This window comes from Spinacia oleracea, chromosome 4 (assembly GCF_020520425.1).
Source record: "Spinacia oleracea cultivar Varoflay chromosome 4, BTI_SOV_V1, whole genome shotgun sequence".
NCBI classification, from domain to species: Eukaryota; Viridiplantae; Streptophyta; class Magnoliopsida; order Caryophyllales; family Amaranthaceae; genus Spinacia; species Spinacia oleracea.
Genome location: NC_079490.1, coordinates 174,703,516 through 174,775,604, shown reverse-complemented (window position 1 = coordinate 174,775,604; position 72,089 = coordinate 174,703,516). Strand labels below are relative to the sequence as shown.

Below are 72,089 nucleotides of genomic sequence, written 5' to 3'. Positions count from 1 at the left end.
TCGATCTAGTACTATATGTTGCATATTGTTAAATCGACTCAGATTAGTATAATAGTTAACGCATGTCCCTTCAATTATTTATGCTGAGCTAGTAAGGATATCCTGCCTCTGGAGTTATCGAAGAGCGAGTACTCCTCTCGGTAGTTACAGTCCCCCGAACCCTCAATCTCTACCCTCCGGGTGTACGTTGAGCGATCCCCACCACCAGGGATCAAAAGGGAACCTACGGCCGTCGTGGTCAAACATAATTGCACTCCCTTTATGTCACGATGATCGGGTTTTGTCAGTTTTTCTCATTGTCGTTAAAAACTGAATGGCGACTCCTATATTACTAGTCAATTGGGTGTAAACTCACAGGAAATCCAACTACACTTGGTTTGACCAAAAGAAGCGTCACACCCACGAGGGACGAGGTCACGCATTAGTCTCGTGCTTTTTCGACCCCCTCACACAAAACAAGCGCTGTTAAATAGTATTTCTGTAGTAGTGAAGATAAAGAGAAGGTGGATTCTGCAGATGTAGTAACCTTTGTGAAGTATATATCTGCCAATTTCTTCATGAGTTTAGGGGGAGAGACCTCACTAGGGTTACTCAGAATGTCATACTCCACCGTTCTACTAAATAGACTCAACGCATCCTCAAATACTCGACCAGGACCAACAATACCAGCATTAGGGCTGGCAAAAGCTGACCCGACCTGATAACCTGACCCGAACCCGACCCGAAAATAGCGGGTTTGGGTTGAGATTTTCAACCCGATTAATTAAATGGGTCGATACGAACCCGACCTGAAGTTAAATGGGTTAGGTTTGGGTTGAGAATCTCAACCCGAAATCAACCTGTGTAACCCGAATATTTATATGGGTCAAAATCAGGTCGAGTCAACCCGACCTGATAACCTGAAAAAAGTTTTTTAAAAAATAAATTAAAAAAGATAACGAATTTTTTTTAAAATAAAAGTAACACGGGGAGGCGGGAGTTCATTGGTTCACGGTTAATACTTACTTGGGCCAAGTTTATATTTTTACCCTAAATTCTGATCCATATAAAAAGGTAAAAAAATCAAAACCCTAAATTTCTACCCTCTCACACTCTCTAAAAATTCTTAGGGTTTGAATTTTTACCCTAAAGCGCCGCTTGCTTCACTCCTCTAATCCTCTGAGGTCTGACGGCCGTCTGATCCTCTCAATCTCTCATCCTCTCTCAATTCTTCGGTTCATTCCTCTTCATTCACTCGATAATGTTACTCTTTATTGATTTCCTTTCTTGTTTTTCTCTAATTTATGCTTTTTTTTTTTTATTTTTTTCGTTTTTTATATGCTGATTTTTCGAATTTTCATGTTTTAAATGATGATATTTTCGATTTTTTATTTTGATATGCCGATCTTTCGTTTTTTTTTGTTTCCGTCGATTATTTTTTGTTTTCTTCGATTTTTTCTATTTTAATATGTAGATATTTTTCGATTGTGTGTTTTTTCATTTTATTATGCTAATGTTAATAAACTTTTCGAATTCATTTTCAATTTATTCGATTTTTTTAGGGTTTTTTTCGATTTTATTTTGTTTATTTCGGTTATATTTTTCGGTTTAATTTGTTTATTTCAGTTTAATTTTTTGATTTTTTTTTTGTTTATTTCGATTTTAATTTGTTTGTTTTGATTTTATTGTGTTTTATTCGAATTTATTTTCGATTTTGGCTAACTTTATGTTTTTTATTAGTGTTGCAGTGAAATGGTTGAAGGGGCTGACCAAATAGACCTTTCTTCAGAGGGTGAGGAGCAGGAGGTTCGTTCTCATAAGGATAACATAGGGGAGGAGAGGGCTTCTCCTGTGCCACGTGTTCTTCTCAAGATCCACACTAATATGTTCTTGTTTTAAAAAAACTCTAGTTACTGTAATTTGTGCCTTTGAGGCAACTCTATTTGGTCTGTAAAACTTAATACTTCGTTCCAATTAATTAGTGTGTGCAAACTTAACTCCTAGACTTGTTAATTAGTGTGTTTTTTCATTAGTGTGTGCAAACTAGAATTAATTAGTGTGTGCAAACTATTTTTCGATTGTGTGTTTTTTCATTTTATTATGCTAATGTTAATAAACTTTTCGAATTCATTTTCAATTTATTCGATTTTTTTAGGGTTTTTTTCGATTTTATTTTGTTTATTTCGGTTATATTTTTCGGTTTAATTTGTTTATTTCAGTTTAATTTTTTGATTTTTTTTTTTGTTTATTTCGATTTTAATTTGTTTGTTTTGATTTTATTGTGTTTTATTCGAATTTATTTTCGATTTTGGCTAACTTTATGTTTTTTATTAGTGTTGCAGTGAAATGGTTGAAGGGGCTGACCAAATAGACCTTTCTTCAGAGGGTGAGGAGCAGGAGGTTCGTTCTCATAAGGATAACATAGGGGAGGAGAGGGCTTCTCCTGTGCCACGTGTTCTTCTCAAGATCCACACTAATATGTTCTTGTTTTAAAAAAACTCTAGTTACTGTAATTTGTGCCTTTGAGGCAACTCTATTTGGTCTGTAAAACTTAATACTTCGTTCCAATTAATTAGTGTGTGCAAACTTAACTCCTAGACTTGTTATATTTTAACTATCTAAGAGTTAAACTTTTGAGCTACTGCCATTAGAGGCCTAATTTTAAAATATTATTTTCAAAACTGTTTGTACAGGTTGTGATCAGAATCCAAAATTTATTGTTTGGGGTTGGCTTGAAAAGAGATCAGGTTCAGGTTAACCCAACCTGAAAACAGCAGGTTCAGGTCAACCCAACCTGAAAACAGCAGGTTCAACTTAGTTTTTTTTTTGTTATTTTTAAATTTTTAAATTTTCAGGTAAAAACAGATCAGGTTCAGGTTGACCTGATAATTAACAGATCAGATTCAGGTTTAGGTTTTCAACCCGAATATATAAACAGATCAGGTTCGGGTCTGGGGGTAGTCGACCCGAAAATAGTCAACCCGAACACGAACCCGACCCAACCTGATCTGATTGCCACCCCTAACCAGCATGCCATAGAAGCTTTGTCTGCAAACCAAAAGACTGCAATCTACAAGCAAGAAAAGCATAATGACGAACATCACCTGCGGAATAAACACCAAGTCCGCCAAAAGAAAAAGGTAAGGTGGCAAGACGCCACTGCCAATCGCCAAAGCCAGACCTCGAAACAGTTACAATACGCTCCAAGAAGATCGAAGAGCCTCATCAAAAGTGCGCTGAGCCGCCTCAAAAATACCAGGAGGACAAGTACGCAAAGTAAAGTAGAGTTTAGAAACTCCGGTACATTCCCTAAGTAACAATAGCTCACACTGAGGATCATCAAACTGAGCAACCTTATCCATAAGCCCAATGGTCTTGGTCACCCTCTGCATCACAAGCTCACCACTAAAAACTGGATTGGAACTAGCGGGACCACCTAGCAACTTAACACCATGCAAAGGACGAGCAATATCAGGAGGAAAGACTCCCACAAGCCTGCTTCGAGGGTTCTTAGTAGGCCAGCAAACCTCGGTCTTCTCCACGTTAAGATGTAACCCTAGACAAGGCCCGTCCTCTATAATCAACTGCAGAACCTTCCCAACCACCAAAGTGTCACCAATAACAGTGCCGTCATCCAAATACCATGCCTGGAGACATACATCAAAAGCGTCCCTGATTTTACAAACCAGGGGTTGTAAAACCAAATCATAAAGCAGAAGGCCAAGGGGATCACCTTGCTGCACCCCCTGAGACGACCATAGCGTGTTCTCTCCATAATACAATATGGCTGGAGTAGAGTAGTAGAATTCAACCCATCGCGAAATGCCCGGACAACGAAGTCGAACTTCACGTAACATGGCCGCTCGATCAACTAAATTGAAGGCATTTTGAAAATCCACCAACAACATCGAAAGACCCACATCAGAACCCCGATCCTCAATCAACCGGTTCACAGCATGAAGAATTGCCTCACCACTCGCAGAAACCCCGACACCAAATTGAAGACCATCAAAATCACTTCCCAAAGACGGACCAACCATAACAGCACCAACCTTCGAAACCAGACGTCGCCAAACAATACCCACAACAATAGGACAAATACCACCACCGGGCTTGACAAGAAGTGTGAGGGGAGCACTAGCAATATACTCACCCAAACCCATAGGACACTTCCCAGCTAAAAACAAATGAACCACCCCAAAAATGGAGTCAACTAACTCATCAGAAACAGCCATAGCAGCACCACTCAAGCAGTCCATAAGGTGTTGAGCACGCAAACCGTCTCTCCCACAAGATGTGCCACGTGGAAAACTCCTAATTCGGTCCAAAACAACAGCAGAATTTCACTTGGCGCTAAACAAAGAAGCACAATCTTCCGAAAATAATCCCGCACAACTGTGTTAAATGCCGCAATTTGCCAAAAATAAATCTCGGCCATTTCTCTGTTTTTATTCCCCATTTCCCTCTCATTGTACCCACTTCAACCTTTTTTGTTCTTGAAGTTTGGTTTTGTGATTTGGTGTGAAAGTCACTAACTCCCTCATTCCCAGAATACTCGAAACGGTTTGACCGATATAAAGTTTAATGTATTGTAATTGACTTATTATTTAAGATGGTAGTTGGTAGTAGCCTAGTGGGGTATTTTTTTAATATAGGTTGTGGGATGTGTGTCAAAATTTTAAAGGGGTAGGGGACTAGGGGGTGGGGTAGGAATTTTTTAATATTTTTTTTAAGGGAGTAGGGATGCATGCAGGTCCTTGGGCAAGTGAGAAATTGATATAATATTAATAAAATCTTCTATTTTTAGAAACATTGCAAATAATCCAGGACGATTTTATAAGTAAAGCGTTTTGAGTATTTCGGGACAGAGGAAGTATTTGACATTAGATGAAAATGAACATAAGTGACAAATTGGATAAAACGGGTTCCGCATAACATGATTTGTCTGGATCTTTAAAGTTATCTCGTGGTAGGCACCAACCAGCATCTGTTGGCTGTTGCTAGATAAAAGGACCACATTTCAAGGTGGGCTGGCCCATTTTCTTGATCCATCATGTTGTAAAGCAGATTTTACATGCTATACGAGTATACGGTCTACCTTATTTTGTCAACGTTTTTTTTGTTCATTAGAGATGCGGAAAATGCCAAAAGCTATTAAAAAGGATGATTTCAGATACTTCTTCTGGGTTTTCTTTCCTTACAAACTTTTGTATAAGGCGGTCTCACAGGAAAGACCGCATTGATGGCACTTGAAATGCCACGTAATCGTGCTTACGTCAGACATATAAATACTCAATTTCTTTTCATTTTCCTCTAATTCATTTCCCCCTCTCTCTCCTAAACCATGCTCCCTCTCTCTCCTAAACGCTCTGCCTCTCTCTCTCCTCTCCATCAACTAAAGGATCTCCGACGACGACGTTTCCGCCGGAGAAGCTTCAAGAACAAGAATCCGGCGACCTTTCTAGAGAATCGAGGTTGACGACGACGTTTCTGGAGAAATCGAGAACAAGCTTGATGACAGAGGCCGGTTTCTGGAGAGTCGAGGTTGGCAGGAGGTGGCGGCGGTGGAGCTGAGGTTGCGCGCTGCAGACGGTCGGTGATGGAGCTGTGTTGCCGCCTCCAACCACCTCACTCTTTCTTTTAATTCAGGTTTTTGATTTTTTAGGTTTTGATTTTGTTGATTTTAGTTTTTGTATTTGATTAATTTTGTTGATCGAAGGTGTGAGGGAGCATCCACCGCAAGATCTGTTCCTTCAGTTATGATTTTAGTCGCTTTGATGTCTAGCGATTGGTGGCGTTGCGCGAGGCGAGGCGAGGCGAGGGGGAGGCGGAGGTACAGAGATGAATGCGGTTGTGGCTGCGGCGGTACGAAGGTGAAGGTGGATGCGGCGGTACGAATGTGAAGGTAACTCTTCCTTCTCTCCTCCATTTTTCGATTTGCTTAGGTTTTTTATTTTTCAATTTTTTGATTAATTTGTTTGATTTTTAAATTTAGGTTTATGAGAATTTGATTGATTTGTTATGTGGTCTAGGAAATCTCGACGGAGAGCTGTGGTGGACGTTAAGGCGGAGATAGATTGAGCGGTGAAGGAAGGAGAGTTGTCGGGAGCAGAGGTGGCTGATAGGTGCGGCTGGTGGTCGGTGTTGTTGTTGTTGTTCGCGGAGGAGCAAAGGTGTTGCAATCCCTGTTCGATTGTGTTTCTGCCGCTGATCTTCTAGTGTGGCTGGTGGCCGCCTCTGATTTTGGCGATGCGCCTGCGGCGATGCGAAGGAACAAAGCTGTTGGTTATGGCTGTTGGTTATGCGGCACAAGCGGTTGATGGCTTCGCTAGTGGTTTTCGTTTTAGTTTTAGTTAAGAATTGTAATGTTTTAGTTACACTTTTTTTGTATTTAGTTAAAAATAATTATGTTTTAGTTTTTGTTATACTTCTGAAATAATGGCCTTCTTATTGGAATTGCTGGACTGATTTTCTATGTTTTAGTTATGAATTTTTAAGTTTTAGTCACGATTTTTTTGGTTTTAGTTAAGGGTTTTTGAGTTTTAGTTACGTATTTTTTAGTTTTCATTCAGGGCTTTAGTTATGATTTTTCCGAGTTTTAGTTATGATTTTTTCAGTTTAAGTTACGATTTTTTTGGTTTTAGTTAAGATTCTTTGAGTTTTAGTTATGTATTTTTGAGTTTCAGATAACGAATTTCAGAGTTTTAGTAAGATTCAAAATTAAGCATTGAAAATAATTAGTTAAGCAATTGAATTAATTAGTTAAAAATGAAACTAATAAGTTAAGCTTCAGAACCAATTAGTTAAGCAATTTAATAAATTTGTTAAGTAATATGTAACATATTAGTTAAACCGTGCAACTAATTAGTGAAGCATTGAAACCAATTAGTGAACACTGGAAGCAATTAGTTATGCACTGGATTTAATTAAGTTAACCACTGGAAATAATTAGTTAAGTTTGAGATTCAATTAGTTAAGCAACGAAACTAATTAGTTATGCAACGAAATCAATTAGTTAAGCAATGAACCAATTAGTTAAGCACTGAAACCAATTAGTTAAGCATTGCAACTAATTAGTTTAGATTTTGGAAGTTTTAGTTAAAAATTGTAATGTTTAGTTAAGAATTGTCGTGTTTTAGTTAAGCCTGAAATTCAATTAGTTAAGCAATGAAATTTATTAGTTAAGCAATGAATAAATTAGTTAAGCAATTAAATCAATTAGTTAAGCACTGGAATATTAGTTAAGCAATTAAATTAATTAGTTAAGCTTGAAATTCAATTAGTTAAGCCTGAAATTCAATTAGTCGCAGTGGAATAAACTAGTGAAGCTTGAAATTCAATTAGTTAAGCAATGTAGACAATTAGTTAAACAATAAAATCAATTAGTTAAGTATTGAAATCAATTAGTTAAGCTACGGAATCAATTAGTTACGCAATGGAACCAATTAGTTTCGCAATGAAACCAATTAGTTAAGCTTGGAATTCAATTAGTTAAGCCTGAAATTCAATTAGTTAAGCCTGAAATTCAATTAGTTAACCAATTGAATCAAGTAGTTAAGCACTGAAATCAAGTAGTTAAGCTATTGAACCTATTAGTTAAGCAATATAACCAATTTGTTAAGCAATGAAACCAAATAGTTAAACAATGAGACTAATTAGTTAAGATATATGAGTTTTAGTTAATAATAATTTTGTTTAAAATTCATAACTATTTTTCTTTATACCTTAACCATTTTGTTACGTTATATGAGTTAGTACCAAAGAAAAAAAAACCTCAACTAATTCATATAAAATCTCAACTATTTGCCTTATAATTGTAACTTGTGCTGTTGAATAATTTAGTAAATAAACAAAAGCTAAGCAAACTACCGAAACAACCAAATTCATCAGAAAAAATTGCCCAAAAACGCATACTACTCAAAAATTCAACATAAGTACTGAATTTGGGTTTATTTCAACACAAATGGATCCGATATTTTTGCCAAAAAACAAAAAAAACGATTCTAAAATTAGACATAAGTATTGATTTCAGGTTATTTCAACACAAAATGATCAGAAAATTTGCCAAAAATAAATGCAAACTCCAAAATTTGACATGAGCAATGAATTCGGGTTATATAGGCTTGCATCCTTTGACAGGAGAGCTTCCATGTTAAACTATAACAAAATCAATACAATTTTTAGCTAAACTATAACTAAATTAATAAAAAAGATAACTAAATAAAACAAAACTATAACTAATTAATACAATTTTTAACTAAATAAAACAAAACTATAAGTCTATAACTAAATCAATAAAAATTTTAACTAAATAAAACAAAATTATAACTAAACCAATACAATTTTTAACTAAATAAAACAAAACTACGGGATCAACGCAATAGAAATAAGACAATGAGACATGTGGTGTTGAAACCCCCTGATTACACACTAGAACTTCAATGGCCTTGCAGCTTCGAATCGCCTCCTTCACTTCTTCGAGAATAAAGGTTGCTAGGGTTCAGGAGGGGCGGCGACGAGGAGGTGACAGCCACATTCTTCGATCTACAAAAGGAAGAGAGACGGGCATCACCGACAGCGAGAGAGAGCAGAGTTTCAAAAACCTAAATCAACGATCATAGCTTTGCATACCGCCGAGGTTAAGGAGGGAGATTGCCGAGTTTCAAAAACCTAAAACGCAAATTCAACAAAATCGAAGGAAAAAACCCGAAAAATCTAAAACCTCAAACGGAATCCATGGTCGCGCATCCATGGTCGGCGGAGACAGTCGGAATCCAAGGTCTCGCATCTTGCAATGGCGGCGAGAAGAGAAGAGAGAATGAAGGTGGCTATGGTTTTGGAGGGGACGACGAGAGTGTTGGAGGAGAGAGAGAGCGGGGAAAGAGGGGTTAGGGTTTGGGGTTGCAGAGAGGTTAGGATTTTGTGTGGGAGAGAGAAGGATGAGAGGAGAGCGTTTCCAGAAAATGAGAGGAGAGAGAAATTTCTTCTACTTATGTCGCGCGTGAGGCCACGCGCGCGTGGTTTCACACCAAGTCTTTTCTACACGCGCCTGTAAGGCGGTCTTACCGAAAAGTTGCTGTTCTTTCCTTATCAAAAAAAGAAAGAAAAGAAAAGAAAAGAAAGGTGGACGAGATTAAGTGTAAGCGTGAACATTGTGTATACAACATTGAAAGATAAAGATTAAAATACAGATAAAATAGTTTATAATATAAGTAAGCTATTTTTAGTATTGTCAATTGATTTTAGTAAGAAATCTTATTTGGACAATGCGTGTAGGCTTCGTTTTCTTGTCCAAATTTCCATTGGTGTCCGTTTTCTCACCTTGTAGGATAAATATCTTAAGGTAGGGATATATGTATATAGGGGAGTGCTTTGAAGCGTGCCTCATGTAAAGATTTAAGAGATAACAAAATCAATAGGTGTTCGATTATTTAGCCTGATTAGTTCTTTGTTGAAAATTATTAGTCGCATCCGAGTGCACCGTACATATAAGAATATTTTTAAAGTCCATTGGTGATCTCCTTCATATTTTCACCTCACATGTAAGGGGAAAATGTGAGAGGGTGCATGGTATAATCTAGTGCACCTTATATGTTCTAGTTTATTGTCCCTTATATTTTTAATTTACTATTAATACTATCATTTAAATTTGATAATAAATATAACTTGTGTATCGGACCGGTTAAAAGCTACTTTATATACATATGGAGGACTTCATATGTTATTATTTTTATTGAACTAGCTTTGGCCCATGCGATGCACGGATTTTATTTTTTATAAATTAATTAACTGGATGTTGATATGTAGAAATTGAGGAGACGGTTTAATGAACTATGGATTATTGATGAGTCGGGAGGTTAAAAATGTTAAAGGTTTTTTACTTATAAATTCAGAGAAGATTGTGAAATATTTTATTATCTTAAAAAATAAAAGTAAAAAGGAACTTTAAGAGGCTGACACGTGGCATGCAATTTTTCTGTTTTAAAATGTTAGTAAAGATGTCGAGCTTTAATTTGTATATGGTAGTGCGCACGCTAATGAGAGAGACTCCTAAAATCGAGCTCTTTTTATGTGGGTAACAGCTAGTACTGGCATAGGCGATGAAAGAATAATAGAAAAATTGATTAATTAGATTCTTATATAACTTGGTTTGAGTCTAATTTAAAATTTTCTCCGTCCCTTTTTGTTATTTACGTATTCTATTTCGGGTTGTCCCATTTTATCTTTTACATTTCCTTTTATATTGTCACATAAATGCTTTAATATTCTATCAAAATTTGTGTCAAATGATTAATTTAACCAATTAAATTCATTGGGGCATTTATTCTCTTACACTTTTTCACTGGGGCATAATTTTTTCCCCTTTGATCAACGTTAGATTTTTTTATAAAAGTGAAAACATTATAAATAAACGTAATGCATTATTTAAATAAAAAAATAGAGGAATCTCAATGCACATTAATCTATACTAATATATTAAAAGGCGTTTTGAAGAACGTATACGTGTCACGTAGACCTCTCCTTATTACGCCACATCACCACTAATTAAGTAATTAGCATCATAACACGTCATTACAACCAAAAAACATCTAACAAGGATCGAACACCAAACCTCTTTGTTAAAAGTTACACTTCTTACCATCTTAACCAACTACAACTTATGTAATATCTTTCCATATAAGCCTATATATTATTTTTACAATAAACAAATACATTGAATAAAAGTGAATGCAAAAAAAGGAATGATTACTTAATTCATAAATTTACAATTATTACTTTGAAGAAAAGGATCCGACTTTGTTTAGATTTTTGGATGTGGGGTTTAATCGGGAAGGTTGTTGATCGGCCACTAATCTTATGTTACCACCGTAATTTGATGATGACATCATCTCTACGTACACTTTTTAAAAAAAAAACCCCGAATAAAAGTCAAAACCGAGGCAACGCCCGGGTTACATACTAGTTAATCGTGAAATCGCGTGCATGATACCAAACGTAAAGAACAAAAATGGGTGGAGGGAGTACCTTGCTTCTATAAACTTTTTTATGTAAGGATTAGTAACTCGTAAAAAGTAATAAGTAACTAGTGATGTGAGACTATCAAGAAATGATGTAGACAATTCTTATAATTATATTGACTTAATATACTTTTTCTTATGGGTTCTACGTACGACGAGGAGTTCCCACCGCCTTCGGCGAGTGGACTAATTTTCCGCGAGAGTTTGATTGGGTACCTCGATGGGCAGCATCCCTCCCAGATGAGGGTTTTTTTCATACCCAAGGCTCAATCTCGAGACCTTAGTTAAGGAGTGAGAAACCCTTAATCACTCATGCTAACCCTAGTTGGTAACAAAAAAAATGAGTTGTGATATAATGGTTAGAATATATATGAGACGTACTTATGGACACTTTGTTCCTTAATTAATACACTAACATAAATTTTCCCTCAAAAAAAGAGAAAAGAATGTATACGGCATACAAATATAAGGGGGTATAGGTTCGAAACATATCACTAACATTTTTCCAACAATATAATAAAAGGGGACATGATCCTTAAAGTTATATGAGATGACATGTTAAAAAATGATGAGGTGCTATGTCAACGATAAATAAGATACGCCACGTGGGAAGATGTCATTCCTTGCCTTGGAGTTTTTAACACTTCAAAGACTAGTGTGGTTTGACCGCGCGATGCGCAAGTTGTTTTTCAAAGTGTAAAAAAATTAGCAAAAAGAAAACGCTAGCAATTTGCATAATATGTTTAGGGGAGAAAATTTAGTATAGCTAATGCATGGGCATAGAGTCATAGTTACTCTGTATATGGTTGATAAAAAATAACTTCTAAATACAATATAAATTAAAGGGCATTTTATCAATGTGATTTTTCTCAATTCGTTTAGAAAGTCGTAACTCTAACTCATTAATCACTGATATACAACGTACATGTGATTCCAACTAAGCAACAATTAAATATAATTTATAGCAAGAGGCCTAAGAACACAAAGTACCTATGTACTCGATCCTCTAAGATATAGTAGCAAAAGAAATTGTTAAATATACAAGTAATCGTTTAGTTAACAATTAAAAACTTTATCATACATTTGGATTCGAGTAATAACTATCTACAACCTTGCATTAGAATGATACTAGATCAAAATTGTTGTTTCAAACGTTGCAGATAATAATTATGTTACATAACTCTGTATATGTCATTGAAATTAGTATAACCTTTATAATGATGCTACTTGAATCAACATTCATGCAAACACAACTATGAAGGTCAATTATGATAAAGTTTCATAACTCAATAACTAATACGGAGTAGATTAAACACCTACATACGGAGTATGTTTTTCCATTTCAAAAAGACGTGATACAAAAAGTGAGAATTGTCAAACATGACAATTGTCGTAATATGTGCTCGTTCTTTCTTGTCAAAGTAAAGACCTATATATGCTACATAAGAGGTGCCAAAAATTTAAAGCGGCTTCTTAAACTAAATATCATCACTTGGAATCCGACACGAGTCTGACCCGCCGCTCTTTAGTTCACATTTTCATTATTTTTGTGAATAATATAAAAGCCAAACCTAGGTCTTTAGGTCGGACTATGACATTATTTTTGTGAATAATATAAAAGCCAAATCGCTGCTCCTTTTCTCTTACTCACTTTCCTCTTTCATCTGCTACCTGTTTCTAAATCTATAGTTACCGGTATGATTCCTTACTTACAACTCAATCACCTCCTCTCTCATTTTTCTCTCTAACAATTGTAGACGCACCAACCAAAAACATTAAATAACGGCTACAACCCTATAATTTGTACAAACAACTCTATATAGAGGCACCAAAATTCAAATCGTCACAACAAGTTTCGATTGATGTACATACACTTCATTACCAGCACCAAGAGCACAATCTTTGATTTCATTAGTTAGTGGGCTAGGTTTGTATTTTCTAGATGTATTAGAAAACTTAATTACTGTGTTATTTTTTTTATGATAAGTGTTTATATTTCATTTCGCAAATGTAAATTTATGTTGTTGGACTTTCTTAGAAACAATACTCCATAAAATATTTTATTTTTATGGAGTATTAATTTTTTGGATTACATAGTTTAATTCTCTAGTCCAAACTCCTTGTAATATATGCGTATATCAGTGGATGAGAACTTTTATATCACTTAAAATTCAAATTAAGTGAATGTAAAATTTTGAATAATTCTAGAACGGGTCGGATTGGGTTCGAAGCCGGACATGATAAAATCCGACGGATGCGGAGTCGAATTTGCAAATTTCGGGTCCATAGTCGGAGTTGGATTTTAGGTCCGATTAGTAATTGGGTTGGATTCAGATCTGTCATAGTTCGACCCGAGTTCGAACCGTTGCCATCCCTACTCATGGGAGACCAAAAAAAGATGGTGTAGACAAAAGTAGTTACCCAAACTAAAGTGGCAAGAGGTGTCAAAAATAGAGGGCTAAGTTGTATGGAGTAATTGTAGTGTGTAAGAATTAATCGGTCAATACACTAACCTTATGAAAATTTTAATTTTTTCAAAGAAGGATTTGAGGGGCAAGTCAGTCAATCCACATTTCCAAACAAACTTCTTGCTTTTAGAAGGGTTTTGGATATAGATATAGATGGTGCCGATTTTAACTTCTTATATACAGAGTATATATATTTTTTTATAAGGAAAGAAAATCCAGGCGGAATACCTGAAGATCTGAAATCTTCCTTTCGTAAATCCCAATCTTAGTCGCATAACAATAGTTTCAAGCAATACACTAATATAAACCTGGTCCATGCTAACTTAGCGTGGACCAGGGCAACGGAGTAATTTTTATGGGTAACATATGTAACTGTCACGTAACAGTTATTTTGTAATTTTAAATAGTAACTATATGCGTATTACAGTAACTATGTGTTTTAAAGAGTTACTATGTATTTTGAAGAGTTTTAATGCGATTTGTGTCTAGCCCACTTTATATACGTTTTAAATTTTTTTATTTTTCAAAATTTCAGATCTACATTCTGTTCATTCTCTTTCATTTTCTCTCTCTTCATTTTCTCTCTATGCTTTTCAAAATTTAGCCCAAATTTCTAGGTTTTGTTCGATTTTTTTCGTAATTATCTTATAATTCTTATGATTGGATCTATTTGATGAGAAAAAATTGGAGGAAGTAGTAGATCAAGAAGGAGGTTCGTCGTTGCCGAAATCGAATCGAAGAATTTGCGCTCGCCTACAAATCTTCGCAAGAATTTTTAGAGATCACATCTCGGTTTGTTGTTTTTTAAAGAATTTTAAGTCTATTTTTATTTAAAATTGAAAATATTTGTTGTTTTGAAGAAATTAATGTTTGTGTTTTACCGAAGTATCGTTTTCAATTCGCGAATTCGATCAGTGACTTCACGATTTTAAATAGTAACTATATGAGTAATACAGTAACTATATAGTTTAAAAAGGTACTATGTAATTTTAATGGTTACTATATGTGTATAATAGTTACTATATTATTTTAATAGTTACTATATGTGTACAACAGTTACTATATGTGTACAATAGTTATTATTTTGTTGAGTGATTCGAAATGTTTGTTGTTTTGTTGAAATTAGGGTTAGTGTTTCACATAGTTAGTATATAAATGATATAATCACCTTTAATTTATGTTGCGAAATAGTGTTTTTAATAGTCACTGGAATGTTCGTTGTGTTTATGTTAGTAGTAGTTTTTAGAGTAACTATACTTTTTTTAAAAGTTACTATAACTTTAAAACAGTAACTATGTGTTTAAAATAGTCACTATATTTTTTAGAAAGTTATTATAAGTTTAAAACAGTAACTATGTGTTTAAGATAGTTATTATGTTATGAACAGTTTATAGTGACTTTTTGATAAATAATAGTTACTATACGATTACATTATGTACTATGTTATTTAGAGTATGTATTTGTCCGCTTCTTAGATAGTGACTAAATGATTATAATGGTTACTATATGTGTTCAATAGTTACTATATTTTAATAATAGTCACTATATGTTTTATATAGTTACTATATGATTTATATAGTTACTATATATTTGATATTTGTATAAGAAAATAACACGAAGTATCAATCACATGTTATTCTAGGTCCTAAAGTTGCACTATCTAGTGACGAATCTCCAAAAATACTTTACAATATCATTTGTATAGAAGAAATAATGCCCTTAAATTTAGAAAAAAGAGACAAAGGCTGTGAACTTTAAGAATTGATGCAGCAAAGCACAAGAGGTAGAAATAGTGTTTGTTGTTTGGGTGAAATTAGGGTTAGTGTTTCATATAGTTAGTATATAAATGATATAGTTACCTTTAATTTATGTTGCGAAATAATGTTTTTAATAGTCATTGGAATATTCATTGTGTTTATGTTAGTAGTATTTTTTAGAGTAACTATATTTTTTAAAAAGTTACTATAATTTTAAAACAGTAACTATGTGTTTAAAATAGTTACTATATTTTTTAGAAAGTTATTATAAATTTAAAACAATAACTATGTGTTTAAGATAGTTACTATGTTAAGAACAGTTTATAGTGACTTTTTGATAAATAATAGTTACTATACGATTACATTATGTAATATGTTATTTCAAGTATATTTTTGTCTGCTTCTTAGATAGTGACTATATGATTATAATGGTTACTATATTTGTACAATAGTTACTATATTATAATAATAGTCACTATATGTTAAGCTAGTTGTTGTGTGATTATAATGGTTACTATATGTGTACAATTGTTATTATTTTATAATATTAGTTACTATATGTTTGAAATAGGTACTATGTTTATTTTATCATGATGTGTTACCATATGTTTATTTTCTTCAATAGTTACTATATTATTTATACAGTTACTATATTATTTATATAGTTACTATATGTTTGAAAGAGATATTATGTTTATTTTATCATGACTTGTTACCATATGTTTATTTTCTTTAATAGTTATTGTACGTTTTATATAGTTATTATATTTTTGAAATAGGTACTATGTTAGTTTATTATGTTATGTGCATGTTTTTATGTTATTCTATATTTTTAATGATATAGTTACTGTATTATGGATAGAGTTACTATATTATTATCACATCAACTATGTCTGCAACTCTGTGACTAAATGACCATCAATAATATTTATAGGTATTATATCTTGTATTATAGTAACTATATGTTTGGTATAGTTTTTTATGTATATTATAATGTTCTTTTCCTGTTCTTTGTTGTCTTCTATGTTATTAGTAATAAGAGTTACTATGTTATGATCACAACAACTATATGATCATAACAATAACTATATCTACAACCTTGCTCGTATATGACTATCATTAATATTAAGAGTTACTATATCATGTATAATAGTAACTATATATTTTTAATAGTTATTATCTTATCATTATGTTCTTTTTATGATTTTTTTTTGTACTCCATGTTATTATTAATAAAAGTGACTATATTATTTTGACAGTAACTATATGACTGTAACAATAACAATAACTATATATGCAATTCTGCAAGTATTTTACCATCGTTAATTGTAAGAGTTACTATATGATGCATAATAGAAACTACACGTTTTACATAGTTACTATGTTATTTTTTCATATTTAAATGTTAAATTATTAACTTAGTTTAAATATTATTGATTCAGAAATACAAAGATGATGCACCCAGAATTGAAATCGTGCAAAGAATAAATTCTGCAAGGAAAACAAAAGCAGGAGGAGAAGAAGAAAATCCTGACAACAATGGAAACCAAGAACGTGGTAGAGGAAGGACATGATGTGTTGGTGGAAAAAAGAGACGTGGTCCACGTGGACGTGTCGATTTGTATTTTTTAGTTCAAAAAATATTTGAGCTTAACATGGTTTATTTAATAGATGCAAAGAATTAGAATGTCGTAGATAAAACAACTAACCAAGTAGTTAATGTTTTCTTTATTATTGTTCAAGAGTTATAATTACTGTTACTTTTGATATAGTTACTCTTTTATATTTCAGTAATTATGTGATATATAATAGAAAAAATTACTATATGACCTCTAAACCATCTATATCATATTGTTTATTTTTATAATATAGTAATTGTTTTACAGCTAAAGTTATTTTTCTATATAATATAGTTAATCTTTGGATAGAATAATTGTTCTCATCGAAATTACTATATTATTATTATTATTATTATTATTATTTATTTCATAGTTACTATTCTGAAAATATAGTTACTTTACAGAACCTATAGTTTCTATAATTTACTTTTTTTTGTCTGCAAGAATGAATATATAGTAGTAATTGTTTTACAATTAAAATTACTTTTCTATATGATATAGTTACTCTTTGGATAGAATAGTTATTCTTATCATTATTATGTTCATAGTTATTATTCTGGAGATATAGTTACTTTGCAGAACCTACAGTTTCTATAATTTACTCACTGTTAAAATTACCTAATTACCCTGGTCCATGGTAATCTTATGGTGGACCGGGTCCATGCAAGTGGAATTGTAGTTTCAAAGCCCAAAAGGTGGGCTAGTTAAACTAGCCAACACTAGTCTAATATTGATCCAATGCCTATATGAATAAGCCCACATGAAATTGCTCGATTAATCGATTTCCTTCCTGGTGGACAATTGGTCAACAAAATTTATTTAAGCCCTTTCAACTAATCAAAGTTAGCTGCTTGTTTTTCCTCTCATTAATATGGTCCATTTAAATGATAACGAACGGGGAATCATGAATTTAAAGTATACAAAGTACGAAGTATATTTAAGGAGAATTTTAAAGTAGTTTTTGATTTTATAGATTTTAAAGTCCTATGATTTAAGGGAAATTATGAACTTAATCTTTATCATACCAATAATAACCATGGTCACCTTCAATAATGACAACAAAAATACTATAAATCAATTTTAATATTTTTTTACTTTTGTGTATTTGTTTTTAGTTTAATGAAAAACAGAAAAATGAAAATAAAAAACGATAGCAAAAGGAGTAGAAAAAACTCCCACTGTTTTTAAGAAAGGTTCAAAAGGTACAACAAAACCATTGGCTAAGAAAAAGTAAAATAAAATGGACTTCGTAAAATACTAGGACCGGAGAAGTAGAATTACAACCAAGCCGAAATGTACTTGTTATTTATATGTATTGTGTTTTGTGATTATTGCTATTGAAATTGTTTACTAACAAAAGATGGTGTACGGGAAGAACACCGACCTTGTCTATTGTTTTTTTTTTTTTTTTGATAGGGAAGAACAATTTCATTAATAATCAGCCATACCGCATTTGGCATCATTTGAGGCAAACTGACCCTGATAAGTATCATACGGTCATACCCACTTTGAGAGACTAGTTGTACGAAATACATAAAATGTGTCATAATATTTTAATAGCAATATAGCATACTCTTCAATTTATAAAGACAAGTCACGTAAGGCCCAGGCCCAAGGCCTTAACCCATCTATAATCCACCATAACCACTTCATGGATAACTACGGCCTAAAGGGACCTCTCCTCAAATAGTCATATCATCTGTGAGCTAGTCACTAGTCACTACACTCTCGTTGATGAGACTTGGAGTTCATTTTGCTAGCATACATATCAAATACCCAAAGACTCAGAGATATCCCAATACTAGATTAGATCCCGTGCACGCACGGATTATGATAATTTTTTTTTACAAAATATTTAAGTAAACATCTCCAAACTACTGTATAGTTATAAAAAAATTTAAACATACTCATTTGTATTTATTCATCTAATATGCATATTATATATGTGTAACATGCTACTCTGACCGACATATCGAGTGAATATAATTTCCATTATTAATGTACCGATTTGACTAAAATATTATAAAAAAAGTATTTAGCAAAATTATTATTACGTGGTATCTATTATTGACATAAATTATAAACTGATATTTTTTCCATACATAGATAGTTTATAAAAGGACATAAATTATAAACTGATATTTTTTCCATACATAGATAGTTTATAAAAGGGTAGAGAATAAAATAAAATAAAATATATATTTTAGGGAAATGTTTTAGGCGGGAAAATTTTACACCAGGAATTGACACGTGTCATTCCTGGTGTCTCTTTTAGTATATAGTAATAGAAGATTCCATACTGGCATTACCGGAACATATGTTATTTCTTTATACGGAGTAATTGCAAAAATCTATATAAATAAAGAACTAGGACAAATTTTATCACATAGAAAATGGTTGCTTCTCTTGGAAGATGAATATGATAACTTCCTACTACATTAATTGAGTATCCTGTTGAAATGTTTATAGCTTTGTCCCTGCAAGATGGCTCTTAACCAACAACTTATGTTCTCATGTAATTTAAGTATTTAACTGAAACCACTTAACTACTTAATTAAGCACCCAATATATATTCATCTAATCAAAAGGTGAAGAAAGCAAGAAAAACATTGAATCATGAATTAAAGATTAACTGATTTAGTAATGCATCTACCAAAATGATTACAAAGCTTAATTATAGCTATCCTTTTGTGTATATACACTCCTGCAGCATGAAAAAGATTAAAAATAAAAAATAAAAAGGGGGCCAAAATCCGAAAACCAGTTTAGAAATAACAAGTTGTCCATATTATATTTCTAGACAGGTTTTCAGAGTTGAAGAAAGTTTAATGGGTTAAGAAACAAGAGTGAGTCCGTCTAGAATCTGGATCCTCTTGATTGGTAAAGTTCAAGCCTACTCTTAGCCTCTGGTAGAAGATCATCAACCTGAGGATCTTGCATCATATGCCCTTGTTTAGTGGCCCATTCTAGGACTATGAGCACTTCCTCTTGCGCCAGCACCTCACTATCAGGCACATGAAGCGCGATATAACACAACAGTATGAGTGAAGGAACTTGAACAATCTGTTCACCAAAGTAAACAAGCTGTATCAAATGCTTTACACCACTTCCTTGTATGATCGATTTACAGTGTACTACATGGAGGTAGTTGTCTGAGCAAGCGAACTTGAGTAGGGCGATGACTGCCTCTAGCATCACCTCTGTCTCTTTCTCATCGATGAGCTTCACTAGTGGGTCTATGATCCTAGTCTCTGTGGCTCTATATGTCCTTGCTAAGTTCCCTAAGGACTTGATGCAGGGAACTAACAGTTCTGAGTTTGCATCTGTCACCACTTTAAGGAGTTGATCTACCACTGCCTTGGCTGCAGGGGAAGTAGGCTTAAATGCAGTCCGCCTTAAATCAGTGTTATCTTCTGCTACACTTGTTATTTCCATCAATGCCATTGCTGAATTGTACTTGACCTCTTCTTGACCCTTCTCTAGCAACACTGCGAAACACAGCAAGGCTCTTGACTCTGTGATGCTACGGCATATAGACACATTCCCTTTGGCTAAAAACCAAAGGGCTCGTGCTGCCATGGCTTTCATCTCGGCCTTAATGTCAGGGTGTTCAAACTCTCTCCCTTTTATACTGCTCCCCGCCAACACATGCTGTGCCTGCTGCTGCTGCTGCTGCTGCTGATTCTGACCCTGATTCAGACTCAGAGTTTTAACATTTTTACTAGTACCACAAACTGCTGTATTCAATTTATTGTCAGAAGTCCGCCTTTCCATTGTATCAGACACCACATTCGCCATCTGTGTTTCTGCTTGCAATCCCCCTACCGGCTTCATTTGCAATGCCACGTGTTTCTCATCCTCGTGATCATGCTGTACCCCGCCGCTACTACCACCACTTCTCGGTGATTGTCCTTTACTGTCAAGAATGACAGCATGTATGGACATCTTCTTCCGTTTAGTAATTGCATACCTGCTATGCTCTTCAATCGTCTCGAAAGCCAGATGACTTACAAGTAACCTGATGACATTATTCTGTGCGAAATGATCCTGACATTTGGGATAATGCGCCGCCAACTCAGACACCGCCCAAGCCACCAACGCTTGGACTTTCATCTGTCCATCCTTAAGCATCTTAGCAAAAACAGAACAAACCCCAGCATGAACAATCTGTTCAACGCTCTCTTGATCCCTTCCTAAGAGTCCAATACAACGAGCCGCATTCTCTTGACCTTCCGACTTCCCTTCCTTAGCCAGCTTCAATAGCGGCACAACCCCGCCTTCCTCGATTATCAACTTTCCGTACCGTTCATTATCCCTAGCCAAAGACACTAACGACGTCGCAGCATCGGATCGGTCGTCTAATGAACCAGTTGAAAGATTACCAATCTGCTCCCAAATCAAACAAAGAATAGGCTCATTGGAGGCAATGGGTGGCAGACCAAGGTAGCCTATATCATCATCCCCAGTCTTAGGGGCGGAAACACGTAAAAGCCATGAAACATCACCAATGGAGTTATCAAGCTGAGCGATCATCTTCCGAAAGGCCGTGCTTGGGATGATGGTAAACACACGCTTCAGAAGGGATCGTGTTCTACACTTATCGACAAGACCGAGAGCCTTCTCAAGGTTCTGCTCGGTCTCGTCAATGATGCGGCGCGTGGGCCTCTCGTAGAGATCGTTGCTAGCGCGTGCCGCTTGCCGGAGGAGTTCCGCCAACTTTTTTGTCTTACCTTGTAACTCAAGACATTCTGGCTTGAATTGTATAGCATCATCTGCTCCTTTTGTTATCTGGTCAGCTAATTGCACCGGCCTTGTTAGGATCTGCTTTACTATCTCCGCCATCCCATACAATTATCAAATGTAATTATATGCAATTTTCTCCGCGATTAATAAACAACGGAGGAACTATACTCGTATATAATATATAATTCTAACTATGTTATCTAGCCACACTAACTAAATTATATAGAATCAAGAAATAAAATTTGAAGCCCCTCCTTCAAATGGTAGGAAGGGGCTAATTTTTCCGCACCTCTTTTTTTGGAGTTATGATTTGCTACGAAATATTGCATGTTTTTGTTTTAATGCATTTTTGTGGGGTCATGATAAAATCTCATCATTCCTTCTAACATCTTTATTTTGTTTTACATATTTTTACGAAGGAAACAAGAATTTGATCAAACTTTTTTAGAAATGGTTAAAATGGTGGTGGTGGAAGGGGTGGCGACGGCGGAGTAGGTGGTGGGGGAGAGAATGGAGGAGAGAGAAACGAAAGAGGTTGAAGGTGGGATTGTTTGTGAGAAATGTTTGTGGGGGGTGTTTTTTATTTTTTAAATGGCTAAACGTGATTCTCTCATTTTTTCTCTATCAAACAGATTTCTTACCTTGTACTTTATTTTATTTTTATTTTTATTGCTTTTCTATGCTAAAAACAAAATAGTTTTCTCTATTTTTTTTCCTTCACATTTAATTATTTGGACTTTTGGAATACTATATGAATAAAAACGGTTTTGTATTGGAAGGTGGATAGGGAAGAGTTTGACACAAAATCTTGTTTGCATTCGGTAGAGAACACAAGTGTACGTTTAACTACATTGTATTTGTATACACATACAATGATACAAGTGATCAACTATACAAACAGAAGAATTACCCTTAAGGCCTTAATACACACTTCCCTTTTAAACACCCTTTTCTTTATCTAAAAACAAAAATGATAAAAAGTCATAATATGCGATCTTTAAGCCGTGTCACAATGATAATATGATATGCTTATGTATCATGATTCAAAATTGAAAACTAAAATATTTAACTTATATAACATATTACTCCCTCTGTTCTTGATTATTAGTCCATTTTGGAATTTTTGTCACTATTTACAATTGAAGAGAATCTTCTAATTTCTTTCCAATATGTATCAAATATATTCATGTGAGATCTTGTTTTGTCCGTCTCAATGTGTAGTTTAATAATATTATATTTTCATATTTCTTAAACGCACGTATTTGGATATATTTACGTTTAAATATTAAGTTGAAACGGATGAAAAAGTCAAAAGGAGACTAATATTTAAAAACGGAGGGAGTATACACGTTACATAAAGAAGGTAGGAAAATCTTAATATTATAATTTGTTTCCTTATTCATATCGACTACCATATTTACATATTTTCATAGTAAAAATATTACATTGATAATAAAACTCTTCTTTACTTTTACCGTGATTACACAACTTTCATTACGGAGTACTCCATATTAATGAATTAGTTATTTTAAATGTATGGAGTACTACTCCGTACGTATGTTTTAAAACAAATCTAAAACACAAATTCTTATTTACAAGGGTTGTACAATAAATATTGTACAACGGAGTAAAAGTTAACTCAAAATATTTAAAAGTTAAGGTTATATATGTAAAAGTTATCTTTTTTTAGTGATAAATTTTTTCATTTTAATAAAACTTATTTCTTCAAAATCACTAATAATATATAAAATTAATCATTTAACCTTTTAAAATGTCTATCTATCAACTTTTTTTTACTAATATAAAAGTTAATCAAAACTAAGTTAAAGTTACAAAAAAAAATGGATAAAAATTATCTTGGTGTACAATAAATTTATTGTACACTTTGTGCGCGCAAGACCTGCACAATCTAAAAAGATTTATGCTCCGTAATTTTTTTCTTGCTCATATTTAGCTTCGTATCAACTTGTTAAGTTAGTTAAATTTTAGCATGATACATGATCCTAAAATCAAATTAAACAAAAGTTTAGCGAGTATTTATATTGCGGAGTACTCCCTCCGTCCCTTAATACTCGCACCGTTTCGACTGGACACGCTTGCCAATGCACATCTTTGACCACCAATATCTTTAACTACATATTATAAAAATTTAGAAAAATATTAATATTTTGAAAATATATATTAAGATAAAGCCAACAATATATTATATAGTAACATTTGTTTTCATATACTAGAAATAAAATAGGGTCAAAGTGAATTATGTGAATAGTATAAAAAGTCAAAACGGTGCGAGTATTAAAGGACAGAGGGAGTACTAAAAAGAAAGTATAACTGGAATACGTGTAGAATACAAACATGCTTTTAACAAATTGTTTGAATCAACTGACAACAAAGTTGTTCCTACTTAACTAATAAGGTCTGAGTTGATGCGCCACAACATTTATAGCGAGAACTTCTTCCATTTGGATGCTGACCCCACTCCAATCTGAATTTATCGTTGTCTAATAGGCTCTAAAGTCTTTATTAACAGGTCCGAACCAAAACATACGGAGTAGTTACTACCTACGATCCATAGTTCCATACAAGACATGCTGTATGCATGGCAGCATGGTATACATGCACATCCACGTGTAGAAACGGATCAACCCGTGATTATTTATTTATGAGTAATAAGTGATTTTTTAATGGCTGGGATTAATCACGATCGAGCTCATATGAGGGGAACAGATAATTAACATCTATAGTTCTGCACTTGTGCTATATAATTATATATGCACGTGAAAGATCAACGGTCGTGAAGGCGTTATACTAATCTTTCTGGATTACGGTGGTTAATTACTCTACCCTCACTCTTCAACTGCACTTCCGAGCCATTGCTAGTCAATCTTCTTCATTGGTCAAATATCCCAATCAAGAGGCATTCAATCGAAAAATATACAATTTTAAATATTAGTAATTATACTATCGCTACTTATTTTAAAGATTTTTAGGTATTAATTCTATTAAAATATACAAGTTATAAACGAGATGTTCGTGAACACTAACGAGTTTAATATGATGTTCAAATGAAGCTCGTTTAGTAAACAGGCCTTAAATATTTGCTCGAGCTTGTTATTTCTTAATAATCGAGCTTTGACAGAGCTTCCACTCATGATCGCTATATATGAAATTTCAACACCTACTTATTTTCTTGTTTTAGACACTATAAGTTACTGGCTTTGTACTATCGCCTAAAATGGTTGGAAAGCTTAAAAAAGGTGGGTAAATAGAATTTCCTACCACTTCTAATCATTTTGGGTCCAGTAGGCAAACTGTTTGGTGGATAAATTATTTCGCCCATTTAACAGTAGGTAATTTACCTACTATCCCTCAAAAAAAAGAAGGTAATTTACCTACTAATATTAAAGAAGTAGGTGATTAATCTCTATTATATAAGTCAATAGGGGAAGGGCAATAATGTAATCCTACTTTTGGTGTTCCCTTTTAAAAAGACTAACATACCCCCAACATCTTCACAAGTTATTTCATCTAAAAAGTTGATTACTCCGCATTTAGTAATTGCCACAATAAATCAGGAACCAAAAAAATATAACGCATAAAATCTTCCTAATGGGCCATGTAGCAAAAGTCAACTAACAATAAAGTAATTTTAATTGAGAATCACAAATTCAGGAAACGAAAGTGAAAACTATGGAAAGCAACCGTATAATCTCTCATTCTTCATTTCAGTTACTAACCGGCAAGGAATACCAAAAACAAAAAACAAATAATATACAAATTTATTACAATTGCCAAAATTATTTACATATTTTTCAAATTCAAGTTGCTGTAAACCTAAAACTGTCGTATATCTTCACAATTCTTCACAAAGTTCCATCACAAAAGCTCCACCGCCGTTTCTCTTTGATTAGGCCAATACATGTGAGTATATTTTTCTCCCGAATTCATGCACAAAAAAATAGAAACTGTGTTATTGAGATTACAAATTGAACAATTTATGATTACATTATCTGAAGGGAATTGTATTGTACTAAAACACTTACGTCGATCTTTGTGTAGATTATATAATTGGTCATTGCAATCGATAACTACCAAGTCCATCGAATCACTTTCAAAAGATATGGTATGTTTGCACGTTCTAACAAAAAACTTATTGAAATTGACTATTCGTAAATGATTTTTATGCAGGTTTTAATTTCAATTTAAATTCGTCACTACATACAATAACCACCCGTATAAGGTATGTTTCCATCAACCTCTTAAACAAAAATTAAATGGTAATACGTAAGATTTTATCGGCTATAATTCTTGGTTATATGTTTTTTTTTACATGTCCTTTAATGGTTTCATAAAGATTTCAATTTATTACTAGAAAGTTATACACTGCAGAAAAATAAACACACCCCTGTTTCATTGTTATACTCAAACCAAAGCATAAGCTAATCCAAGTAAAAAACAATTCATCTAACAAAACTACTCAGTCAAAAAAATAGACTTCGTCTTAGCATTTGAGACATGGCAAGCAACACTCCTAAAATCAAGCTAAAAACATCATCAAAAACATAAATTCCAGCCAGATGAAATTAAAATCAGAATATTTCACAATAAAACTATATAAATGGCTACTGATAACCAAAAGAACAAGATGACATATATAGATCTCCCAATTGCAACCTCCCAAACACATAAGATCGTGATAAACTACAATTCTTAGAACCAGACCAAGACAAAACATCATTTTTTTTACAAAATTAAAGAGAACCCTTCTAATATACAAATAAATGACAAAAAGAATCTCAAAACAGCTACGTTTCTCCCAAAAGTTCAAATAATCTATTACATACATGTATCAAACACGAAGTATGTATTGCACCCATTTTGATAAAAAAAAAAAAATCAAATAGTAGCATCAAACAGATAGTTCTAGAGGTACTAACATTTTCAAAAATCAAATCCCTTAGACTTCCCGTATTAAAGCTCTAGGGAAGCCTAACCAAACCAGTAATTTTCTTTGTTTTGTACCTGGAACATTAGGTATCAGTCCTATACATCTCCCATTGATGAGCTACAAGTTAAATCATGTTGCATTCCCCATCTAGACTAGCTAATGACTATCTATCCGTCCATCAACACTCGACAATTTATACAACAAAATATAAAACGTTTGGAAAAGCTGAGAACTATTCACCAATTTCTTCCATGTCTCTATGTTATCATAGTATGATAGTATTACTAATGTACAGGGGTTGCACATAATCTCTAACAATACATAATCTTCAACAATCTTTTATGGAGTAATTAATTATCTAATCCACACAATGGCACCACACATAATCTCATACAAAGGGTGTTCAAATTTCGGCAATAATTCACTAACAATATAATATTTTATGACTTTTAGATTGTTGGAAATTAACAAGAAATTGGATCATAAAGAAATATTTTAAGCGTAGATTTCTTTATTCACATGCAAACTAATTAAACTTCAGAAGTTCATCATCAACATTACCGTACAAGGAAACCAAATAGCAGGAATCTGTGGATTGAATCAAACAAAAACAATAATCATTCAAATTACGAAAACATTCATCGATTAACACACAAAGGCACACAAATCATCAGATGAAACAAATAATTAACAAAATCAACAAAAATCAAAACCCTAGAAAACGACATTTAATAAAAATCATACAATCAGAATTAAAGCTAGAGCGTTGGCCATGGTAGCTTGCAGCCTTGCACAGTGATTGGAGGTCACGTCTCTTCAAGCATCGCATGCAAATAAAAAAATAGAACATCATCAACTTCACTACTCGGGACAAGAAAACCAAAATAAATCACAAAACAAAAATAAAAAATCATAAGCATACTAAAACTTACCTAAATCTAACAATTTCAAAGGAGAGATAAGTTGAATGTAGAGAGAAAAAGTTGAAATTTATCGAAATTGATTGAGGGCTTTTGACCGGGGTGAATTTTAGGCGAGGAAACTACAAATATTTCTCCAAACACCATATGGAATGATAAAATTTTGAAGAGAGAGAAAGAGTGTGTTAAAGTGTACTTCGATGGTTACAAGAGGAAAAAGATGAATCTGATGCATACTCAGTTAAAGACTCATAGTGATAGAATGCGCTTTTAGTTTTTTTAATTAACAAAATAAATAAATAAATAAATAATACCTGGTTAAAGAAACCAACGGCACATAATCTGTAAGTGGAACCATTTAGTGACCCACTAATTTGACTGATAAAATAGTGTAACAAGTTCCCTAAATTTATGTACAATAAGTATTATGTTCAAATGCTTTTATCAATTGTAGGTATGAATCGGGAAGTTGGCAAAGGGGAGCATGATTTCGTTCGTCGACATTTTTATTGAAGTCGTCTATTGATATTTCTAATGCTCCCCGAATCCGATTAGCCAAAATGTTTATCATTTTTCAAGGACTTCAAAATGTGTCAATCTTTGCAATCTCATTAATGTTGTAACGATCGCCAATTTTTTTTTTAAATGGTGTAATTATTCAAGGGTAACTATATAAATCTTTTTATACTTGGACTCTCACTATTTTATTTCGTTTTATAGTTATTACTTTGACTTACTGTGTTTGATAAAAAGTGATAATTTGAGAGTAACAATACTACATGACCTTGCATAACACCTTTTAGGTTGCTTAGCTACTGAAATAAAATCATTAGTTCAACAGGTTTTAATCTAATTTGACTACACCTTTTAGAAGATTATGTAGTTCCATTATGTAGATTTGCAACCCCGGAGATTTCTTCCTTGTAGTTCCATCACAATTGTTATTCCCGTGCTTTCAGGATCTCCAACTTTAACAATTTCTTTTTATCTCCTTCCACCGCAATTGGGTAATGGTATGCCATAAAATTATTGTGGATGCACAACTGTTCCAAATCCGAGCATCAGACAATAAGACTTGTCAGTTGTCAATTACATAGGATTCAACAAAGCAGACGTTTATGTTTCCTTAAATTCACTATTTTAATTGAGAATCCTTTAAATGAAAAAAAAATTGGCTATTTTATTAAATGTGAGAAGTTCTAAATTTCATTAATTTGTGAAACAAGACTAGCTAGGTTCTGGTAGTCATTGTTCATGCTGATTTTCATACAGTATATGAAGAATTTAAGATTGAAGAATGAGATACTTGGGTAATGATCAAGTTATCAAACCCTTTTGGCCCATTAATGACCCTTTAATATTTTAGACCCAACCCTGACCCTTGTGACCCTAACCTTGACCCGACCCTCATATGATTTCTTCTGACCCGATTCTAACCCGCCCCGACCCTCCCAATAACCAGGCCAAATGACAACCCCCCTTTTGAACCATTTGGTGCCCCTAGTGGTCTTGTCCTTGAGCAGATCCATGAATATGAATCACTAACGAGCCAACCACGTCAGGACTCAGGATGGATGCCACCCCATCCTCCAAGTCAGGTCCGGCACGGGTACTTAGAAAATTCTTCCCCAACAAGAAAGACCCACGACATGGGAAGTTATCACCAACTTGGGAAGCCCATATCGTGTCGAGCGACGAACAGGTCACAGTGCATATGAACTGACAACAGAGACGGAAAGCCAATACGTAGAAGATGGAACGCGACATACTTAAAGTTTTTATAATTTCTAGTTTCTAATTCATTGTATACATTTATGTCTTCTTTCTTGCAAACACCCTACATGCAGAGATGAACATGTCACCATAGTTGGAAACAATCGACGACTCCGAGACGGGGTAAAAAACAAACCCGTCCCAAACACTACAAAGAGGATAATGCATGCGCTAAGTGAATCTCCAAACCAACTAAGTTATTCAGCCTTTTCTTGTCATTATCTTTTTTCATTATCATTACCTACTTAGACATCGGAGAGTCGTTGGCACACCCAACGACCAACCCTGACGCCTCTGGCTCGTTTTGCAGGACACATAAACCCTGAATTCAAACATAATCTCGACATCCCAAAACTTGGAATAACTCCAAGATGCATACAAAAATACAACGACAACATGATCTTGCCAGCACATCCTTACTTCATCAAGCATTCTCTATACTTTTTCCTTTGTCTTTTTCGTCAAGATTCCGTATTATTTCAAGCAAACTCGTACTGACTTAAGCATCGGAGGGTCGTTGGCTAAACCAACGGCAAACCCTCACGCTCTGTTTTGTTGGCAGTATGATGTTTACTTAGCACAAAAAGGACTTGACGACAAAGACACAAGTGAGACATTCATGAGCAATATTTGATGACAGCTAAAACGAACAAGGAAAAGGGCAAACATAATAAAGCAACGACAAAGACAACTATGTTACACAGAACGGAGTTTTTATTTATGTATTCAGACACCTTGAAGTAACAAATTACACAGTTACAACTACAAAGTTACACTTACAATTACAAATTACAACTTGCAAATACATCTTACATCTTACACTTACATCTTACGTCTTTCTTACACTACATATTTGTACATTTACATACAAACACAGTGATGCATTCGCAGAGTTAGAAGTCATCGCAGTGGCAGGGTCAGATGTAAAGATGGATGTGGGCCGTGCCGACCTGTGGCCAGACCCGGCCCGACACTAAAAAATCCAGGTCCAACACGGGCACGAAAAAAGCACGGCCCGACACGAGCACAAAATCGTGGGCCGTGGGCCGGGATTGGGTCGATTTTGTGGGAAAAATCACGACACGACTCGACCCGCACGACAAAGCATGCTAAATTTAGTAAAATTAGGCTTATGCACGACGTTCCGACCCGGCACGAAAGCCCGTGTGCCTGGGCCCTGTTTTAAACTTTCCAACCCGACCCAACATGAAGTCGAGTGGGATTGGATCGGGCCCGAACCCTTTAGGCCCACGGCCCGTGGCTCGACCAAAAGCCCGACCCGGCTTGGACTACAACCATCTTTAGTCAGATGCCCGCAACCTACAAACACAAACAGCCAAACAAACAACACAAAAGCAAACCAAAAATCCAAGCATGCCACACACAAAGTATAAAACCAAAGTTCACAATATTTAGACTAGCCCACTTACTAAAGTGGGACCACTATAAAAGACTGTCGCCTTCAAGGCGAAACACAGCCAAAATATCTTGTTGACCCCCTTGGGCCAGCTAAAAACAAACATTATCCAAACCAAAAAATATCCAACATATTTTTAAAAGACGGGGATAGGGGACTACTCAGGCTGCACTTTCAGAACCGGCATTCTCCGCTTTCTCACCATCGCCTGGTGTCGTCCCGACGTCGGCATTGGGACTAGTTGCAGTTGCACCCATCTCAACATCGTCATCACCACTCTTGGCACCAGAGGGGACATACTCCCCGGGGAATGCAAGGATGAAATTGTCGATGTCATCTTGAGGAGTCCAACTTGTGTGCTTGCTCTCCAGAAATTCCCCCATCAACTCGGCCCTGCTCTTCCAGGTATAGTAGCCCGTACATTCAAAATCCTCACCTTGACCTTGCTGAGCGACGCCTTCAGCTCGCCAACTTCAGCAGGAAACGCCTCCTTGTCGTCAACCAGAGTCGCAACATCAGCTGACAGCTTCGTCTTGTCCGCCTCCAGCGTGACAACCTTAGCTTTCTCTAGTCGCAACATCAGCTGACAGCTTCGTCTTGTCCGCCTCCAGCGTGACAGCCTTAGCTTCCGCCTCAGCAGCAACACCATCTAGACGTCGTTGCTTCTACTTTGCCGACTTCAAGTCTACTTTTATTTTTACTAACTTGTCTTCCAGGGACATTACATGGTGACGAGTAGTCAAGGAAGATTGCAGAGTCTGACAAAGATGCAGGCATAAGCTTTACAGGCCAAACATACCAAGACAAGGCATAACACAAAGGAATTTGAGAAAAGAGGTACCTCCAGGCTTTGGAGACATTCTCGACGGTAGCAGCAACTGGGGACAAGACCTCCTAACGCTCGCGGCTCGCCGACACCCACACGATGTCCACCTCCGGCCATAACTTGTAAGATGGGGTGTCAGCCGACCCATAGCCGTCGGGAATTCCACCCTCAATTTCCTCTTCCGGGACAGTGGTGACATGCTAAAGTCGTATCACCTAAACAAAAATAACCTAAGTCCACTAGCTAGGTAGCAAGGGAAGTCAGGATCGAATCCACAGGAAAACAGTGTTCTTTCTACTATTAATCAATTAGACTAGACTATTGGGAACAAGAGTTGGTTTGATAGTTTGCTAAAACTACGACGATAATTAAACAACTAGGAATCAATATATTAAGGAATCTAGGGCATAGGTTCACCAACAGATAACAATCCAGGACAATAAACAATCACGATAATCAACAAAGTAATTAATTAGACTAGCATGCTCTCTCGAATCGATACTAATCATAGACTTAGAATTAACGGGCTCTCGCTACGTATTAACTCTAATTCCACCTATTGACACAAGCCTAAACATCAAATTGCATCTCTCGAATCTTAACTTGATATTGCATAACTACCACAATTAAACCTACGCAAATCTAATTGTATAGTGAAATAAACCAATCAATAGGAATTAATTACAATGCCAACAATCACAATTATTCAATATCCCTTCATATTATTCATGGATCCCCAAACCCTAGAAAATAGACTAGTCAAGCATATTAACAATAAACAAAGCAATTAGCATGATTTAAAACATAATTAAAGCTAAACAAAGAATTTAAATAAAGAACAATACCTTAATTGAAGAACAAGAGAAATAGAAAGCTTGAATTTTTATTGAAATTGAAAACTAAGTGTTTGCATAAAGTTAGAGAGAAAACAAAGCTAAGAGAAATAAACTAAGGGGCTAATACTAGAAAATAAGATGTCCAACTAAAATAACTAAGCCTAGTATTTATAGTTTTCCCATAAACATAAGGAAAAACCGGAAGAAAACCGCGAAAAAAGGGCCCTGGGTTGTCGTCGTCCGGTCGGGCAGCCTTCCGCCCGTCGGGCGCAGGTCTGCCCGCCGGGCGGAGGGAGACATTCTGGAAATCATCGGCACGCGCCCGGTCGGGTAGCTCCCGCCCGTCGGGCAGACGTTCGCCCGTCGGGCAGCCATTCGCCCGCCGGGCGCGCGTACAAACTACACGATCCTCTATCTTTAAAACGCCATATCTCCTTCGTTATTCATCAGAATTAGGCGAGTGACCACTCGTTGGAAAGATCTTGAAGTATAGAATCCAACTCAATTAGAATCACTTCATTTGGAGTTGTAGAACTTAAGTTATGATCAAAATAGTAGACGATTGTCTATTTTCTACTTCTTCCATCATTCTCTTTGCTTGAAAACTCTTCCAACTCAATGTTTGTGCTCTAGAAAGTACATAATCTCTTGTATTGATTCAAATTAGTAGGAAATGCACAAAAATATGCTAATTCCTACAATGATGAACCTGAAACTACAAACACACTACAAGGAGCACATTAGTACTAAAAATCGCTCCGAAGAGCTCATTTGAGATCAAAAAGTACTAAGGGACGGGGGTAAAAACACTATAAAATATGAACATATCAAGTGGCGGGATCTTAAACTCAGCCACCTGCGACGCCTCGGTCTCGTCAACAACATACGCGTCATGAGGCGTCTTGGGCATGTTCTTTGGGGACTTGACAACAGAAGGAGTAGGACAAGTGGTGCCCCCCATCGACTCAAGCCTCTTCTTCACTAAGGCGTTAGCAGTTGGGGCCCTCGCTGAACGAGATGATTTTCCAGTTCCTGCGAAATGTCAATTACAGACGACCCAGTCTCGTCACTTCATATTTATTTAATTTATTCAAGTCTATGCTAGCACTAGTCGTTTACCTGTTGAAGTTGGCATGTCTTCAGGTTCAGAGTGCTCTTCTTCTTGTGGCGTCTCACCTCTTTCAAACAGTTCCCCGGTGAAAATATTGTCATGACCCCCCCTAAGATGAGTGTAGTGTTTTCGACAGCTTGAGCACCGACCCCAACAAAATTCAAATTTGCGCCTGCAAAACAAACAATGTGAGAAGATGGCATATTACAAGATTTTCCCTAACACAAAAATCAAACACATGTACCTCTGGCCTTCCATTCTCTGGTCAAGAAGTCGTTCTCGGGACCCAACCCTGTAGACACCTACTTTTGTCCCCATTCCCGAAAGGGAAGGTTCGATGATGAGAACATAAAATCTCCACTTGGCAACGCATATCCTATAAAATAACGAATCTCGATCACCCTTTTCATTTCGACCGAACCTGCTATTTATAGAAACCTGCTGAAAATAGTAACTGCCGTAACGGGTAGTTGCTAAAAGTGGCAAGACATAAAAGATAGAAACCTGTCAGAATTAAGTGTTGCACTCCAACATAAATCCTAAAAGAGATATAATTTGCAAGAGGAATCCTGTTCCTAGTATAGCTCGAAAATAAGAACTACGTATTAATTAAAATCCTAACGAGCCTAGAGTTCGTAACGGGCCCAAACGCATTCCGTCATAAAGTTAATACGCACTAAAAGACTCGGATAAGTCTCAAAGACTCCGCATTCCACGAGTCCAAATCTGACAAGGAAATACGGCCCAGACCCTATTTTCAACGCCTGGCTCTGGGCGCTGAAATCTTCGGCGCCCAGCCCTGGGCGCTGAAATTACCTGGGTACGTGTTCTCTCCTAATTCTCCTTGGATTAGTGCTCTAAATTTCTATCTTTCCACGAACTCTTCCCTATAAATACAGCCCCAAATTCGACGTGAAAAGAACACACAATTCATATTCTGGGTATTGACTCCAACCCCTAAGCCTAAGCCTCACGCTGCCAAATTGATCCCGCGTTCTGTCGCAATCGATCCAAAAATCGAACAGAACGTATCCTGTCCCTTGTAGTTGAAGAATTAAGCTCGGAAACTTGAGATTCGTTAAATAAAAGGAGAAATAGCAAAGCCAAAGTGGTTAGTTTTCTGAGAACCGTGACGCACCTCTCAAGGGTGCGTCGTAATGTGTCCCTTCATATGATTTAATCGCTTTCCTCGCCCTTTTATAAAATTGTTAAACTATTAAATCTGATTGTTCTATCACGCCTAATAAAGATAATATCTTGGGAAATTGAACTATCATGCTAGGTCCCTTAAATCAATCTAAACAAGATAATCACGATCGATCTAGTACTATGTGTTGCATATTGTTAAAATGAATTCAAATTAGTTTAATAATTAACGCATGTCCCTTCAATTATTTATGCTGAGCTAGTAAGGATATCCTGCCTCTGGAGTTATCGAAGAGCGAGTACTCCTCTCGGTAGTTACAGTCCCCCGAACCCTCAATCTCTACCCTGCGGGTGTACGTTGAGCGATCCCCACACCAGGGATCACAAGGGAACCTATGGTCGTCGTGGTCAAACATAATTGCACTCCCTTTATGTCACGATAACCGGGTTTTGTCAGTTTTTCTCATTGTCGTTAAAAACTGAATGGCGACTCCTATATTACTAGTCAATTGGGTGTAAACTCACAGGAAATCCAATTACACTTGATTTGACAAAAAGAAACGTCACGCCCACGAGGGACGAGGTCACGCATTAGCCTCGTGCTTTTTCGACCCCCTCACAAACCCCTTGTCATCCTTTCCATACATCAGGTACCTTCCGACACTGTAATTGCGGACTTTGTAAGTGTACACCTAGTCCTCCACCAGAAACTTCACCCTCAACTTGTTGTCGGCATGGTCAATTGTTCGCAGCACCCGCCAAGCATGCGGCTTTAGTTGGGAAGGCGAAACGCCCAGGGTTCTCAGAACGCCCCTACCCTATTTTGAAGATATATTCATAAAAACAGGCCCATCCTGCCGCTTTCTAGTCGGCGCGTTCGCCATGCAGAGGCAGGTAGATCTCCGCTGCCATTTTAGCTCTAAACATGACCTATAACGACCTAATGAGCCTTAAATGTGCATAAATAGATTCGAATGAGTTTTAGAAAGTTTTAACTATGCATATTAGACATGTAATAAGAATCAAATGAGTCCTTAGGTTCTTTAGTTCAAAGTTGGGAGCGGAAATGTCATTTTAGCTCTAAACATGACCTATAACGACCTAATGAGCCTTAAATGTGCATAAATAGATTCGAATGAGTTTTAGAAAGTTTTAACTATGCATATTAGACATGTAATAAGAATCAAATGAGTCCTTAGGTTCTTTAGTTCAAAGTTGGGAGCGGAAATGTCATTTTAGCTCTAAACATGACCTATAACGACCTAATGAGCCTTAAATGTGCATAAATAGATTCGAATGAGTTTTAGAAAGTTTTAACTATGCATATTAGACATGTAATAAGAATCAAATGAGTCCTTAGGTTCTTTAGTTCAGAGTTGGGAGCGGAAATGTCATTTTAGCTCTAAACATGACCTATAACGACCTAATGAGCCTTAAATGTGCATAAATAGATTCGAATGAGTTTTAGAAAGTTAAAACTATGCATATTAGACATGTAATAAGAATCAAATGAGTCCTTAGGTTTTTTAGTTCAAAGTTGGGAGCGGAAATGTCATTTTAGCTCTAAACAGAAGCAAACAGAGGAGAAACACACAGATGGAAGTGAAATTCTAAAGACCACCAGATCAGAATTCACATGCAACAGCAGCAAGACCAGCAGATTAGTATTCAAAGCAATAAATTAGCAAATCCAGCAGACTTGTAATTATGGAAAAATTAAAGAACTTTACCAAATCCATGAAGATATAAACGCTTCCATCTTTGTGTCTAAACAACCTAAGTAAATAAATACTCGGTTGTAAAAAACTTAGCCCATTGCTCACGAACCACATCTATTTCCTCATCGGTATAAGGCGCATTTCTTGGAGTGTAAGCCTGAAATAAGTAACATGATAAGTAATGCTACTTGTAAATTAAGAATTCTACTACGTAAAAGTACTAGTATTAGTAGTTCAACTAACATATGGTAAAAGAACGAACATTGTCTAACCGCTCATCAGTGTTATGGTGTAACGTGACTATTTCATGCATGAACTTCATAACGTAATAGCCACACTCGTGGGCGCCGACTTGTTGAGCACACTGATTTGGAGATAAATCATAAATTATATATCCAAGTAGTTACCCAAAAAAAAAAGTAAAGCTAATTAGTAAGCATGATATACCTTTACATGGAAGCCTTTCAACCCCTGCATAGTCGCTCTATTCGGACAAATCCCATCATTAAACTTGTACACTTGGTATGCCCTGGAAGTTGAGTAAAACTTCATGAATCTGATTCGGCACGAAAAGAAATAACTTAAAAAGAATTGAAAGTAACTTACAAACACAAGATTCCCCATGCACTATTTTCTCGGTTGGAACCTATCGCAGAGTCGAAAATATACGCACAACCTCTACGTAGGTCTAACACGTACAAAATCCAATGATTTCTGCATTATATATAAATGTTATTGCAACCTTATGCATGAAAATAACAATAACATAGCTATTTACCAAATATCGATCAATCTCTAACACTTACTCTTGATGGTATGGGATCAAAAACCACTTGGTAATGTTAGGATCACCCTTCTTCTCCTTTTCAATTTCAGCATTGAAAACTACTTTCAAATACATTGATGCAGCCTGAGGGTTGGCCTTGATTCTAGAGCTTGACATTGCCTCGGGACAAACAAACCCAATCTGAGAGTTGTCAAATGCAAAGGTGTGTTCGTGGAATAAACACCTACAAAGTAAATGTATAATGCAAAAATTTCAAAAACTATTATAGTTGACAAAACCAAAAACAAAAATATCGATGGAAAAGTTTACATCATATAGACTTGGATCACTGAAATGTTGAGGCACGCCCCTCTAAGGAACTCTTCAACGTCAACCTCATTTACATAAGTTTGTCGATCTTCGTCATAATGCCAAACCGAAGCGGGCAATGGGATTGAAGTATTTTTATATACATCACCGGGCGCCGTATTGATGATAAACTTCAAATAATTGCATGATGGGCCAAGACCTTGAATTGTGTCGTCTGCCAAATTTTGCTTCTTACTTTTGGCGGCTGATTCTTCAGTTTTACGATCACAACTACCTACCATCTCTTTGGCCGTCTTAGAGTTCTTCGACTTCGATTTCGACTCCAACTTATTTGAGCATGAATTTCCCTGTAACAATAATGTTAAGCTAGCATGAAAAGTTCAGTTTTGATTTCAGTGTTGAAGCACAGGGGAGTGGGAAGCATATGGTTTACCTTGGCCGTTAACTTCAGTGTTGTCTTCTCTTTGGACCCTAAATCAAGTGTTGCCTTCTCTTTGACAATTAATTCTGTTGTCTTATCTTTGACAACTAATTCTGTTGTCTTCTCTTTGACAATTAATTCGTTTTTCTTCCCTTTGGAGCTACCAACCACCTCTTCAAAAATCTGACTCCTGGACTTCTTTGTTGGGCGTGGAGTAGAGTACTCCTAAACAGAGGTAGAAACCAAAGGAGTTCAAGGCTCTGAATCTAATTCTAAACAGATGCATAACGCAATGAATGACAATTAATAATAAAAAAGTTATACCTCGTCTTCTTCGAAAATCACCAAGTGAATTGGCCATTGCACAAAACTAGCAAGAGCCCTGCCTAAGTTATTGAATCCATCTCCAGTAGGTACCGGAAGAGTGTCATCATCATGTCCGTCGTAAATACAATCAACTTGGACCTTATAATGACTAGGCTTCATCGATCTAAAGTGTTGGTGCAACGAACCATCCAATGGGTACGCCATACCATCTGCCACTATCACTTTGTTACCCAAAACTTTATCCTCAAGGGCAAGACGACATGGAGTTATGGCCTTCACAAATAAATTTACAAAATTTCAGAAATCACTACAAAGTACAATATTAAAAACCTAGCTAGGGGTGTTTTGAGTGTATGCACTATAGAGAATATATACCTTCAGCTCGCGTGGTTGCTGCGATGAACTCGGACAACAGGTTACGAGTGCACGGTTAACATCAAACTCATCACTTACAAGAGCAGAATCAAGTGCGGGGGTAGAGAGGGTGTGTAGTTGACCGGTTGCTTTCAATGTGGCTAGTTGGTTTTGGAGGGCCTCCGCCACCTTTCTCTCTAATTGATCTTCAAACTCCCTTCTCACCGAAGCTCTGATTGATTCGATAGCCTCCGGTGATGGTTCAATATGGCCACATCTACTACTTCGGTCTATTGGACCGAAAGCAACTTTGTAACCGACATTAACTCCACCTGTTGCCTTGACACGCCCACGGTGATCCTTTTTTCCCATAGCCTTGGTGAGGGCATCTTCTCCCTGGGTGAATGAAATATTTCCTTTTCCCTCTTCTTCTATGTACTCCAACTATAAGAATTAGGAAAGTAAAAATTAGATGGTATACATGATGGAAAGGAGAAGCAATCTTAGCAATAGAACTAGGAATTAGGAAAGAAAAGGATATAGAACGTAAAATTTCATATGCACTTACAGCCATCTTAGCAATATTTACGGCTTCTTTATCATTCGGGTCAACTTCCCACTTTCCCTCTTTGTTTTTAACTTGATGAGCCAAGATCCACTCTACTGATCTAAACTTCTTAAATCTATCTGGCGCTGTGGTGAGTGATGAGGTCACTGAGGAGGAGCCACTTGAGAGGGTTAAAGCTGCCTCTGGCGGTAGTCGCCCATCATTTATCCACTCTGGTCTCTTTCTAACATAACCCTTTTGGCCTGTGCGATGTGGGTGCTTGTTTTGTAATGCACTTTTACTTGCTTTTTCTCTACGAACCTGTCAAAAAACACATAAAGAACATGTCGAACATTTAAAGATGGCAACAACAAACTAATCATATAATTATATAAAAAAATATCTAGCAAAGTAAATTCATTATTACCAACATCTCCGGCTTGTTTCGTTCTATCACAAATGTTTTCCAATCATCCTCTGTGATTTGATGGTAGATGTCCCAAGGCATGTCATTTGTCTGATGTTTCGGCATTTTTTCTTTCTTAGTTATCCAACGCCGCGTTAACCTGGACTTGAAAGCTCCAAAGCGTTTCGCCACACACATATGAAAATATTTTTCTCTCCTTTTAGCCGGATCATCAATAATGTGGAACAGAAGCTGTTAATTTTATGGATAAGAGATTGTTAGAAACGTATGCTACACAAATAGATAATCTAGGAGAATACAAATCAAGTTTTTATTCAATGTTTACCTTGGTCTCCTCCCAAAACCCCTTCTTTGTGTGTTCATCTAACGTTGAATATTCTTTCACATTAATGTTAATTCTAGCAGCACAAGACCCAACTTGCTTCCCGTATTCTCCTGACCATTCTCCATCGGGGATTCCATATTGATTATACTGAAGATGCATAGGCTTTTTGGCTTGAACTCCTTTTGACGGACCACGGAATTTGGTCTTTTTACTAGTGTTGGTACCTTGTGATTCCCCCGTAGGATGACTAGCTCCATCAATTCCCTGTATTTCATTATCACGATGATCATCCATGGTAGCTACGGTCCTGCAACAAAGAAAAGAGAGCAATACTTAGTAAAGGGAGCAATACTTAGAAAAGAGAGCAAAATGCTACAATTGGCCATTTACAAAGCTATACCTAAAATAATGGCCTTATGGTATTACACCTAACATGCAAAACAATCCCAAATCAAACCTCACCTAAAAAAACAACCCAAAAAAAATCATAACTCACCAGTTCTACGAGATCAATGCACAGAACTGATCAGAACTGACCAGTTCTGTGCACTGATCTGCACAGTTCTGATCTGAGCTGTGCAGATCAGTGCACAGAACTGATCAGAACCTGACCAGTTTTGTGCACTGATCTGCACAGTTCTGATCTGAGCTGTGCAGATCAATGCACAGAACTGATCAGAACTGACCAGTTCTGTGCACTGATCTGCACAGTTCTGATCTGAGCTGTGCAGATCAGTGCACATAACTGCACAGTTCTGGGCAAAATGCTACAATTGGCCATTTACAAAGCTATACCTAAAATAATGGCCTTATGGTATTACACCTAACATGCAAAACAATCCCAAATCAAACCTCACCTAAAAAAACAACCCAAAAAAAAAATCATAACTCACCAGTTCTACGCACTGATCTGCACAGCTCAGATCAGAACTGTGCAGATCAATGCATAGAACTGATCAGAACTGACCAGTTCTGTGCACTGATCTGCACAGTTCTGATCTGAACTGTGCAGATCAATGCACAGAACTGATCAGAACTGACCAGTTCTGTGCACTGATCTGCACAGTTCTGAACTGAGCTGTGCAGATCAGTGCACAGAACTGATCAGAACTGACCAGTTCTGTGCACTGATCTGCACAGTTCTGATCTGAGCTGTGCAGATCAGTGCACAGAACTGATCATAACTGACCAGTTCTGTGCACTGATCTGCACAGTTCTGATCTGAGCTGTGCAGATCAGTGCACATAACTGCACAGTTCTGATCAGTGCATATTCCTTGTGCTACTTGCAGTTCTCGTGGATTGATAAAATGCAATATATGTCAAATTTGATTCCTGGTCTAATTTGATGATTCTGGAGTTCAAATCTTCACCTTCAAACATGTAAATTACACCATACTGTAAGCAAAGTATCAAATTGTAAACAAAGTCATCTTCAAAACGGTTTTTATGTACTTATCCATCATCAACCACCAGAAAGCAAACATCAGAAACTAAGTTACCAATCACAAAGCCATGCAAACAAGAACAGGTAATTGATATTATTAGACAAAATGTACTGAAAACTAACCTAGGAAAATTCAACTGCAATTTCTGCAACCTGTGCTTGGAACCTGGCTCACATAAGAGGATACGACATTCACCAAGTTTACACCTGTGTGAAAAAACCAGATAAAGTTAGTCAAGTTATTAGAAGTATCAGACTCTCAGTAACTTAAATAGGAGGGATAAAGTAGGAGACTATCACTGCAATTCCTCTTCACAATACAAGTGGCAATTGATTGGGGTTGAATTTTTAGAAAAAAAATATGAATTAATATCCACAAGTATCCTTCACTATTCAAATTTAAGTAGTCAAGATAACAAAAATTCCAAGGCGCACAGGCTTTCAGATATGAATAGAAAGAACAAAGTCAAAAACTTCAACAATGCATCAGAAGTGAAGCCCGAACTTACACATGTATGTTTCAATTACGATTCGTAACCCATATTCCTTCCGTATGATCTGTACGCATATGATTAGTATTATTTGCATCCTCCTCTTCTGGCAATGGTTGAACAACCATTGGTAACGGAGGTGTGTCATCATACTCATCATACTCATCTTCATCTACAACATCATCAATACCCAAAATATGTCTTTTTCCTTGGGCAACAACACGCCATCTAGGATCAATATTGTCAACCACATAAAAAACTTGCTTAGCTAGTGATGCTAGAATGAATGGCTCGTCACTGTCACTTAGTCGATCAAAATTCACCAAGGTTAAACCCGGGAAAATTTCATCTCGCTTCACACCATTTTGGTTGTTAGCCCACTGACACCGAAAAACAGGGATCACAAAATAGGTATAATCAAGCTCCCATATTTCTTCGATAACACCATAATATGATTGTGTTGAATCAACCGGCCTTTTATCCTTAGCGCTTGCATAGACCCTAGATGATGCAACAACCTTTACTCCACTATTTTGCACTACACTCTTTTCATCTTGCCTTCTAGTGTAGAATGTGAACCCATTGATATCATATCCTTCAAAAGATCGAACACATAGTCGAGGACCTCGAGATAACCACTTGATCGTATCAGAAACATCATGGTCTTGTTTCTTTCCAACTTCCTTCTTAAACCATTCAATAAATGTGCGATTATGTTCCCGCATCAACGCTCTTTCCTTCAACTTAGGATTACAATGTTGCAATTCAAGCAGATGCTTTTCTAAATAAGGATGAACCTCTGTAAGATGCTGCAACACACAAAGATGTGCCTTCTTCTTCCTCTCCGATGGAGGAGATATCACATTTTTACCAATTACTCCCTCCCCTGCGAGCCTACCAACATGTCGAGATTTTGGAAGTCCTATTGGTTCAAGGCTTGACAAAAACTCAGCTAGATATCCAGAAATCTCTTCTTTAAGGACTCCCCGAATGATACTACCCTCTGGATTAGCCGGATTCCTTGCTTTGTCCTTTAAAGTCTTAAAAAATCTCTCAAAAGGATACATCCATCTTAAGAACACCGGACCACATAACTTGACTTCGCGAACTAAATGGACAATCAAATGCACCATTATATCAAAGAAAGAAGGCGGAAAATACATTTCAAATCGACATAGAGTTTCAACAACATCATTGTGCAAAGCATCCAAAGTCTCCGGATCAATCACCTTAGCACATATGGAATTGAAAAACAAACAAAGTTTTGTTATAACATGTCTCACGTGTTTCGGCAATATCCCACGAAGTGCAATTGGCAAAAATACATTAATCAGTGCATGACAATCATGAGACTTCATACCAATCAACCTAAGGTCCGAGAGAGACACTAGGCGCTTAACATTCGACGAATATCCCGAGGGAACCTTAATGCCATGTAAGCACTCACAAAACTTCTTCTTCTCCTTTCTCGACATTGTGTAACACGCTGGAGGCAGAAAGGTCTTTGTACCATCCTTTTTTTTAACAGGCCACAAATCTGGTCGAATATTCTTCTTTTTCATATCTTTCCGCACATTCTCATTGTCCTTGGTCTTTCCTGGTATGTTTAGCAAAGTCCCGATGATAGCATCGCACACATTTTTCTCAATGTGCATTACATCGAGACAATGCCTAACCGACAAATCTTTCCAGTAGGGAAGATCCCATAATGGAGACACTTTCTTCCATAAAACACCCTTTTTAGACTTGGACTTGAAGCACTTACCGTATTTGGTTTCAACATTTTTGATACGTTCATAAACTTGTGATCCTGTCAAAGGTGTACGAGCTACTCCTTCCTCGGTGAACCCATTGAATTCCTTCTTCTTCTTACGATAAGGATGATATCGACTAAGGTGCTTCCTGAAATCTGGGTAGATATTTTTCTTGAAATGATCCAACCGTGTGGGCTTCATGTCCTCTTCACATATAGGGCATGCTTGTTCTCCTTTGGTTTTGTACCCAGACAAGTTTCCATAGGCCGGAAAATCATTTATGGTACAGAAAACCATTGCCCGCAATGTAAAGTTTGAGTTGGTGTGAGCATCGAACATTGGAACACCTTCATTCCACAACAATTTCAAATCATCTATGAGTGGAGCGAGATACACATCTATATCATGTCCTGGCTGCTTAGGCCCTGAGATGAGGAGTGACAACATGATATACTTGCGTTTCATACACAACCATGGAGGAAGATTGTAAATTGCAAGAAGAACCGGCCAAGTGCTATGCTGACTACTCAGAGAGCCGTATGGATTCATCCCATCTGTACATAGAGCAAGTCTCAGATTTCTAACCTCCTTGCCAAATTCAGGATACTTCTTATCAATAGTTCTCCATTGAGGAGAATCAGCCGGATGTCTAAGGAATTCATCTTTCTTCCTCCCTTCCGCATGCCACCTCAGATACTTAGCATTCTTCTTTACGGAGAACAAGCGCTCAAACCTAGGTATGATCGGAAGATACCACAATACCTTGGCGGGCGGTCCCCTCTTAGCTGAATTGGCCCCTTTACGCTTGTAACGCGACATAGAACACGTTGGACACTTATCCAAATTTTCATACTCTTTTCTGTAAAGAATACAATCATTTGGGCAAGCATCTATCTTGACGGCCTCTAAGCCTAAGGGATTCGTCAATTTGTTGGCATAATAGGCAGAGGTGGGAATGTCATTGCCATCGGGAAACCAAAGACCTAGTCGTTTCAATAATTTCGTGAAACTTTCTTCGGTCCAACCACTCTCCGCTTTCAAGTTGGAAAGTGATGCCACACATTCTAACAATTTGAATTTTGTACACCCAGGGTACAAAGGCGTCTCAGCAGCCTTTAATACCTGCTCGAGTATGTGAGGTCGTTCATTCAAGTGATCTTTCACCGCATCCATCATTTCATTTATTTCATTATCTTCTTGCTCATCATCATCCATCTCATTATTCTCAGAAATATCAGAATCACTCTCATCACTCTCATCACTCTCTGCCAGAACATCAAATTCATTCACACTAGAACTTGGACGATCAAGTATTTTCTCACCATGCCAAAACCAGACATGGTAATCTTGCTTAAACCCACGACGAAATAAATGATCCTCAATTTCATCAATATCAGCTAACCGCCTTACATTGTTACAATCACGGCAAGGACAATAGATCTTTGCGGCTTTCGTATTCCGTTGGTGTGCTAAAGCACATCTAAGGAACTCCTCAACCCCACTCAAGTATTCCACCGTAGTATGTTCACCGTACATCCAACGACGACTCATTTCTAATAACACAAGGTTTTACACAGAATTAGATAAATCAAGCCACAAATTCTTAATTTTGACACAAGAACTATACTAGCTTGGCATAAGATCTTTGTTCTCTAATGATGCAATCTTAATTTTGACACACGAACTATACTAGCTTAGTTTCTGATGTTTGCTTTCTGGTGGTTGATGATGGATAAGTACATAAAAACCGTTTTGAAGATGACTTTGTTTACAATTTGATACTTTGCTTACAGTATGGTGTAATTTACATGTTTGAAGGTGTAATTTACATGCATGAAGTACTGTTTTAGCTTCTCAGTGCACTGATCAGTTCTGTTCTGTGCACTGATCTGCACTGCCCAGATCAGAACTGTGCAGATCAGTGGACAAAACTGATCAGAACTGTGCAGTTATGTGCACTGATCTGCACAGCTCAGATCAGAACTGTGCAGATCAGTGCACAGAACTGGTCAGTTCTGATCAGTTCTGTGCACTGATCTGCACAGCTCAGATCAGAACTGTGCAGATCAGTGCACAGAACTGGTCAGTTCTGATCAGTTCTGTGCACTGATCTGCACAGCTCAGATCAGAACTGTGCAGATCAGTGCACAAAACTGGTCAGTTCTGATCAGTTCTGTGCATTGATCTACACAGCTCAGATCAGAACTGTGCAGATCAGTGCACAGAACTGGTCAGTTCTGATCAGTTCTGTGCATTGATCTGCACAGTTCTGATCTGAGCTGTGCAGATCAGTGCGTAGAACTGGTGAGTTAAAAAAAACTAAGATTTGGTTTTAAGTCCAAACCTTGGTCTGATGGCTGATTCTTCTATTGCAAAATGAGGAATAGATGGATATAAGGAAGACAGGGTTGAATAGCTTGGTCTGAAGTTCCTCGAGAACTGGCACCAAGAAGCATAAAACAGAACATCTACACAGTCCTGATTGAGGTTGTACACCAAATGCAGCGCTTTTTGCAATGATGCTTCATCTCCCTTGAAAATTAGAAGTAAGCAAATGCTATTAGATTTAGTTGAAAAGTAACAGAAAGGAAAAAGCTCCACATAAAATAACATAGCTATAGAATCTCCTAATTTGGTTATTAAAGTCCTTTCTTAAGTTAAATATCAAACCACAGTTTGTTTCCATGCAACAGGATGGATAACTGAATGAGCCCCTATGCATGCAACTATGCAAGAGTTAAGCTACAAGCACCTGGCACTACTCATACTCAGCCATAGTCAAAAGCCTTGTAAGTAGAACTAGTTAATATGAGACTGGTCCTCGGCAAAGGAAGAGGCACGGAGGTTTGCTGCGGACTGTGCATACATTTTCAAATTTTGACAGGTGCTCGACGACCTGGCTTGATTAAATTTTTAACCAAGAAACAAAAAAAGACTAAAAAAATCTCTAGGGGGGCAGACTAGTTTTTTTCACACCGTTAACATAATACTTGCAATAAAGAAGTGTTTACAATCTGCGTTATTATCAGATACTGTAGCAGGCTATATCAGGTACACCAGCTGGTTGCATCAGGTACACCAGCTGGTTGAGCTGCTGCGAGCCCAAACCACAGACCGATAAATCCAACCTTGACCGAAAATGCCATAACAACTAGTACAGGCAATGCAACCAAGTAGAAGGTGACAAAGTTTATTGTTGCACCTATTTTAGTCCTTGTTGAACCTGTCAAAGCCCCACAGGCAGTTGTCTATGGACAGTTTCCGATCTCACAAAACCCCAGAATAGGAACTCAACAATAGCAAGAGCAATATTGTAGCATAATAAAAATGGAACTAAAAGAACTTGAAAATCAAAGCAGCAGCAACAACAGTCTCCACTGTCATACATCAGAATATTGTAGATAAGCGTGTACAAAAAACATCACAATATACTATAGTGAATACATCAAGCTATGGTAATTTTAGAGCCTATAAAGCTACAATCCAATATCAACGATTAGTTTACATCATTAATAAACTATCAATATTACAATGAACACATGAGTATATTTTATGCAGACATATTTTCAACAGATTCATATCGATTCGCTCCACTTAAAAGTTCAAACACTTCATTTCATCTGCATACTTTGGATCGAGCTACTCACATAGCTTACATAAACCATCACCATAAAAGAGACCTTCATCATTTAGACACAAAACCCATATCACTAACTTCTATTTTGTAACTGAACTAGAAAAATTTAACCTAACATCTATTTTGTAACTGAACTAGAAAAACCACAAATATCAAACCCTAATTTGTAAATTCATCCAATATTGAAACATTAGCCTAAATTCTCTGCATAATCAACTCATTATGCTCAACTAATTGAAGAGAAACTGAATTTTAAGACCAAGCAAAACAAGAATCAATTATAACCTAACCTTGATATATTGCGGCACTGTGTGAAACAGAGTCAACCGAGATAGGGAAGACGACGGTGGGGAAACTCTCCTTCAGATGGTGGTGGTGGAGCCGCGCGGTGAGGAAGGTGGTGGTGGTGGTTATGGTGGTGGTGGAGTCGCGCGGTGAAGAGAAGAGATGTGAAGAGAAGAGAAGTGAAGAGAAGAGAAGCTTATCGATCTGTACGTTTGGCGGTGGTTTTATTTTTTTAAAATTTAATGTAGCCTATTGAGGCGGGCAATTAAAAGCCCCCTTCAACAGATAGACCCTATTGAGGCGGGCAATTAAAAGCCCCCTTCAACAGCTTCTATCTATTGAGGCGGGCAAGTAAAGCCCCCTTCAACAGCTTCTGTAGAAGCGAACACTAAAAAAGCCCGCCTCAACAGAATAGTAAAATATTTGACCCGCGTTGACTAAGTAGCTATTGAGGCGCGCTTATGTATGCCCCCCTCAACAAGGGGGCTACAACAGGGGTTTTTTCCACTAGTGGCCGTCGGGAACTCGCACTCAGCCCCCAATTCCGCCGCGTCCTTTTTGCCCCAATTTTCTGGGCGGGAGTGTTTTGGAGTCCAGAACGTTGCTCGGTTTTAGCGACGATCCGTCCTCCAAGTCGCAATCAATCTCCACGTTTTTGCTTTTGGCACGAGTTAATTTGGTCCCCGTCCTTCTTGACATGATAGTGGAAGAATTGAAGAGGTAAGGAAGAGATCAGAAAGAGAAGAGAAGTTACCTGTCTTTGGGAGAGAGAAAGCTCCGATTTTGCAGATGAAAGGAAGAGAGAGAAGATGGAAGCGTGAAGGAGTGAAGAGTTTGGAACTTCCCCTGAATTGATTAAAGGTGGGAGGCGGTTGGTTTTTCCGAGACCATCATTACCTTCTCATCGATCAATCAGAAGTTATGAGGTTTATTTCCTCCCCTTTTAGAAAATTAAACCCATTTTCCCTTTGAACTTTCCGGAAGAATTCAAAAATGGGTTTGGAGACAATTATTAGTGGGGAAATACCCTCCTCATGACGGGACATAGTTGACCGACTCTAAGCATATGTGGCAGCCAGCGAGGCAAGGGCATCATTAAGGTCGTCCATCAAGGCAACGGCTAGAAGAAGGACGACGGTTAAACACTGAATGACTTGGCTTAAATCATGGAGACGGGTCATTTTGTTATTAATTAATCATTATTTACGTTACAAAGTGGAGTATGGTGTATAAATTAGTTGCCGTAATATTTGTTAATCATGTACTATCATATTGCTAAATAATATACCCCCATTCTCTCAATCTTGCTCTCGTAATCTTGATATTATCTTGTTTGTTCCGATTGTTAGCACCTCCCCTTGACGAGTTCGACTCTAAGTAGAATTCGTCTAAAACACTTGTCACTTTACTACTCGTATACTACATACAGTAGACCTGGAAGGAATTTCCGGTTACACCTTGAGAATAACTAACATATGTAGTCTGTATGTATACTTCGTATTTCTTTGTTGTTTTATAGAGTCCGTAGTAGACAATCTATGTGTAAGACAAACATGTTCTTTACCTCGCCAATCGCATCAAGATCAATTTTGTACGTGCTCACTACCTAATTGACAAATTGGTAAACAACAAAGTGGTAGCTCAACTTCAGTAATAGTCCATAAGAGTACAAGACAATAACCCTATTACCTCTCGTAGTTAATTAACTTTTGCTTGAGTTTCAATTAAGATATTAGGCGCTAATTTACGGAATGGATAATGGATCGTAGCTTATATTATTTGGGAATTTAGCCTAAGTTCTACATTTCACATCATATATTTTATAGGGATTGAAATTCTAGATTTATACACGATGCTGGAACTGCAGATAAATGTCTCATGTGACTGATTGAAAATAGTTTTGGAGCGTGTCGTAATTTCTCCAAGCCGCATATAATAACACCAAAAGGCACACCATCGATTCACTAGATACCAATTTGCCTATATATGGTGAAATGTGACTACAATCAATCAAGTTTTTTTTTTTTTTTTTAATTAGGCCTTGCTTAGTTCATCTTATTTCTGATTTAATCAGATCAGTTCAAACCAGATCAGATAAGAAAAATTAAGTTGATTTGATCGGATTAGATGATGGTTATTATTATTATTATTATTATTATTATTATTATTATTATTATTATTATTATTATGGGAAACCACCAAAACGTTACAAGCTTAACAAGCTACAAAGATCAAGTAAACTACAAGAAGTTGGTGGGGAGCCGAGATACAATCTGGGCCCCCACTCCTCTAGCTATGGCGAACCCGATCCTGCTGAAAATGTGGGCAGCTGCCCGCGCCCCTATGTCTTGAGCCCTGGAGTACGTCTGGACCCGCTTCAGCAACGAAACAGCCCCTTTCTCTAACTCCCCAAAAGAAGAGAAGGAAAAAGGAAAGAAACCGTAACCCAAAGCCCTACAACGTGCCGCATACTTAACCTGCTTCCGCTGCGCAGCAACCGCCACAACCCGACCCGGAACGAAGTCTGACAACCCAGATTGCGTCATAGGTGAAGACCCAGTCAAGTCAACACACACATCTACACCGCCATCCCAAGAATAAAGCAATATATCTGCAGGACGAAGAGCTCCATCACTCTCACTAGTCAGCCCAACATCAACCTCCTTTCGAGCAGAAATCCCCGACCGGTAGCAAATATCCAAAAGGGTATCACGAACAACATTATGTCGATGTTTGATACCCACGATCCCAGCACAAGACACGGCATGATCCCCATAAATATCCCCATCGAAAACCCGAGAGCAAGCAGAACACGGCGTCGAATCAGAGAACAACGGAATACCCAACCGATAGCAAAGTACCGAACGATAAGTCTTACCGTTCATAGTCTGGCCTAAACCCGAGATGGGGACTGCCCGCAACCAAGCTGAGGAGTGATCCCCCTGCTGGGATTTCCAAAGGGCAACATGACGCGAAGATAAGGAGTAGGCGGATACCGCATCAGCAGTAACCTTCGTGAAATATATGTCTGCCAATTTCTTCATGAGAGTGGGGGCAGCGATTTCACTAGGGCTACTCATAAGGTCGCTCTCCACGGTCCTATTGAAAAGACCAAGAGCATCATCAAAGGCCGACCCCGGACCATCAACACCTGAAAGCCGAAGAAGCGAATCCTGCAAACCAGAAGACTGCAAACGGGATGCAAGAAAAGCATAATGCCGAACATCACCAGCTGAATAAACACCCAATCCTCCATACGAATAAGGCAAGGTAGCAAGACGCCATTGCCAGCCACCGAACCCAGGTCCCGAAGCAGTCACGATACGCTCTAAAGAAGCCCGAAGAGCCACATCAAAAGAAACTTGGGCCGCTTCAAAAAGATGAGGTGGACAAGTGCGCATAGCAAAATAGAGTTTAGAAACTCCAGTGCACGCACGAAGAAGCAACAACTCACACTGGGGATCATTAAGCTTAGCTACAACATCCATCAACACAACAGTCTTCGACACCCGTCGCGAAACCAACTCCTTACAAAAAGAGGAATCCGTACTGACTGGACCACCAAGCAACTTAACACCAAGCGCGGGACGAGCAATATCAGTAGGAAAGACACCCTCTAGACGACTGCGTGGGTCCTCCGAAGGCCAGAAAACCTCTGTCTTCTCAACATTAACATGGAGACCTAAATGAGGACCCTCCTCCAAAATCAACTCCAAGACCTTTCCAACCACCAAAGTGTCACCAACGATAGTGCCATCATCCAAGTACCACGCCTGCAGAGATAGATCAAAAGAGTCCCTGATTCGACTCACCAATGGATGTAGAACCAAAGAAAATAGCAAAGGGCCGAGAGGATCCCCTTGCTGCACACCTTGACAAGACCACAAGGTATGCTCCCCATAATACAACCGTGCTGGAGAAGAGTAGCAGAATTCAACCCAACGCGAAAGAGCAGGACAATGTAGCCGAACCTCACGCAACAAAGCCGAACGATCAACCAAATTGAATGCATTCTGAAAATCCACCAATAACATAGAGAGGCCAACATCGGCCCCACGAGCCTCAACCAAACGATTGACAGCATGGAGAATAGCCTCACCACCTGCTGGAACCCCAACTCCAAACTGAAGCCCCCCAAAGTAGTTCCCTAAACGCGGACCAATCATAGCAGCCCCAACCTTAGAAACAAGACGCCTCCAACAAGACCAATCATTATCATTATTATTATTATTATTATTTATTATTATTATTATTATTATTATTATTATTATTATTATTATTATTATTATTATTATTATTATTATTATTATTATTATTATTATTTTAAAAAAGCGATTACACAAAGTTGGATGGGAGCCTAGCCACTAATTGGGCTCCAACACCCTTATTCAAAGCAAAACACAGACGATGAAAAAGAAAAGAACGAATGTTAGCAACAGCCGTGTTACTCTGAGCAACCTGTGAGACCCTAGCCATGAACTCGAGGGCATCACACCCTAGTTCTCCAAAGGTGGAGAAAGCAAAAGCGATAAAACCATATCCGTTGTCTATGCACTTCGCTTCATACTTCTTCTTCTTCCTGGAAACAACATTAGCGACAGCAACCTCAGGAGCAAAAGTATCAACTCCTGGCCCGGTGAATGGAGAGATACCTATGACATCTAAGCATACATTTTTCCCTTTGTCCCAAGAGTAGACAAGAAGGTCTGCAGGACAGAGATCTCTCCCTTCCTCAGACAGAAATCCCAAAGGCACCTCCTTCTGCACAACAACCCCAGCCTGCGAACAGATATCCCCTAACACATCTCGAACCAAGTTATGGCGGAATTTCAGGCCAACATCATTACCACAATGCACTGCGTGATCCCCGAAACGATCTATGACTTTCGAAGCGCAGCAAGGACAAGTAAAGCCAGGAGGGAACATAGGAATCGCAAGGCGATAACACAAAACACACCTGAATTGTCTTGGGTGCATCGTCTGCCCTAACCCCTCAATTGGGAGGGCACTCAAGAAGTCTAAGGAGTGTGCCGCTCGGTTGCTAATGAGTATAGCCTTTTCTCTGGAACTCGGGTTGTGTTGTCCCATCATCTTCTTCTCTACCATAGCAAAGTACACTGTAGCCAACTTTTTCATAAACGGGGGGGCTGGTACCACACGGCAGAGATCGAGAGGATCGAAATGACACAAATCCCGAAAGCTATTATTATTATTATTATTATTATTATTATTATTATTATTATTATTATTATTATTATTATTATCACTACAAAAAATTGTACCATTAACGATGGGAAATCAAGTCGCTAAAGGCTAATAATCGTTGATTAATGACGGAATTTTCTATCGCGAACCCGTCATAAAAGGGGGTTGTCATTAATGAAAAATCATGTCGTTAATCATCGTAAAAGACATTTACGACGGTTGTTCCCGTCTTTGTTTGGTTGTTAACCCCGTCGCAAAAGGCTTTTGCGACGAGATTTTTGACCCGTCGTTATTAGATTGCCATTAAAGATACAAAGTCTGGTAGTGTATTATTATTATTAGTATTATTATTATTATTATTATTATTATTATTATTATTATTATAATAATAAATCAAATGCTAACAAAGTCAAATACTTTACAAATAGTTAGTGGGAAACCGAGATACAATATGGGCCCCACTCCTCTGGCTATAGCAAAACCTATCCTAGTGAAAATATGAGCAGCAGCACGAACCCCAATGTCCTGCGTCCTAGAAAACTTCTGAATCCGCTTCAGCAACGCAACAGGATCCTTATCCAGCTCCCCCAAAGAAGAGAAAGAGAACAGAAGAAAGCCATAACCAATGGCCCTGCAACGTGTTTCGTACTTGACTCGCTTCCGAATAGCCACATCAATCACTACCCAGCCCAGGGCAAAGCCAGACAACCCAAATTGTGTCAAAGGAGAAGATCCTGTCAAGTCAACACACACATCACAACCCCGATCCCAAGAGTAGAGCAACACGTCTACTGGTCGGAGAGCTCCATCATTCCCTCCAGATAGACCAATATCAACCTCTTTCCGCGCTCTATCGTTCCCTCCAGATAGACCCATTGGTTATTATAATTATTATTATTATTTTTTTCTATTATTATTATTATTATTATTATTATTATTATTATTATTATTATGAATCAAAGGCTAACAAAGGCAAATATTTTACAAATAATTAGTGGAAAGCCAAGATACAATCTGGGCCCTCACTCCTTTGGCTATAGCAAAACCTATTATTATTATTATTATTGGTATATATTTTAATTTATATCATTGTTATTATTACTATTATTGCTTTAATAAGAAAAATGTTGTTGTCTGGATCTGAACCAATATGTCCAGATCAAAACTGATATGATCATATCATGTCCAAATCAAAATTGATCTGTACATATCATGTCCCAATCAGAATCGATCTATATACTCATGTCTAGAGTTTTGATATGTCCAGATTAGAACCGGTATAATTAGATCATGTCCAGATCATAACCAATCTAGACAGATCATGTCCATTTCTGAACTGATATGTCCAGATCAAAACTAGTATGATCAGAATCGGTATGATTGAGATGTGCAGATCATGTCATGATTAAAACCTTCATGTCTAGATCTGAACCGACATGTGCAGATCATGTCCAGATCAGAACAGACCTGTACATATCATGTCTAGATCAGAACCATTATGTCCTGAACTGGTATGTACAGATCATGTCCAGATCAGAACCAATTTGTACATCTCATGTCCAAATCAGAATTGATCTGTACAGATCATGTCATGATCTGAAATGATATGTCCACATCATAACTGGTATGATTGGTATGTGCAGATCATGTACAAATCAGAATTTATCTGTACAACTCATGTCCATATTAGAACCGATCTGCACAGATCATTTCCAGATTGGAATCGATCTGCACAGATCATTTCCAGATTGGAATCGATCTTTACAGATCATGTCCAGATCTGAACGAATCTAACTAGATCAGAACACATACGTATGGATCAGAACCGGTGTGTCCAAATAATGTCCAAGTCATAACCATTATGTCCATATCAAAAGCGGTATGTCCAGATCATGTCCCAAATTAGAACCGATCTATCCAGTCCATGTCCAAGTCTATCTGATATATGAAATAGTTAAATAATGACTAAATTCAAATAAATAATTTGTAATTATATGAATATTATAAGTTTGATTAAATTTTTTTTATGTAAATCCTTTAATATTAATAATTGTAGTTTTTATTATTTAAATCTTATTTATGATAAATCAGATCAGATCAGAAAAAATAAGTTAAGATTAGTTCAGATCAGATCAGAAAAAATAAATTTAAATCAGATCAGTTCACATCAGATCAAATCAGATAAGGAGAAATAAGGTGAACTAAACGGGGCCTTAGTTGTATGGTAACTACATTTTTATTCTCCTTTGGATCGAGAGAAACCCTTAAGTAATCATTATTAAGGAGCGAAATCGAGGAAGAGTGGTCTATTACAATTTACGAGAGTATATGTGCATCGACCAACGAATGCTATCCAATCCATCCCTGTTAGCCTACTTTTAAATATGTTGTACATTCAACAACTCAATTCACGAAGCAGAAGTTTGATATCGTTATGATATTTTGAAGGTTCCAAGATAGTGACCATTTGCCCTTGATAAAGTTAGATAATTAATCAAAAGTTTTCTATTGAAATTATACGAATGTTCAGTAAATGATTTATTATAAACCTACCTTTGTAGAGCCAGGGCTTGTATAATAACTACATAGAGTGAAATTAGTCACAACAATATCTATTACATTATATTAAATACAAACACCAAGAATAACAGATGCGACTTCCTAGTGAAAATTTTCCCTCCAAAACTTTTTATTCATTTTTTTATTTCAATATTTTTATGGGAAAGATTAGTGTACTCCATATTTGACTAAAAATTTATTAATCTCTTGAAAATCTGTCAAAATTTTTTGTACTCCATACTACTTTATTTTCCAACAATTATTTGTTACTCAAGTATTTTATAAAAAATGGTCAAATTATAATTGTATAAAAGATCTACAGAGTATTACATTATATTAAAACAGACACCAAAAATGACAAGTGTCACTTCCTGGTGAAAAATTTGAAAAATTTCCCCAAAAACTTTTTTTTCATTTTCTATTCATTTAATTATTTCAATCATTTTTTATATAAAAGAATCAGTATATTTGACTAAAACTTTATTTATTTTTTGAAAATCTGTCAAAATCTTTTGTACCATATACTACTCTATTTTTTAACAATTCTTTGTTACTCAAATATTTTATAAAAAAAGGTCAAATTAAAATTGTATAACATCCGTGCGTACACGAGACCTAATCTAGTATACTTTTATATTAGAGCCTAAGATTTATTTTCTAATTCCTATACAAACTTAGATGTGATTACTTCTTGTCCAATTCAAATAATGTTGGTTTAATTACAAGTACTAGCTAGGCAAAATGTACAGAGAGGTATAGCTATAGTTAAATTCGCATTTTATGTAGTCCGTTGTAATGACCATATGATACAAAATCAGATTAAGGATAGCCTCAACAATTTCACTATAAGATATGAGATTATCTCGATCCGAGATGAAGGTTAATTGTAATAACAATTGGCATTTTAGTGTTTTACAACTCCGTTCGACATTGCATCCAATAATTCAAACAGAAGAAAACATAGGAAATAAATGCACACATATAGTACTCTTTTAAAGTTATGCTTCCTATAACCAAGATTTTACCAAACAAGCACGTTGCGTTGTTGCAAACTTGCAATGAATATCATTCTAATAATAGTAATAAGAAAGGGATACAAAAGGAACAAAAAAGGAATTTTTATAGTACGGAGTAGAATTTACGCATCATAGAGGACTACAACCATACTACTGTAGATTTTACTCCGTAGATAACCATATTGCCGCTCCAGTCTTTAGAAAGAAATTAGTTTTTGGGCCCGGTCGAGGTCGATGCACCGGGTTAATATATTAGTAATATATATTGTTTATACACAAAGTTGCGGGCTAGTTCAACCCATATGCAAAACATATTTGACATTTTTTTTTATGTATGTGAAGATTACATGGAATGAATGAATCATAAGCAAAGCGTCACGTGTCACATAAACTTTATTCGAAACGCCTTTTAATATATATTATAGACTAGTTTTTGGGTCCGGGCAACGCCCCGGTTTATTACATGTATTATGATTTACGGCTATGACTTTATATGAAATTTATGACTGAGTAATTCTTTGATTAAATTTTCTTATGTATATATTCTCTTTTGAAAATATCACATGTAATTTAGTATATCCCAATTGTTAAGTCTTCATTGTTTAAACTTGAGGTCATGAGTTCTGTTGCATTTTAAGTGTTTTCAAGGACAATATGAAGAACAAGAAAGTAGGACTTACCGAATTGTTGTGCCCGATCGAGCTCCCTCTGTCCGATGACCATCAGGATGACTTCTTTTTCAATCTTTACTTCCAACAATCACCCACTAAAGATAGAAAAAGAAATGATGGAAAGAATATGAATTTATGGACCTAAGAGGAGATCAATACATAACATCTGGTGTTACATTTAAGTAAATTGAAACCAAATGCTTAGTGAAGTGCAACCATGACTTACAAGTCTAAGGGTGGACAAACCTTGAAACCCTTAAACTTTTGATCAAAGAGTAGACTAACCTTGAAACTCTAAGATTTAAGCTTAGGGATGTCAGTGGGGCGGGTTTCGCGGGAGACCCGCCCCGCATCCGCCCCAAGTAGGCGGGGATGGAGGTAGATTTGGCGGGTGATGGGGCGGGGATGGGTATAAAATTTGTACCCGCCATGGGTGATGGGGCGGGTGTGGATTTTGTGTTGAACCCGCCCCATCCCCGCCCGCTCCGCCCCATCCCCACTCGCCCCGCCCCATCCCCACTCGCCCCGCTTTATACCCGCCATGGGTGATGGGGTGAGTTTGGATTTATTCGCATATTTAGGTGATAATATAAATTTAGGTGAGATTTTTATGTTTTTTGTTTGGATTTTTTTTGTTATGACGAGTATTTTTTTCGATTATATAGGTTACTTTAGTCATAAGGTATTTTTTTCTATAGTTAACTTTAATTACTCCGTATATATGGCAAATGTTTGTTAAATAAGAAAAATTACGCGGGTATTAGCGCGGGTATGAAGCGGGGATAAGACGGGGATGGATACCCAGTTGGGTGGCGGGGCGGGGATGGATTTTAGCTTACACCCGTTGGGGCGGGGATGGGGATGAATTTTGTACCCGCCATGGGTGATGGGGCGGGGATGGGGATGAAAATTTTAGGTGGGGATGGGGATGGAGGGACCTACATCCGCATCCGCCCCGCCCCATTGACATCCCTATTTAAGCCAAGCCCCCCACAACACATACCTCACTCCAAAGATTTAGTAAACTCCGCAAAGTGGACGCGTTTTAAGACATGCGTTTACCTTAGTTCGCATGGAATCTCTAGGAAACCGCCCAAGTTTCCATAGAAGATGGGGAGTCTTCACAACCACGTAGGTGAATCCCTTATGCTTCTCAATAACAAAAACATCTCTTAGGATTCATTAAGAGTTTAAACAAACTCAACCTCCACACACACAAAAAATAAAACGGTGGATTTCTCAAATGTTTAGCTAGAGCACCTATCACTTAAGTATAAATCCATTAAGAATTTTAAAGAATTCACCCTACAACAAGCATTACAACCACAAATGCCATAGGGATGGAAGATTAGTAATGTTAATCATATTCACTACATGGGCTTGAGCCCCATCCCCCTCTACGAGTGAAGAACTTGGTTCCTTGCCAACCCTTTAGTCAAAGGATCCGCAAAATTTCTTTCGGACCTTACATAGTTCAATGTAATCACTCCATTTTTGAGTAGTTGCCTCACCAAATTATGTCTAAGGCGTAGGTGTCTCTTCTTACCATTATAGTTGTTATTCTTAGCCACACCAATCGCAGCTTGAGATTCACGATGCAAGGACACCGGGGAAGATCTTTCCCCCCACAATGGGATATGGGCAAGAAGACTCCTTAGCCAATCCGCTTCTTGACCTGCCAACTCAAGAGAAACGAATTCGGATTTCATGGTGGAGCGAGCTAAACATGGTTGTTTTTAAGACTTCCATGAAATAGCACCTCCACCCAACATAAACACATAACAATTAGTAGAAACAGATTCATCATTATCTGACACCCAATTAGCATCACAATAACCTTCCAACACATTAGGAAAGAGATTAAAATGCAAACATACCTCCATGGTACCCCTTAGACACCTAAGTAATCGTTGAAGTGCTTTTCAATGTTCACTACTAGGATTGAGGTATATCAACTTAATCTACTTACCGCATAGGCAATGTCGGGACGTGTTCAATTCATAAAAAACATTACACTTCTTATTATCTTAGTATATTTCTCTTGAGACACACTTAAACCCTTATTCTCTGTAAGCTTTACACTTGCATCATAAGGAGTCTTACATGACTCCACATCATAGCAATCGAACTTCTTCAAGATTTTCTCCACATAATGAGATTGACTCATTGAAAATCCATCATTGAATTTGGTCAACCGGATACCAAGGATCATATCAGATTCACCTAAGTCCTTCATTTCAAACTTAGTAGAAAGAAAATTTTTAGTGTAATTCACAACCTCAAGGTTAGTGCCCATAATAAGCATGTCATCAACATAGAGACAAATAATAACACAAGAGGAGTCAAACACTTAAGAATACACACAAGAGTCTGAATAATTAGTCACAAAGCCTTCACTCCTAAGGGTACTATCAAAATTTTCATACCGTTGTTTAGAAGCTTGTTTCAAACCATACAAAGAATTTTTGATCCTACACACCTTATGCTCTTGACCCTTAACTACAAAACTTTTCGTTTGAGTCATGTAAATTTCTTCATCAAGATCACCATTAAGGAAATCCGTTTTAACATCCATTTGATGGACCACTAAATCATGAATTGCCACTAAAGCAATCAAAGTCCTAATGGTGGCAATCTTAGTCACGGGTGAGTAGGTATCAAAAAAGTCAATTCCCTCTTTTTTAGTGTAACCTCTAATAACAAGTCTAGCATTAAACTTATCAATAGAGCCATCGGGTTTCTTTTTCTTAGTAAAGATCCATTTACAACTTATGGGTTTAGATCCCTTAGGAAAATCACATAAGTCCCAAGTGTGATTAGACATGATTGAGTCTAACTCACTTTTAATGGCCTCTTTCCAAAAACTAACATCTATGGATGTCATAGTTTCACTATAAGTTTTTGGGTCTTCTTCTAAGAGAAACAAAGAAACAACGATTTCACTCAAACAATCCACATGAAAGTCTTCTACAAGAAAAACGGTCAAGAAATCCGGTCCATAGGTAGTCTCTACTCTAAGCCTCTTACTCTTTCTAGGTTGCACTTCTTCCACTATAGTGGGAGGAGGAGGGACACTAAGACTAGGCATAGAAACATCCAAAGGCACATCAACACTTGACTCATGCACATGTGAAGACAAATAGGATTTCAAAGGGAAAGTATGCTCAAAGAAAATCGCATCCCTAGATTCATAAATAGAATGATCACTTAAAAGTATGAATCTATATGCGGCATTATTAAGATCATGACCAATAAACACAAAATCAAAAGTTTTAGACTCCATAGTGGTTTTCTAAAAATTTGGAAAAGCAACATTGACTAAGCACCCCCACACTTTCAAAATACTCATGTTAGGACTATAACCCTTCCAAAGTTCATAGGGTGTCTTATCCAACTTCTTATGGGGCACTCTATTGAGTACATAACAAGCGGATAAAATCGCCTCCCCTTACATGTTGTTGGATAATCTGGAACTTAGAAGCATGACATTCATAGTCTCTTTTAAAGATTTATTTTTCCTTTCGTAAATACCATTTTGTTGTGGGGTGTAAGGGGAAATTAACTCATGGATGATCCCATTGGTTTCACAAAATTATTTTAAGGACCATTTCTCATATTCACCACCTCTATCGGTTCTACTCTTTTAATTTTAAGGTCAAGTTGGATTTCCACATCGGATTTATAACTTTAAAAATGCACTTTCGAGAATTCAACTTGAAGAATACGGTGAAATTCCACTGATTGATTGGGAAACATGTATTCCTAAGTGGATGGATCCAGATAAGGTAGCAGTTACCGCTGAAGGAGCAAAGACTCCAGCATCTGAAGTAGCTTCCATTGTCTCTATCATGGAATCACGAGCGTTCAGCAAACTCGACGCCTTATCCTTATTTTTGAAAACATATAACTTAGTAAACCTTGAAAAATCATCAACAAAGTTATGTAGTAATTTTTCCCACCTCTCCTAGTAATGCAATTTTTAAAGTCCGTCAAATCCGAGTGAATAAACTCTAACAATTTAGTACTTCTCGATACCACTTGCTTAAATGGCTTTTTTGTATGTTTGGAGGTGATTTTAAGGTGGACCTTCCCTTTTCCAAGAAATCTGGTTGTGCTACTATTTCCCATATAAACATGATCTCCACCGATAGTATCCTCAAAGTCCGTCATGATAGCCTTGTTAGCACAAAAGTGTCTTGATGCTCCCGTATCCAAGACCCATTCCACCTTGTTCTCCACCAAGTTGGCTTCAACCACCACCGCGGCTATCACATCATTATTTTCTATAAGGTTTGCTTGCGAGGCACCATTGGAGTTGCTCTTGTGACGGTGGTCACATTGATAGGCTTTGTGTCTTACATTACCACACACATAGCAAACTCCTTTGGCCTTTTAAATCTTGTTGTTGTTAGTGAAGTTTCCTTTGGATGAATGATTTATCTTCTCCCCTTTGAACCTGTTTCTAGCCATAGGAGCACTAGATTCAACCAAGTTAGCTTTAGAAGAATTCAAATAAAGAGATTCAAATGTATCCTTGAGACGGATAGCTTCTTCGGTCCTCATATGACCAATAAGCTGTTGAAGGTTCATATCCTTCTTCTTGTGTTTCAAAGAGTTGCGATAGTCATTCGATGATGGTGGAAATTTCTCCAAGAGCACATTTTGAAGAGTTTCACACATCTTCATTCTTTCACCCAAGATGTCGGTGACAATGTTATCTTACTCATGGACTTGATCCATGATGGATTTGTCATCCGTCATCTTGAAATTTATCCACTTACCAACAACGTACTTTTTCTTACCGGCATCATCGTCTCCATACTTCTTTTGCAAGGTGTATCAAACAGACTTTCTTGACCGATTGGTGATGACAAGGTCAACAAAGATTCCATTCACATGACGGAGAATGTGAGCCCGGACAATCTTGTTGTCTTTCTCCTTCTAGGTAAATGTTTCAGCCGCCTTCTTGACATCCTCCGCCGAAAGAGAGGGATCTGGTGCTACCGCCTTACTTGCTTCAATTGCATCAATCACATCCTCTCAGAGTCCATAATCTATTTCAAGTTGCTCAAAAAAAATCAACAATTTTTGTGACCATCTCTTGTAGTTCTTGCCATTAAGAGGCTCCAACTTAGAGAGGTAGGGAATAGTCTTGTTCAACATAGAGTTAACAATGACAAAAGCATAATATCGTTTTCAAATTGTTGTATTTTAAGTGTTTTCAAGGACAATATGAAGAACAAGAAAGTAGGACTTACGAAATTGTTGTGCCGTGGTAAACAAACCACTGCCTTGAAAACGAGATTCGGTGCAACCGGGGTGCACAATTGTATTCACTGATCCGTTCCCTAAGGTTTACACAACTCTCAACACACAATCACACTCTTGGGTGGAGATAGAGTTACTAGAACTTATGCGCAAAAGAGAGGAAGAAAAGGAGAAGATGAGAGAATAATTTTCTGTATAAAACACATGAAATGAAACATGTATTTATAGGATAAGTGGAGGAGATCAAACAACCTAAGGAAATCAAAGTACTCAAAGGAATCCAATGATCTTAATCATGACAATTAACCTATGATAATGAAGAGTTAAAACCCCCTTAATCAATAGGGAGTTAAACACACTTAACTCACCATAATCAGAAAGGTTAACAGTCCTTCAAACATACTTAATAAGGCTGTCACAAAAGGAATCCCAAGGAAGCAAAATTAACGTCCAAAAAAATCTTTTGGTATCCGCTCGATGGTCCGCCGGATCGGGCATCCACCGCCCGATCGGGCGACCATTGCCGGGTCGGGCGCGCGTCTATCAAACCTAAAGAACTTTCATCCCGATCGGGCGCCCTCCGCCCAATGACCATCGGGCGGACTTCTTTTTCAAGATTTACTTCCAACAGGTTCAACTCCTACGCTAATCATGTTTCAATTTTTATGTGTAAGTAAATGTGTATGTGAATGACATATAATGAAACTCTTTAGCAGAGTGCCACGCGGAGGATAGACCGTAATATAAACGCTTTTTAATATATAGTATAGATGTGCATAGATATACAAGAATTAGTGGGTGGTTAAGATGGTAATGAGAGTTATTTCCAAACTCGGGGTCTTGTGTTCAAGTATTATTGTAATGATTTTAGGTTGTCAATGACAACACATAACGTTTGTGAGTGGATGACATGTCGTAAACGGGAGATTTCAACGTGACACAAACTTTCTTAGCAATGATTTTTAATGTATTAGTATAGATTATAGAAATTAAAGTGAGAACATCGGCTCAGAGATTATTAAATTTTAGAGAATATAAAATGGGTCTAGGCAAACCAATAAGAAAATGGGAGAGTTCGATCAACTTATAAGCCAAATGAAATTTTCACCGATGCACACTAACCCAATTAGCAATAGTGGGAATAACTCCTCAACCTTATAAGTTGATATTTTCTCTCATATTTTTCCTATGTTGGAGAACTTACATGTGGTTAATATTGAATTTCAACACCCCCTTTAAATATGAGTGTCCTTAGAATTATAGCACATATCAGAAGGTATTAAACTCTCATCAGGAATGAATATTCAATTGGGGTCCTTAACCAATGGCTTGAAACAATGACCATTTATGAAAGGCCCGGCAAACATGGACTCTGATACCATGTTAAAGCAAGATAAAATAGGAGAGAACGACTTAGCCTTTTGTGTGTGTTAATATTCACAAATATGTCATACAAAATTTCACAGAACCCTAGCACTACCAAAACTCCTAAATATCCTACACAATTAGGAAACTTTACATAAAACAAGACTAGAAATTCTATATACTATAACTAGGTTGGTCACGTGTAATACATATATTAACTAATAATATTCTTTAAAATAAAAAAAAGCACACTAAATTTATTAAAAAAATGAAAAATAAAAGAAAATCAAGTTTTGTCATGTAGTAATGGAAAAATAAGACATGATATAAAATCATTTGGTGAGGAAGCTTATTTTCCTTATTATTTTTGCGAACAACAAATTAATTAATGATACAAAAATATATTCTCGCTTGTAAAAAACATGTTGGATCATACATGTATTTCTATTACTACTTTGTATTAATAGAATGGAACATGTCTTTGGTACGTTTGGGTACTTGGGTCTGAAAATGATATTGGTATAGAATATCGGTCCGTAAATATCGACTAATATTAAAAACGATATTTATAAACTTAAATAATCCAATGAGATTTAGGTACCTTGAGTGCCCAAATTTTTTGGGTGGGCTATCGGATATCCAATATGATATCAAATTTAAAAGTTAGACTTGAACACTAATTTTTTTTTAATATCCAACACTAACTACTGATGTACCGCCTATTCCCAACTACATGTTGTTCAAGCATATATACCAACGTTATCGGGTACCCCATATTTTTAAAGATATTCGTCATATACCTGATTTTCAGATTTTCGAATCGACTATCCGGTAACCATATAAGCCTGGGTACCCTTACTTTTATCATTTTTTGGTATGTCTCTGCATGTTATTGATTTTTCCATCAAAAAATATAGTACATGCTAACATGCATATATATGTTATTGACTTTATAATTATAATTTACTTTATAATTATTTTGTAAATCATACAGAGTGATCTGCATGATACTTATTAGCGTTGATACGGTCTACATATATCAGGAGATGACACGTGTCATTGTTGGTGTGTCTTTTAGTACTCCCTCCGTCTCAGATTAGTTGTTATATTTACCTTTGCACAAAGTTTTAGGTGATAAGTGGTTGTTTAGTTATCAATTGTTATTTTATTGAAAAAGTATGTGATAGGAGTTAGTGAGGTATTTTTTTTAATTGAATGAAAGAGGTTGTGGGACAAAAAACAATTTAGTGGGAAGAGAGACACTATAATAATTGTGGGGTCATACCTAATTTAGAAGTTTAACAATTAATTTTAGGACGGACGAAAAAGGAAAGTGTAACAACTAATCTCGGACGAAGGGAGTATATTGTTATCTATCATTCCTAACAAAGCACCAAAGTGTTTCTTATGAAATAAGTGCTCAAATAAGCTTAAAAACGAACAAATAACATCATGAGAGGTGGATTGTCATTTTGTAGATTGGACATCAGTTAGTGACATTTTGACATCAGTTAGCAAGAAACCTATATTCCGGCGGGATACTAGTTAGTAAACACTTTGAAAAGACACATGGATAACAATAGTTTGATCGAGTTTCTTTTACACAAGTTGGACATTCGTGATCTACATGCTCCAATTTGAGGGGGAGTATTAGAAATTATATTGTATATAGTATTTCTAGTCTTGTATTATGTAAAGTTTCCTGGTTGTGTAGGACATGTGTTTAGGAGTTGAGTTCGTCTCCTATGAGACCCACATACGCATAACAATGATGATGTTATCATAAAAAATATAACTATACAATGACAAAGCTAACTATTTTAAAACGTATAACTAGCTGATTATTGAATGTAACATTTTGATTAGAAATCATAATTATTTGATAAAGTTGATCTTATATATAAGACCATCATATGTGAGTTTTTATACTAGGGGTTTTGATAGGGTTAGGGTTGTGTTACATTGTGTTGTACGGAGTATATTTGTAATTGTCAATACACAAAAAGGTTAAAGCCGCTTTCACTTAATTCTTCTTCAGTTTAACAGAAAGAGTACTCCATACAAAAAGTTTGGCTTCGCCTCTAAGCAAGAGTCAACTTATACAGTATAATAGAGATACGAGTGTGTGCTCAGTCGGGACATGTGATTATTACAGCAATTGATTAACTATACAAACTACTGTTAATGTTGAAGGACAATTACACCACAGACACCTAATTAACAAACCAAGAAATTTGATGTGATGGTTCTAATAAATTGATCATACGTAGTACTGGTTTTTTGGTAACTGGTTTTTTGCTGGCTTTTTTATTGGCTTCTGACGTCTGCTTTTAATGTGGTCAAATAGCCAAAAAATGTGTTTGGTAACTGGCTTGTTGGCTTGCTAAAAAGCCAGCTTTTTCGCCAAAAATGAAAATTAAGCTAGTCTTACTAGCTTTTTATGGTTGGCTTTTGGCTTCTCACTACCTAAATTGCTTTTCTATCCTTGTTTTTCACTAATTAACTACTTCGTAATAATTAATAATTTAATACTCTATAATTAATAAATAAAAAAATAATTAATTAAAAAAATCAATAATTAATAAATAATTAATTAATTAATAATTAATAATTAATAATTAATAATTAATAATTAATAATTAATAATTAATAATTAATAATTAATAATTAATAATTAATAATTAATAATTAATAATTAATAATTAATAATATAATTAATAATTAATAATTAATAATTAATAATTAATAATTAATAATTAATAATTAATAATTAATAATTAATAATTAATAATTAATAATTAATAATTAATAATTAATAATTAATAATTAATAATTAATAATTAATAATTAATAATTAATAATTAATAATTAATAATTAATAATTAATAATTAATAATTAATAATTAATAATTAATAATTAATAATTAATAATTAATACTTCCTCCATTTTTTTATTATTGCACCATTTGGGTTGGGCACAAGATTTAAGAATGGGGGGTAAAAGGTGATAAATGACAAACATTTTATGTGGATAAAATTACCAAAAAAGGAAATGGTGCAATTAATATGCAACTTCCGAAAAAGGAAAACGGTGCAATTATAAAAAAATGGAAGAAGTAATTAATAATTAATAATTAATAATTAATAATTAATAATTAATAATTAATAATTAATAATTAATAATTAATAATTAATAATTAATAATTAATAATTAATAATAAATAATCAATAATTAATAATTAATAATCAATAATCAATAATTAATAATCAATAATCAATAATTAATAATTAATAATTAATAATTATTGATTATTGATTATTGATTATTAATAATTAATAATTAATAATTAATAATTACTAATTAATTAATATTTATTAATTATTAATTATTAATTATTAATCAATAATTATTAATTATTAATTATTAATTATTAATTATTAATTATTAATTATTAATTATTAATTATTAATTATTAATTATTAATTATTAATTATTATTTATTAATTATTAATTATTAATTATTAATTATTAATTATTAATTATTAATTATTAATTATTAATTATTAATTATTAATTATTAATTATTAATTATTAATTAATAATTAATAATTAATAATTAATAATTAATAATTAATAATTAATAATTAATAATTAATAATTAATAATTAATAATTAATAATTAATAATAAATAATTAATAATTAATAATTAATAATTAATAATTAATAATTAATAATTAATTATTTATATTCAATATTTAATAATTAATAATTAATGATTAATAATTTATAATTTATAATTTATAAATAATAATTAGTTTACACTAATTTACTTAATAATGTATATTTTTTAATTAGTATAAATTAGTGTAAACTAATTAAAAAATATAAATTATTAAGTATTTAATATTATTAATTATTATTTATAAATTTAATTATTACTCCCTCCGTTTCTTTTTGTTGTATCCGTTTCCTTTTTAGTCGTTTCATAATTTTGTATCCACTTAGAATCTTTCTATTTTTGGACATACTTTTTTTCCTAAAATACCCTTATATTTCAATCTAATTACCAAAATACCTAAAGAATCTACCCATATTCCCACCTAATTTTCCCCACCCATAATATTTTATTCATTTAACCCACCCACCTCCCTTATTAAATTAATAAAACCCTAACATCACTCTCACATCTCTCTCCTTATAAACCGTCCCTCTCACCCTCTCTCTCCTCATTCTCTGCGGATCCCTCTCTCCTCCTGTCTCCCTCTCTCTCCTCAAGAAATCTCTCTGTTTATCTAAAAACCCTAACCTTCTCCGCCCCTGTGCTTCGATTTTTTTGGTGAGATCTCTCAGACCTTTGGGTTTTTCGCTCAAATTTGTTCTCAAACTTTAACCGGAACCACATTCCGGTGAGATCCCCTCTAGTTTTGTCCCCTTTGTCGTCCCAAATCCCGGTTGGTAATCGATTCTCTGGTGAAATTTTTTTGGGGGATAAAATCGGAGTTTTATTAGGGTTTTATTAATTTCTGAATGGGATCCTCTTCCTCCAAATATCTTCCGAGTAATTCGGTTGGTACTTCTGGGCAACGAATTCCTGACCCAAACTGTGATTGGGGCTCGAAATGCATTTGTCCCAACAACGACCACTCGTATTCTAGCGAGTATCTGAATAATTTGAGGTTGGCCAAGAAGGAGAACACGAGTACCCGAAATTATCTCAAAGCTTGGTTTGAGAAAATGGAAGTGGAGCGTGGTGAAGAGGTGGAGTCCAAATACGACGATCGAGTCCCCACACCAGCAGATCTGAGATTCTTTGGAGGAGACGAATATGATGAGGTATATTTCCTTATTTATGGGTTGTTTTCCTGATTTTTCGAGTTAATTAGGGTTTACTCTGTTTTTGGGATTTTTTGTGTTTCTTGGAGAAAATATGTGATTTTTGGTTGAATCGTAGGTTTTCTAATGAAATTAGGGTTACTCTGCATGTTCTGATTTTTTGTGAATTTTAATGATTTTTTTTCATTTGTTGATGATTTTTGTGAATTTTTTTAGATTTAACATTGGTTCATTTGTTTTCGGTTTATTTCAACATGCATGTCCGAAAAATGTTGATCTTATTGTATTGTCATGAAGTAGTTTGATTTCATCATGCATGTCCAAAAAATGTTTGATTTTTGTGTTAAATGATGAAGTTTTCGAATTACATGTCAGAGATCCCTTGATATTTTTTGTTAAATGATGAAGTTTTCTAATTGCATGTCAGAGATCCCTTGATTTATTTTGTTAAATGATAATTTTTCGAATTGCATGTCAGAGATCCCTTGATTTTTTTGGTTAAATGATGAAGTTTTTGAATTGCATGTCAGAGATCCCTTGATTTTTCTCGAATTTTACGACTTTTTTAAATTGCATGTTAAATACCATGAATGTTGGTCTGCTTTGGTTGATTTGGATGTTCAATTCCATGACTAATTTGATAATGTTGTTCTTTGATCTTGTTAAGTTGATCTAGTTCAGTTGCATGTTGCATGTTCTTTAAATTGCATGTTGAATCCTGTGGTTGTTCTTGTTAGGTTATGATACATATGACAATTCATAAATCATGCGGAAAAACCATAAAGCCAGGAAAGCATATTATTTACACATAATCATTTAGCATAGAATAGATGCATACATGTTGCAGCGTGCCTTCCCTAGTTGCGCCTGAACCGAACAAGAACAAGTCTTTAGGACTCCAAATGTCGTCCCTCCGTAGATAGTCCACAGTACATCCGGATCCGCCTCAAGTTAGACCAACTAGAATCGCCCTTAAGGTTACTAGGAATTTCGGCAATGTGTTTGCAAGTGTATGGCTGATTTTTCTTTCAAAAACTTACCCTTTGAATACTTCAATCGTGCCTGCAAATAATGACCCTAGGCCCTTATTTATAGAGGTATGGAAAAGGAACTGGAATCCTATTAGGATACTAATTAGTTAAACTAGAATCCTAGTAGGACTCTAACTAATTAATTTTATCCTTTTAGGATTAGGAATTTAATCATCAAACAAATCCTACACAATTTAGGTTTCGTATGTGAACACAAACTCTACACGAGCATGATCCACGAGCGTGCAGGCCATGCCCGCGCACAGCCCACACGGCCGCTCGGCCCACGCGAGCCGCAAGCCCACGCGAGCAGCAGCACAGCTCGCAGCCCATTGCTGCGCGCGCTGCGCGCGCTGCCATGGCCTGCTGGGCCTGGCCTTGCGCTGGGCCTAGCGTGGCCTTGGTTGTTCGTGTGGCGCGCTTGGCTTGCTGGGCGATGGCCTGGCTGCGTGCTGGGCCCTCGTCCGGCAGGCCTCGTCCGATGCTTATTCGTACGATACGCTTCCGATTAAATTCCCGGTTCCGGAATTCATTTCCGATACGAACAATATTTAATATTTCTGATTCCGGAATTAATTTCCGTTTCGAACAAATATTTAATATTTCCGTTTCCGGAATTATTTTCCGATTCCGATAATATTTCCGATTCTGACAATATTTCCGTTTCCGGCAATATTTCCGATTCCGGCAATATTTCCATTTCCGATAATATTTTCCGATACGTACCATGTTTCCGTTTCCGGCAACATCTACGACTTGGATAATATTTATATTTCCGATACGATCCATATTTCCGTTTCCGGCAATATCATCGTTTCCGGAGTATTCATTTCTTGCTTGTGACGATCTCAGCTCCCACTGAAACCAAGATCCGTCGATTCTGAATATCCATAGATAGAGTATTTAATGCCATTAAATACTTGATCCGTTTACGTACTATTTGTGTGACCCTACGGGTTCAGTCAAGAGTAAGCTGTGGATTAATATCATTAATTCCACTTGAACTGAAGCGGCCTCTAGCTAGGCATTCAGCTCACTTGATCTCACTGAATTATTAACTTGTTAATTAATACTGAACCGCATTTATTAGACTTAACATAGAATGCATACTTGGACCAAGGGTATTATTTCCTTCAGTCTCCCACTTGTCCTTAGGGACAAGTGTGCATTTCCTAATTCCTTTGTCGCTCGATGCTTGCTCTTGAACATAAGGTAAGAGTTGTCATCCTTATTATGTCCAGAGGTGTTTCTCGGTTTCAGAGTTCAACTGATCAAATAAACAGATAATCATAGCCTAAGATTCATCCGAGCACGGCCATGCATTTCACAGTTTCTAGCTCTCCGAGTGGCCTTGTAGAACTTTTAAGCATCTCATCCCGATTTATGGGAGGACAATCCCAATCTTGCGATCTTGAGATTAGACTTCGTTTGATAGGTGATTACCTGAGCGTTGCCTTTATAGCCTCCTTTTACGGTGCGACGGTTGGTCAACGTCAAAGCAACCAGTTCTCAAACAAGTAATCTCAAATCACTCAGGTATTGAGGATTTAGTGTCTAATAATTTTAATGAAATTTACTTATGACAGACTTTCATCTCTTACAGTAAAGTTTCATAGGTCTTGTCCGATACTAGTCTTCCCAAAGTAAGTATCTATGTAAATGATTATGACATTGCCATGTCCACATAGTTCAAGAAACAGAACTACTAGTCATCTTGCATTCTGGTCGTCTAACGTTTTCTATGCGTCCAATTTTATAGAAAACTCCGACTAGGGACCATTTTCAACCTTTGACATTCAAGTTCACTTGATAGACATTTCTTAGTCACAGGACTGGTCCTGACAGTCTATCTTGAATATATCGTCAAATTGAAGGGACTCATCATTTAATACTAAACCAAGATTAAATGGAATATGAAAATACATTTCATATATGATAAATGTTCAACCCCAATGTTTTACAACCATGGGCCTCTAACCCATCTTTATAACATTTAATGGAATCCAAAGCTATGCTTGATTTCCAGTGCTACAATGTGAGTGTTGCTTTTCACTTGTTGCATAGGTTTAGTTATCATGCTTTGCCAATCTTAATATCCTTTTCATCGAATGTTCTTCGAGATAGATGATAAGATCTTTTGAGTATGTTTATTTTGTGATCTAGTCTTTTCTTGCTTCAAGAGTGGTTCTACGCATTTTTCAATGAAGAACCATCAAGCCAGCAGACATGTGATCTACCCAAGTTCAGTGAAGAACTCTTTAACATAAACAACCCTGTTTTATTGCTTCTTAGGCAATAAGTACTTTTACTTCAACTTTATAGGTTGCTAGTGATGCTTTGTTTGAAATTACTTATCCAAGCATTTCACAGATATGTGGAATACTTTCCAGCTGTATCTTAGAACACTAATATTTTAATATCCCACGCAACAACTCATGGTCTCCAATCCATGTTGCCATTTCAAAACACGATGCTCTATAGCTCGTCCTTATCAATGGTTAACTCCAAAGGGTCTTGCTTGATCCTTTGCCAGTGTTTATGCGTGTAGCATCAATATTTAGCATATCTTTATTTCCTTGAATCAAGAACTATTCCTATGTACCTTTTCAAGTACCATAAGTATTCTTGATCTCAATCTAGTTGATCTTCACTTAGATCAATAGAGATTGGTATATGTTCGTCATGCCTAAAGTCATACGATACGTTTTTGGCGATCCTCATATTATATCATACATGATAAATTCTTTTGC

The 72,089-nt window shown here is 36.2% G+C and overlaps 2 protein-coding genes and 1 long non-coding RNA gene across 5 annotated transcripts; all 3 read right to left on the bottom strand.

The window, feature by feature from the left end:
• Positions 1 to 19,458: 19,458 nt before the first annotated feature.
• Positions 19,459 to 22,179, bottom strand: LOC110786496 (uncharacterized). Its single transcript, XM_021991048.2, has one exon. The coding sequence runs from the start codon at positions 21,681 to 21,683 to the stop codon at positions 19,698 to 19,700; it is 1,986 nt and encodes a 661-aa protein (XP_021846740.2). The 5' UTR covers positions 21,684 to 22,179; the 3' UTR covers positions 19,459 to 19,697.
• Positions 22,180 to 25,277: 3,098 nt separating this feature from the next.
• LOC110786495 (uncharacterized) lies at positions 25,278 to 28,108 on the bottom strand. The gene is made up of 2 exons (XR_002532884.2): positions 27,465 to 28,108; positions 25,278 to 27,346 (listed from the first exon to the last, which is right to left on the bottom strand). It is a non-coding gene; the product is annotated as an uncharacterized lncRNA (long non-coding RNA).
• An 8,063-nt stretch (positions 28,109 to 36,171) lies between these two features.
• On the bottom strand, positions 36,172 to 47,862 carry LOC110796299 (uncharacterized). Of its 3 annotated transcripts, none has more exons than XM_056842965.1 (14): positions 47,395 to 47,862; positions 45,812 to 45,999; positions 39,777 to 40,083; positions 39,452 to 39,682; positions 39,046 to 39,345; positions 38,499 to 38,921; positions 38,121 to 38,396; positions 37,809 to 38,021; positions 37,376 to 37,722; positions 37,086 to 37,289; positions 36,886 to 36,993; positions 36,727 to 36,808; positions 36,542 to 36,643; positions 36,172 to 36,436 (listed from the first exon to the last, which is right to left on the bottom strand). In XM_056842965.1, exons 3-14 carry the CDS (start codon positions 40,068 to 40,070, stop codon positions 36,338 to 36,340), a joined length of 2,679 nt encoding a protein of 892 aa, XP_056698943.1. In that variant the 5' UTR covers positions 40,071 to 40,083; positions 45,812 to 45,999; positions 47,395 to 47,862; the 3' UTR covers positions 36,172 to 36,337. The 3 variants fall into 3 exon arrangements, with proteins under 3 accessions (XP_056698943.1, XP_056698941.1, XP_056698942.1); XM_056842963.1 differs by lacking the exon at positions 47,395 to 47,862 and adding an exon at positions 41,346 to 41,429 and having other exon boundaries at positions 45,812 to 46,903; XM_056842964.1 differs by lacking the exon at positions 47,395 to 47,862 and having other exon boundaries at positions 45,812 to 46,903.
• Positions 47,863 to 72,089: the final 24,227 nt, after the last annotated feature.

Bases quoted from the DNA above. Each gene is read 5' to 3' on its own strand.
- LOC110786496 (XM_021991048.2), bottom strand. From the start codon at position 21,683: ATGGCGGAGATAGTAAAGCAGATCCTAACAAGGCCGGTGCAATTAGCT.
- LOC110796299 (XM_056842963.1), bottom strand. From the start codon at position 46,080: ATGTTATTTTATGTGGAGCTTTTTCCTTTCTGTTACTTTTCAACTAAA. The intron at 38,922-39,045 runs GTAAGTGCATAT...TAATTCTTATAG, and splicing joins TAAATATTGCTAAGATGGCT to TTGGAGTACATAGAAGAAGA. The intron at 36,809-36,885 runs GTAAGTTACTTT...CTCAACTTCCAG, and splicing joins GCATGGGGAATCTTGTGTTT to GGCATACCAAGTGTACAAGT.